Below are 72089 nucleotides of genomic sequence, written 5' to 3'. Positions count from 1 at the left end.
CAGAGCCCTCTTACTGCCTTCCTGAACTATCCCTTCTCTGCCTCCCTGCAGCAGGCACAGGGGCCAAGGCTGAGCTGGAGCAGTTAGTTAGGACGAGAGCCTGCTGGGCACCAGGGCTATGCCCTCAGTGGTGCTCAGGAATCTGATCCAGTCCTCAGGAGCTGCTGGGTTCAGCCTCAGCCACCCTGCAACGTCAAGCCATTTGATGGAAACCACCCTTCTGGGTGCTCAGCCTGCCCCTGAAGGTGGAGAGGGGCTCCCACGCTAGAGCACAGCACTGGCTGCCTCCCAGTGAGGATTCCGGAGAGCTGGGATGCACACAGGCCTTCAGACTGTGGCTAATGGCAGAGGGAGGCTGGGTGCTTGTGGAGAGAGGACACCAATGAGAAAAGTGGTGAGGGGGTCTTGACTCTCCCTGGAGAGAGGGTCAAGTTCTAGCTTTGGCCAAAGGAGATGGGGTAATCCAGCTGGACTTGGGGAGACCTGGATACAGGAAGCCTGGGTTGGGGTGAAGAGATATGGCCATGGGGAGACACCATGCGCCCACCCATGCTGCTGGATGCCGATGGCTGCACAGCATAGCATTCAGGGTGAGTGGGGCCATAAGAGCCACCTGTGTTTTAACAGTCACAAGAGACATTTTGCATGAGATTTGGGATGTGGAAGCAAAGCAGTGCCACATTCTTTTCACACTCAGGACGTTAGGCAAGGTCTCACAAACACCAGTGCTCCCCTGTTGGCTCGCCTTGTTGGTGTGGGCAGCAGCCTGGCCACAGCTCTGCCAGCCCCTGTTGGACCCTCCCTCACCTTGGGCCAGAGCATGTTCAGCTCCTGGAGAAGGGCCCTAGCTTCGCCTGCAGGATGCCCATCATCCAAGTTGGAGGCTTTTGTTCCATCTGGTCCTGGGGCTTCCCATGGGTCTCTGCTCTTCCTGTACTCCCCTGCACGTCCACATCCTCCTTCCCTGCTGACCTCAGCCCCCAGCCCAAGGGGCAAAGACAAGAGCCTTCCACACGCCCATTGCCAGTTCCACACCATGCAGGATCAAATGCCTAAAATGAAGCCCTGAGTATACGTCATCCCAAGTGGTTCTGCTTGCTTGGCTTGGGTGACGTCCACGTGTGAGTGAGTTCAGCCACCCCCACACACAAAGCCCCAGTAGGCTCCAATGCACCCAGAGGTCCCAGCCCTGCCTCTGACTCAAGCCAGGCTCAGCTGGCCACACGCTGTCCCTGCCACGCTGAGCAGTGCAGGTGCGGCTGTGCCCACGCTCCTCTCCCACCCTCCCCATGTGTCCTGCCCAGGCCTCTCGACCTTCTAGACATGCTTGAGTTTCCCTCCATCCCCTCTGCCAGCTTAAGCTGGGCTGCAGGGACCCCCCTAACTCCAGTGGGAACCACATACCTGTGACGTGGCTCCTTGGGGCAGTGTCTCCAGCCACCGACCACGCTCAGGCAGATGGTGTTTTGAGACCTCAGATTTGGGACCTCACATTTGTCCTGCTAGACATCAGCTTGTGGATCAGGCCTCATGTTCCAGACCGTCTCAGCACAGAGAGGTCCCCGCCCTGAAATCCTCAGCATTTAGTAATCCATTTTGGGATACGGTCAGGAATCAACTTCAGATTCAAATTTCAGTTGAATTGAGAGTCAGCTCTTTCTGTAGCAGGAGTCTTTCCTCCCTGCTGCGGATGTGAGGGCCTCAAGAGCCAGGAATTTCATTGCTCTATTTGTGTCATTTCACTAAATGATATTAAGAATGGGCTAGACCTGAAGCAAGTGGCTAAACCTCTCTGTGTTTCAATTTCCTTACCCGTGAAATAGGGATAATAGCAATGCCTCTGTTATAGGGCTGTTGTGAGGATTAAAATAGACAATGGCTTTAAAACACAAGCTCTGTGTACGTTAGCTGCACTATTACTTAGTTTCATTTGATTGAACAATCTTTTCCTAAGTCTCCAGTTGTGCTAGGCACTGCACACTGGGAGAGGGTCCCTCAGGTTGCTCAGGAGGACCTCACTAAGGGCCTCGGATTTATAACAGATCCCAGGTTGAAAAGTCTGTGAAGGAGCCTCCCCAGCACCGGAGCAGGTGCCTGCTGTCTCTCGGAGAGCGCCTTTTCTGACACGGCGGTAAATGCCTCCTCAACTTCTGGACAACTCAATGTGAAGCTCCAGGCTGAACGTGCTTTGTTTTACCCTCTGGGAGCAAATTTGTCATCATAAGTGGTGACCCCAGGCCAGATTCCTTCTCCTGCTGAGGAAAGTCGTATCCACCTGGGGGGCGAGGAAAGGGGCCTGTTCACTCCACAGCTCCCGGGAAGAACACCGGTTTTTCCGCGTTGGGCATGCTTTTCTGCGAGTGTGCAGGCTGTCAGCTGTTGAGCAGAGGGGGAAAGGGCAATAATGAGTTTACTTCCCCAGTCCAGTTGTGATTAGAAGGTTTTCTGAACATTTCAACCGACTGAGGACTGAGGGCTGGGTCTAGACGCTTCCTGCCGGCAGCAGCCCACAGCAGCCCCAGGTGCTGGGCCAGCACCAGTCACCCGGCAGACGGCTGAGGTGATCTGGATGGCCTGAGTCCCCCAGCCTGCTCTGCCCAGACCCAGACAGTTGAGGTCCAGGCGGGGGCAGGTGTCAGGAAGTGCCAAGGTCACCTCACTCTGGCTTGTTGGTCCCCAGACCCTCATGCCAGCTCTGGTCTGGATCTCCCATGGTGGCAAGGAGCTGCCATGTTGTCTGTGCCATGTACACAGGAACTGGAGAGGCTCCAGGGTGGTGGCTAGATGGAGATGGAGCCATGGGGCCGCCTCCTTCCTCTGGATCCTGCTTCACCCTGAGCTTTTCTGTGGCCCTGCAGGTAGAGACCAGGAGGGCGTGAAGTGGACACCTGCTGTTTCAGGGGCCTTCCCAGTACACGTGGCTCCACCTTGGGCTGACCCGGGTGCTTCCAAAGAGGGCAGAAGGAGCACCAGTGCTGTCCTTAGGCACTGACCACTGCCCAGCACCAGACATCCCAGCCCCTGTCCCTGACCTTGAAGCCCTCCAGAAGGGCCGGGTGGGAAGGGCCAGGCTGTGGAGCCAGACAACCCTGGGCTGGAGTCCCAGCTCCCCATTGAGCAGTTTCCACACCTTCAAAATGGGGACAGCACATCACTTCAGAAATGGTTGGGAGGTGCATGGGGAAAGGTGATGTAGAGCATTTGCACTGATTTATTCAACATTTCTGTGACCTCTGGGGAGGGGAAAGGGGCTGGAGGTTGAATTAACTGCCAATGGCCAATGATTTTATCAATAATGCCCACATAATGATGCTTCCAAAAAAAAAAATCCTGAAAGATTCAGAAGGTTTGGGGAGTTGCTGGGTTGGTGAATTTCAGGAGGAACTGGGGTGCTTGTGCCCAGAGAGGGCACAGAAGCTCTGCGACACTTCCCACAACCATCCTATACATCTCTTCCATCCTCTGTTCCTGAGTTGTGTCCTTTTGTTATAAACTGGGAGTCTAGTCAGCCCCCGTGAGCCCCTTCAGCAGATGACTGAACTTGAGGAGGGAGTCAGAAACCTCTGTTTATAGCTAGTTGGTTAGAAGCCCAGGTGACAACCTGGACTTGTGATTGGGGTCTGAAGTGGGGGGCACAGTCTTGTGGGACTGAGTCCTTAACCTGTGGAGCCTGCACTAACTCCAGGTAGACGGTGTCAGAATGGATGAATCGTAGGACGCCCAGCTGGTGTCACAGAGAACTGTTTGATGTGTGGAAACCCCACACATACGGTGAGCAGACATGGAGTGTTCTAAGTGTGAGTAGAGTGTGGAGGTGTTACCGGATACATACCCAGGTTCTTTACCCGCCACACAAGAGGGGCCAAATAAAACTAGAATGCCAGGCTTATGGCAAGGAAAGAGTTTTTTTTTCGGGTGATGTCAGCCGGGAGGCGACAGCTCTCAAATTTGTCCCGTCTCCCCAAAGTTGGGAGGCAAGAGATTTTAAAGGTTGTGAGGGATGTGGCTGCTTGTAGGGAGGGGAAGCCTGTGGTCTTGCTCGTCAGCGCTTTCCCACCAGCCTGCATTTGGCCTCGTGAGGCTGCTGGCAGAGAGGAGGAGGGCGAGATAAGGGAATCACAGGTGGGTGTCCTTCAACCATCTCCGTCTCCCTGGTGGATGGTGGATTTCTGCTCCAGGAAGCCAAAGAGGTCTGAGAAGCTTTAGCTTCTTGATGTCAGTTTCCCTGTAACAAACCTCAAGAACCAGTAATCAGCCGAAACATCAGTGTGAGCCCAGCTTGAGGCCACCTGGGCTTTTAACAGTTGGTAACTTCCCTCTGCCTTGTGAAGTTCAGGGATACAAAAAAACCCCAATAGTTACATACGAATGTAACTTAGAGAAGCAGGGAAAGACGATGAGTGCTTTTGGTTTTAACCCCATATATTCTGGGTTTAAAGTAGGGGAACTGATATCAGGGCCAGTATCAGAGAGAGAACAAAGCTTCTCCCTTGCAGTCCTCAGGGGGTGGTCCTCCTGCTGATACTCCAGGGGGTTTGCTCCTTCCTTCTACAAAACATCCCGGATAGCCAACCCCAGTCTTCTCCACAAAAGAAGACAGCTTCTAATAACACTCTTTTATATCTGAGATTCTGCATGTCTGTGAGGAGGAGGGCTGTTGCCCCTTAGAAGAGGATAAGCCAGTATCAGGGCCGTAGTAGCCCGACCAGGTGTTAGGCCACATCTGTGGCTTGCATGGAATGGGAAGCCACCAAAAATGTTTCCACAGTAACAGAGACATTCACACCAATAGGTTCCGAGTCTGAGTGTGTGAGGCCCAAACCCCGGCCCTGTTGTCCTGGTAGAATTGTGTCGCGTTGTCCCTGTGGAATCCCAAACCAGGCAAGCAGTGCGCAATGGGTGGAAGAAAGGCCTCAACCCTTCCTCCTCCTCTGACTTCAGATTTCTAAGTGCTGGCTCAGGAGGGGCAGGCCAGGAGCTGAGAGAAGGGGTGCAGACTGTGCGGATGAGGAGGCCAGAGCTCAGGGGCCCATGCAGGCTCCTATGCTAATTTCCCTGAGGCCCAGTCAAGTGCTGTGGAATCTTCCAGCCTCTCCGGCAGGGAATCAAGGGGAGGGCCTAGAGGCCTTGTTGCTCTGGCAGTGACAAAGCATTTAGGGCATTCACAAAGCAGCAGCAACCCCAGAGGCCCACAGGAGGAGGCAGCAGAGCCCAGCAAGAGGCAGATCACAGACATGGAGCCGGGGCCACGCTCGTGCTTCTCCCACCAGAAGATTCTTGTGATGTTGAGCTGGGAGGCTCCAGGTTCTGCTTTATACCAGAGGTGACCTCCTGTCCAGTCTTAAGGGGATGCCTCCAACTTCTGCACACCACACAAAGATGGGGTTTAGAGTAGGCCTACAAGGTGTGTATACCCTCCCCCATCTTACTTTCAAGCTTTCTGAATCCTTGGGTTAGATTTTAGATGTGCCTCTTATAAGCAGCTTATAGTGGTTTTCCTTTAAAAAATCTAGCCTGACAGTTTCTGTTGTTGGGGAAGAGGGAAAATCCCCTTCTGCCCTTTCCCTTAAGGTTCTTATGGCTGGCCAAATCATTAACAAGACAGGTTAGCAGGAGAAAATCAAAGTTTAATAACATGTATACATGGGAGAAACCAGGGAAACTGAGTTTCTCAACAAAATGGTGGAGGTTCTCATCTTAAATACTGTCTTCAGCTAAAGACAAAGGAGGATGTTGGGGGTGGGGAGTCAGCTACAGGAGATTACCAGAAAAGCACAGTAAACAAGAGTAAGATTTACTCTTGTTTATTATGCAGATTTAAGGCCTCACCTTCCACATTGATAAGTTTCTAGAGATGAGGTCATCCCCCCTCTTCCCAATACAGAGAGGGAGATACCTTTACAAATGGAGATTTCCCTTATAAATGTGAATGTTTTTCTGACAGCTCTTTACAGGGCCACCTAGAGAATGTGGCTGGGGAGAGACAGAATTTTTGATAAGATGGGTTTGTTGGTGCCTTTCCTATTGTAACATCTATTTTACGTGATATTACAGCCATCTTATGGTAGTGGCTCCTTCCTGGAACAGGCCTTCTGTGTTAAATTCTTTAGGTAGTTTGGGGGAGGTCAAATGACCATCAGAGAAGGTAATCAAGGTAAAGAGACTTATTTCAGGGTGGTCAATTTTGATCTCCCACAGTGTCATTTTTGTCTTTTAAGTGAACCATTTAATCCATTTACATTTAATGTAGTAAGTTAGTTTCTTTCTTCTCTTATATATTCTTTTATTTTTAGTTGTTATACTAAAAATTATAACATACATTTTTGAATCATCAAAATCTAATGTTAACTGATAACTTTGCTCTCCTCCTGGACAACACAAGGATCTTAGAACAGTTAACTCTTTTACTCCCCTGCCACCAATATGCTATTGTTGTCATGTAAATTCTTCGTATGTTTTAAATGCCACAGACACTATTATTATTGTTTTATACAGTCCACTTTCATTTAGATGGATACACACATGCCATTCTCACTGCCCTTCATTCCTTTCTGCACCTCTGACCTTCCATCTGGGATCATTTCTTTCTGCCAAAAAAATACTTTCTGGATTTCTAATAGTGTGTGCTGCTGGTGGAGAATTTTCTGTTTTTGTGTATCTGAAAATATCTCTATTTCACTTTCGTTCTTAAAGACTGTTTTCACTGGTATAGAATTTGAAGTTGGCAGTTACATCCTTTCTGTACATTACAGGCACCACTCCACTGTCTGTCAGGTTAATCCTTGAAGGTCATCTGTCTTTTTTTCTCTGTTTTCTTTTAAAGTTATTTTGGCCTTGGTTTTCTGAGGTTTCACTATGATGTGTCTAGGTATGATATTCTCTTTATTTATCCTGCTTCATATTCATTAAGCTTCTTGAATCTAAGGATTTATATTATTCATGAATTTTGGAAAATTTTTAGACTTTATCTCTTCAAATATTGTTCTTCAAATATTATCTTAATTTTAACTTATTTTAAATTATTATAAATTATTTTGTTTATTATTTCCCCCCTTTTTCCTCAATACTTACTCTCCTTCCCTCAGCTCATAGGCAACTAATCTCATATATTTAAAATATGTTCTCTTTAGGTACATAGGTTTGTAGATTTACAAAAACAAATTTGGTGAGGGATAAAGGGATTCAGTGCACTAATGGATTGATTTAATTTAGTCATCTTCCCCAATTACTGACATTACAAATTTGTGCTTTGAACATATTGTCTGTTCCATATAGTATGTATTTATTCCATATATTTATTTTCCATGTATTATTTCCATATATTTTTCCAATAAATGAAATAAATATTCCATTTATTTTTTAGATGTTGTTTATTCTGTATATTTTAAATTTTTGTTCATTCCATAATATTTTTATAAATATTTTATATTTTTATATGTTTATTCCATCTATTTTTGCCTTCACCCCTACATGGAGAGGTGCTGCAGAGCAGGTGAAGGAAAGACCAACTGTACTTTTCTCCACATGGGAGGTGAGAGGGTGAGTCATGAAGATCCCAGGAGAACATTCTAGGCAGAGGGCTAGCTAGTGAAGGAGTCCTGGTGTCAGGACATGCCTAGCACAGCCAGTTTGCCTGTGGTGGGCAGTGTGAGATGTCCAAGCGGCAGTTCTGACAGAGGGTGTAAGGAGTTATAGGATTGGTCTTCACCCTGAGACAGAGAGATCTTGGAGGGTTTTGAAACGAGCAGTGATCTAATGTATATAGACACACACATATGTATATATATTTTATTGTATGTATGTATATATTATTGAGTTTTATTGAGATACGATTCACATCCGTACATTGCTTTTTTAAAGTGTACAAGTCAATAATTTTAGTATATTCACAGAGTTGTGCAACCATCACCACTATCTAATTTTCAACACTTCCCAAAGAACCCCTTTACCCTCCTCTTCCAGTTCCTGGCAACCACCAATCTTTCTGTCTCTATGGATTTGCCAATTCTGGATATTTCACATAAATGGGATCCTACAACATGTTCTCTTTTGTGACTGGCTTCTTTCACTGAGCATAATGTTTTCAAGGTTCATCCATGTTGTAGCATGTGTCAGAACTTCATTTCTTTCTATTGCTGAATAATATTCTGGTGTTTGGATGTACCACATTTTCTTTATCCATTCATCATTTGATGGACATTTAGGTTGTTTCCACCCTTCGACTATTTTGATTAATGCTGCAATGAACATTTGTGTACTAGTTTTTGTATGGACATGTTTTATTTTTCTTGGGTATATCCCCAGAAGTAAAAATGCTAGCCATATGGTAAGTCTGTGTTCAATATTTTGAAGAACTGCCCACCATCTTCTCCAGGCATGATCCACAGAGAGCAGGCTCGTTCTGAATTGAGTTGGTGGTGGGTTATGAACTACAGAAGGGCCAGCAGCTAGGAGGGTAGTGGGGGCTAGGGACAAGTTTAAGGCCAATGAGGGGCTACCAGAGAAAACACATGGGAGCAAAACAAAACTGAGAGCTGAGAGGCACCAGAGAGAAACACGTTCCAGAATCTTTCAGAAAACTGCTAGGAATTGTGGGTTATGATTCTAATCCACTGTTCTCAACCTTTCTTTGAACCCACTGGAAACAGGCTCACTATGGCTGGCAGCGCATCATCTGGGGGCAGAGAGGAGGTGGATGTGTCAGTGTTGAGTGTGGGGAGGACAAGCTTTCCTGGAGGTCATCCCTACTTGCCCAAGTGGGGTTCTCCCTTCCGGGGGAAAGTCACAGCTGGGAACGCAGATTCTGCACAGAATCAGCCAGAGCGCTCCTCTCTCAAGTGCAAAGTGGGCACAGTTTGCGCTTGGTGCTGCCTTCCGCCCCACCCCCTGGTTCTCTTTCTGCCTTCCTCCTCTTTTCCAGATCCCAGCCTAGTACAAGTGTGTGGTCGTGGCATTTCCCTCACAGGTGGGGCTCCTGCAACCTGGGTGTTCACTGTCAGGGGCCATCACACTCAGGTGCCATCAAACTCTTACTTTTCTTGCGATGGTTTCAGTTGATTTTTACTCTTTGCAACCATCAATCCAAGCCTAAGACAGTAGCCATCTGCGTGTGTGTGCATGTGTGTGAGTGCACATGCAGACAGATGAGTGCAGGTTGGTTACATGCATGAGTATGGGGGTGATGGTGTGTGCTCTTAGCAGTGTCTCCTGTGTATGTAGGGGGTGGGGCTTGTCTAGGTGTGGGAGTAAGCCCGGGGGGCTTGGAGGGAAGGGAAGCGGGAGATTCCTGTGCACCAACCAAGAAAGCCCAGATCCTGGGTCCCAGGGCCAGGGAGGTGTGCCACGAGGGACTTCTCTCATCACTAGCCCCGCCTGAGAGGGGGCAGGCTCCATCACTGCAGTCAGCCACAGCCTCCTTGGCCATGAGCCTGTGCTGGCTGAGTTCAGTGTGTCTGGGTGAGGCCAAGGTCTGGCTTAGTGCTCTGCCTCTAGGCTCCTTCCCCAGAGACTGACTAGACCTGTCCTCTCCGGAGGTTACACGTTTTCTCTTCTTCTACACACTTTTAATATTCAACCAATGCTCTCAGTACTTCCGCTGGTCTTCACTGTGAAACACCTGATGAGATGTGGTTCATGGTAGGAGAACTACTTCCCCAAAGACTCTCCCTGCACTACCATCACCCGCCAGTGCCCAGAATTCCACTAGTAGAGACTTGAATACATTGAAACTTGAAGGATTTGAGGTTTTCAAGGAATTAAAGGGGAGGGAGAGTTCTGGAGCAGAGAGATGTGGGTTCAGATTCTGGATATCCCACTTACTCACGTGTGGCCTTGGGCAAGTCAGTTAAGCTCTCTTAATCCGTAAAATGAGGTAATAATAGTTACTATCTTATTATTGTGAGTATTAAATGAGGAAAATAGGTAAAGCATCTAGCAAGGTGTTTAGCACAGGCAGGTGCTTGATGAATAGGTATGCCCTTCCCATTAGAATGCAAGGTCCCTGAGAAAGGTGACATCAGCCATTGTCAGAAACCAGCAGAAGATGATTTGGGGCAGGCAGGCAAGGAAAGTGCCATGGCAGAGGAAAGGTTGAAATTTCTCTATTTTAATCTTGCTCAAGGAAGCCTGCTCTCCTATAAGCAGACTCTGGGGGACATATGGGAGAAATTGAGACGTCATTGGGTCTGTGTACTCATTCATTTCTTCAGTCTTCCAACTAACCCACAGGACGCAGTGCCTACAACATGCCAGACGCTGCACTGACCAGCACTGGACCAGAGGATCCCTGGGTCTCCTAGGGGTCACACGCAGCTGTGGTTTCATCCAAAACACACCTGCAGATGCAACTCCTAAAGCATTTGCAAATCATGTGGATTTTACTGAAGTTTCTATAAGGAAGCAGAAGAGTAGATTATACCACACATCAAAAGCAAAATTTGTAAATGTCAGTTTTAATAAATTCCACTCTCTCTGGCACTTGCCGTGATCCCACCAGCTCTTCTCTCTCTTCACAGTTCCCCCTCCCACCTCCTCCGCATTCCAGTGGCTTCCATTTTCTGGGCCTTTCTATTCACACTCCACCTCTTTTAAATGGCTTTATCGAGATATAATTAACATACCACACAATTCACCTATTTAAAGTGTACAATCCAACGATCTTTAGTATATTCACAGTTATGCAACCATCACCATAATCTAATTTTAGAACACTTTCATTCCCCCTCCCAGAAAAAAACTCCATACTCCATAGCAGTCACTTCAAATCCCCTTCCCCTCAGCCTCAAGAAACCAGTAATCTGCTTTCTGTCTTTATGGACTTGCCTGTTCTGGACATTTCACGTAAATGGAATCATACAATATGTGGTCTTCTAAAAAAATTTTAAATTGTGGTAAAAAAAAACCCACAAAATTACCATCTTAACCACTTTTAAGTGTACAGTTAGTATTAACTATATTCACAGTATTGTTCAACAGATTTCTAGAACTTTTTCGTCTTGCAAAACTGAAACTCTATACCCAGTGAACAACAACTTCCTATTCCCCACCTCCCCCCAGCCCCTGGTAACCACCATTCTACTTTCTATGAGTTTGACTACTCTAGGTACCTCATATCAGTGGAATCATACAGTATTTGTCTTTTTGTGACTGGCTTATTTCACTTAGCATAACGTCCTCAAAGATCATCCATGCTGTTGTGTGTGACAGGATTTCCTTCTTTTTTAAGGTTGAATAATATTCCATTGTATATATATACCACATTTTCTTTATCCATTTATTTGTCAGTGGAGGTTGAGTGCTTCCACCTCTTGGCTATTTGTGAGTACTGCTGCAATGTACATGGGTGTGCAAATATCTTTTGGAGATCCAGCTTTCAATTCTTTTGGATAAACACCCAGAAGTGGGATTGCTGGATCATATAATAATTCTAATTTTTTGAGGAACCTCCATATTGCTTTCCACAAGTGGCTGCACCATTTTACATTCTTACCAACAATGTACAAGGGTTCCAATTCTCCACATCCTCACCAATACTCCTAATTTCCTGTTTTATTGATAGTAGCCATCCTAATGGGTGTGAGGTGATATCTCTTTGTGGTTTTGATTTGCATTTCCCTAGTGATTAGTGATGCCAACCACTTTCTCATGTACCTGTTGGTTATGTGCATATCTTCTTTGGAAAAATGTCTATTTAGTTCCTCTGTCCATTTTTAAATCAGATTGTTTGGGTTTTTTTGCTACTGAGTTGTACAAATTCTTCATATATTTTGCATATCAACCCCTTATCAGATATATGATATGCTCCCATTCTGTAGGTTGCCCTTTCACTCTGTTGATTGTTTCCTTTCACACAAAGTTTTTAAGTTTAATGTAGTTCCATTTGTCAATTTTTGTTTTTATTGCCTGTGCTTTTGGTGTCATATCTAAGAAATCATTGCCAAATCTAATGTCGTGAAGGTTTTCCCAGATGTTTTCTTTTAGGAATTTTACAGCTTTAGGTCTTATGTTTAAATATTTAATCTATTTTGATTTTATTTTTGTAGATGGTGTAAGGTAAGTGTACAACTTTATTCTTTTGCATGTGGATATCCAGTTGTCTCATCACCATTAGTTGAAGAAACTTTTCCCATTGAGTTGCCTTGGCATCATTGTCAAAGATTACTTGGCCGTATATATGAGGGTTTATTTCTATATTCAATTCCAATGGTCTGTATGTCTGTCGTTATTCCAGTACCACACTGTTTTGATTACTGTAGCTTTGTAACGTGTTTTGAAATCAGGAAGTGTGGGCCTCCCACTGTTTTCTTATTTAAAGATTTTTTGGGCTCTTGGGGGCCCCTTGAGATTCCATATGAATTTTAGGATTTTTTTTCTATTTCTGCAAAAAATGCCATTGAGATTTTGAGAGGGCTTATGTTGTACCTGTAGATCATTTTGGGGAGCATGGACAATTTAACAATGTTAATTCTTCCACTCCATGAGCACATGATGTCTTTACTTTTGTTTGTGTCTTCTTTAATTTCTTTCTTCAATGTTTTGTAGTTTTCAGTGTACAAGTCTTTCACCTACTTGGTTAAGCGTATTCCTAATTATTTTATTCTTTCTGATGCTATTGTAAATCGGATTGTTTTCTTAGTTTCCTTTTTGGATTATTCATTACTACTGTATAGAAGTGCAACTGAGTTTTTGAATCTTAATTTTGTAGCCTGCAACTTTGCTGAATTTGTTTATTAGTTCTAACAGGTTTTTTTTGTGGAATCTTCAGGGTTTTCTACATGTGAGATCATGTCATCTGTGAACAGAGATACTTTGACTTCTTCCTTTACAAATTGGATGCCTTTTATTTCCTTTACTTGCCCAACTGCTCTGGCTAGGATTTCCAGTACATACTGAATAGAAGTGGTGAGACTGGCCTTCCTTGTCTTGCTCTTGATCTTAGAGGAAAAGCTTTCAGTTTTTCACCACTGAGTACAGTGTTAGCTGTGAACTTTGCAGATATGGCCTTTATTATGTTGAGGTAGTTTCCTTCTATTCCTAGTTTGTTGAGTCTTTTTATCAAGGAACGGTGTTAAAATTTGTCAAATGCTTCTTCAGCACCTATTGAGATGATCATATTAATCCAAGAATTAATCCAAACTAGTCATGGTGTATAATCCTTTTAATATACTGTTGAATTCAGTTTGCTAATATTTTGTTGAGGATTTTTTCATCTATATTCATCCAGGATATTGGCCTTTAGTTTTCTTTTCTTGTAGTATCTTTGCCTGGCTTTGATATCAGGAAATGTTGACCTCACATAATGAGTTTGGAAGTATTCCCTCCTCTTCAATTTTCTGGAAGAGTTTGAGGAGAACTGGTGCTAATGTTTCTTTAAATGTTTGGTAAAATTCTCCAGTGAAGCCGTCTGGTCCTAGGCTTTTCCTTGTTAGGAGATTTTTCATTACTGATGTAATATCCCTACTAGTTAAGTCTCAGTAGGCTATACGTATGTAGGAATTTATTCATTTCTTCTAGGTTATCCAATTTGTTAGCATATAATTGTCCATGGCTGTCCTTATAATCCTTTTTATTTCTGTAGTATCACTTATAATGCCCCCTCTTCCATTTCTGATTTTAGTTATTTGAGTCTTCTTCCTTTTTTCCTTGGTTAATTTAGCTAAAGTTTTGTCAATTTTGTCGATCTTTTAAAAAAACCATTTCATTGATTTTTTCTATTCTTTTTTTCTCTATTTCATTTATTTCTGCTCTAATCTTTATTATTTCCTTCCTCCTGCTATCTTTGTGTTTAGTTTTTTCTTCTTTTTCCAGTTCCTTGAGGTGTAAAGTTAAGTTGTGGACCTGAGATCTTTCTTCTTAATCTGAGTTTTTACCATTGCAGTTGCTCCTCGGTATCTGTGGGGGATTGGCTCCAGCACCCCCGTGGATACCAAAATCTGCTGATGCTTGAGTCCTTTATATCAAATGGCAAAGTATTTGCATACAACCTATGTGTATCCTTCCATGAACTTTAAATCATCTCTAGATTACTTACAATATCTAGTACAATGTAAGTGCTACGTAAATAGTTGTTATATTGTATTGTTTAGAGAATAATGACAAGAAAAAAGTCTGTACATGTTCAGCACAGACACAACCATCATAGGCCTTTCCATCCGTGGTTGGTTGAATCCGTGGATGTGGAACCCATGGGTACAGAGGGCCAACTGTATACACTTCCCTCTTAGTACTGCTTTCACTGCATCCCTGTCTAAGTGTTGGCATGTCACATTTTCATTTTCATTTGTCTCAAGATATTTTTAATTTTTTTATTTTAAACTTTTTTTTACCTTGAAAACTCTATAATGAGACAGTCCAAAATGAAATATGAGATAGTGCTGGAAGATGAGACCCCCAGACTGGAAGGCAGTTACTAGAGGAAGAGCAAAGAACCAGTATGAATAGCGCTGTTGCTAATGACACAACCATACTAAAGCCAGAAGGACGTCTAGTGGCTGAAGTGCACAAAAGTGAAAGGAAAGTCCTGTCTGTACCATACACACAACTGGAACATGGAATGTGAGAAGCAGGGACCAAGGTAAACTGTAAATTGTAAAGCAAAAAATGGAACAATTAAATATTGCAGTGCTTGGCATTAGCAAACTAAAATGGACTGGAATGGAACACTTTCAGTCAGACATATACAAGGCGTTCTACTCTGGAAAGGACAAACTCAGCAGGAAGAGAGTGACTCTAATATTGAGGCAAGATGTAGCACAGGCAGTTAGGGACTATAATGGAAGGTCTGACAAATAATATCAATCAGACTTCTGGGAAAACCTATTAACATAAACATCATCCAAATCTATGCTCCAACTACAGATGCTGAAGAAGATGAAAGTGAAAGTTTTTACGCAACAATCCAAGAAGAAATTAACCATACACCAAAACAAGACATGCTGATAATTATAGGTGACTGGAACACAAAAGTAGGAAATAACATACAATCAAACGTTGTCAGAAAATTTGGACTAGGAGTCTGAAATGAAGCAAGAGACTGGCTTGTGGATTTCTGCAAGGTCCACAATCTGTCCGTTGCAAATCCATACTTCAAGCAACTGAACAGATGACTGTCTACATGGACATCACCAGATGGCTAATATACAAATCAAATAGACTATGTAATTGGAAGCAGGATATAGAGAAGCTGTATTCTGTCTGCCAGAATAAGACTAGGGGCAGATGGTGGAACTGACCACAAGCTGTTAATATCAAACAACAGAGTAGAGCTGAGGAAGAGCATTAAAGAATCATAGTGCCAAAATATAATGTAAACAACATTCCTGATGAATTTAAAGTCCACACAAAAAACCAGATACGCGTTGTTAAACTTAATTGACCGAGAACCAGAAGAACTATGAACTGAAACCAGAAATATTAAGGAAGAATGCAAAAAGACAATGTGTGAAGTAAAAAGAATAGAAAAATCAAGATGGATGACAAGAAACACTAAAAGTTGTTAAGGACAGGTGAGAAGCAAAATTAAAAGGTGACAAAAGTAGGGTTAGAATCCTGAATGCAGTTTTTTGGTGACTGTCACATAGAGATAAAGAGAACCACTCTAATGGCCAATGCAAAGAAATAGAAGAAAACAACAAAAAGGAAGGACAAGAAGTCTCTTCCAGAAGATTCAAGAAATCAAAGGGAAATTTAAACCTAGATTAGGAATGCTGAATGACCAGCCGCGAAGCACACTATCTGATCAGGAGAAAATAAAAGGAAGGTAAAAACAGCATACTGAAGATCTATAAAGAAGAAACAAAAGGATGACAGATTCCTTTGAAGAAGATTCCTATGAGGAAGAACCCGTAATTCTAGAAAGTGAAGTGAAAGCTGCCAGAAAATACTGGGAAGAAATAAATCACCAGGGGTAGATGGGATATCGACAGAATTATTTCAAGCAACAGATACTGAATCTGTCAAAATCCTAAACAAGAATATGCCAACAAATATGAAAAACAGAACAATGGCCTACAGACTGGAAACACTCAATATACGTCCCAATCCCCAAGAAAGGAGATGCCAAGGAGTGCAGTAACTACAGGACCATTGCTCTAATTTCCCATGCCAGTAAAGTGATGCTCAAAGCGCTGCAACAAAGGCTTTTGCCTTATATGGAGCAAGAAGTGCCTGAGGTCCAAGCTGGGTTTTGCAAAGGGAGAGGCACACAAGATCTAATTGTGATTATTCGTTGGCTACTGGAGTGCTGCAAAGAATTTCAGAAGAAGGTTAGTCTGTGTTTTATAGACTACAGTAAAGCCTTTGACTGAGTGGATCTTGAAAAGCTCTGGGCTGCTCTGAAAGAAATGGGTGTGCCTCAGCACTTGACTGTCCTGATGAGCAGCCTGTATTGCGAACAAAGAAGCCACAGTCAGGCCAGAATATGGACAGACAGAATGGTTTCTGTAGGCAAAGGTATCAGATCAGGGTGCATTTTATCCCCCTATCTGTTTAATCTGTATGCAGAACATATAATATGAAAAACTGGGCTAGACTCAGATGAAGGAGGAGTGAAAATTGGTGGAAGAAATATCAACAATCTTGAGATATGCAGGTGACACCATCTTACTAGAAGAAAGCAGCAAAGACTGGAAACGACTTCCGTGAAAGTGGAAGAAGAAAGTGCCAAAGCAGGGCTGCATTTGAACATCAAGAAGACAAAAATCATGACTACAGAAGAACTACACAACTTAAATATAGACAACGAAGACATTGAAATTGTTAAAGATTTTGTTTATCTTGGGTCAGTCATCACTTTAAGTGGAGACTGCAGCCAAGAAACCAAGAGAAGACTGAGACTCAGAAGGGCAGCAATGAAAGAATTAGGAGAGATCATCTAGTGTAAGGAAGTGTCATTAGAGACCAAGGCCAAGATTATCTATACCCCCCGTCTTTCCAATTACTATGTACGGGTGTGAAAGCTGGACAGTGAAGAAGGCTGAGAGGAAAAAATAGATTCATTTGAAATATGGTGTAGGAGGAGAGTGCTACGGATAACTCTGGACTGCCAAAAGGACGAACAAGTGGGTCCTAGAGCAAATTAAGCCTGAACTATCGCTGGAGGCAAAAATGATAAAACTGAGGCTGTCCTACTTTGGGCACATCATGAGAAGGCAGGATTCTTTGGGAAAGAAAAATGATGGGAAAAGTAGAAGGCAGCAGGAAAAGAGGAAGACCAAATGTGAGATGGATTGACTCCATAAAGGAAGCCATAGGCAAGAGTCTACAGGAGCTGAGTAGGGCTGTTGAGGACAGGACATTGTGGACATCACTCATTCATAGGGTTGCCAGGAATCAGAGCTGACTTGATGGCACATAACAACAATAACAAATTTTCTAATTTTTCTTGTGATTTCTTCTTTGACTCATTGGTTCTTTAAGAGTATGTTGTTTAATTTTGACATATTTGTAAATTTTCTAGTCTCCCTTCTGCTATTGATTTCTAGTTTCATTGCATTGCACTCAGAAAAAATACTTGGTATGATTTCAATCTTCTTAAATTAAGACTTGTTTTGTGGTCTAACATGTGGTTTTTCTTGGCTAAAGTTCCATGTATACTTGAGAAGAATGTGTAGTCTGCTGTTGTTAGATGGAGTGTTTTGTTGATGTCTGTTATGTCCACTGGTCAAGTCCTCTCTTTCCTTATTGATTTTCTGTCTGGTATTTCTATCCATTATTGAAAGTGGGGTATTTAAGCCTCCTACTATTATTGTGTTGCTGTTTATTTCTCCCTTCAATTCTATGAATATTTGCTTCATTCATTTGGGACCCCTGATGTTTGGTGCATATATATAGTTATATTACTTCTTCCTGGAGAATTGACCTTTTTATCATTATATGATGTCCTTCTTTGTCTCTTGTGACAGTTTTTGACTTAAAGTCTATTTTGTGTGATATAAGTATGGCCTCCCCTGCTGTCTTTTGGTTATCATTTGCATAGATCTTTTTCCATCCTTTCCTTTTCAGCCTAGGTGTGCCCTTAGATCTAAAGTGAGTCTCTTTTAGACAGAATATAGATGGGTCTTTTTTTCTTTCCAATCCATTCTGCCAGTTATGTCTTTTTATTGAGGAGTTTCATATTTAAATTAATTAATGACAAGGAAGGACTCACTATTGCCATTTTGTTAGTTGTTTTCTGTATGTCTTGTAGCTATTTGATATCTCATTTCCTCTCTTGCTGCCTTCCTTTGTGTTTCATTGATTTTTTTTTGTAGTGATATGCTTTGATTCCTTTCTCATTTCCTTTTGTGTTTCATCTATAGGAGTTTTCTTTGTAGTTGCCATGGGATTACATAAAACATCTTGAAGTTATAACAATCTATTTTAAGTTGATAACAACTTAACTTCAATCACATACAAAATCTCTACTCCTTTACATCTCTGCCCTCCCCTACACTCTATGTTATTGATATCTCAAAAAAATGGTTCTGGTCAAAAATTCCAATGTGTCTTTGTGGATTCTCCCTCATACCTCCAATCAGTTCTCCATTCTGCACCCAGTTACAATATGTGGGGTGGGGGGGTTCCACACCAACAACAGCAAGCAGTTCTCAGACACCAGCTGGGTATCCTACAATTCAACTCAATTCTGACACTATCTACCTGGAGACAGTGTCAGATGCTACAGATTAAGGGCTCAGTCCCACAACACTGCCCTCTGCCCCACTTCAGATGCCAGTTGCAAGCCCAGGTTGTCACCTGTACTTCTGACAAACTGACTACAGATTGGAGGTTTCAGTGACCCCCCTCCTTGGGTTTGATTAATTTATAGGGCAGCTCACAGAACTTAGAGAAACATTTTATTTACTAGATTACTAGTTTATTATAAAAACATATAACTCAAGAACAGCCAGATGGAAGAGATGCATAGGGGTATGCGGAAAGGGCACAGAGCTTCCACTCTCTCTCTGAGTGCAGCCACTCTTCCCAAATCCCCATGTGTTCACCAACCTGGAAGCTCTCCAAACCCTATCCTTTTGGGTTTTTATGGCTATTTTATTGCATAGCAATGGTTGATTAAATCATTGGCTGTTGGTGATTGATTCTACCTCCAACCCCTCTCCCGTCCCAGAGGTCAGGGGGATGAGACTGAAATTTCCAAACCTCCCATCATATGGTTGGTTCTTCCGGCAACCAGCTGCCATTCTTAGGTGTGGTCCAAAAGTCACCTCATTAACATAACAAGAGACACCTTTATGACTCTCCTCACAGTAAATTCCAGGGGTTTTAGGAGCTCTGTGCCTGGACCAGGGATGAAGAGCAAAAATATATTTCTTACTATAAATCACAATGTCACACATAAATTACATTTTTAATATTATATATCCATTAACATAGATTTATAGTTATTTTTATGCTTTTTCCTTTTAAATTCTATACCAGAATTAAATATGATTTACACACCAACATTGCAATACTATAGGATTCTATATTTTTCTTTACCAGAGAGCTTTATAATTTTGAACTCTTTCATGTTGCTGTCTAGCATTCTTTCATTTCAGTTGGAAGGAATCCTATCAGCATTTCTTGTAGTGTAGGTCTACTGGTGATAACTCCCTCAGGTTTTTTTTTATTGGGCAAGTCTTCATTTCTCTTCCTTTACTGGATCACACCGTGCTGTATAAATATATTTTCTCATTCTTTGGGTTGTCACTTCACTTTCTTGATAGTATCTTTTGAGGCATAAAAGCTTTTAATTTTGATGAAGTCTGATATATCTATTTTTTTTGTCACTTTTGCCTTTTGTGCCACGTCTAAGAAGCCACTGCCTACCTCAAGATCACAAAGATTTACTCTTGTCTTCTAGGACCGTTATAGTTTTAGCCTATACATTTACTTAGGTCTATGATGCATTTAGAGTTAATTTTTGTATAAGGTGTAGGGAGGGGTTCAACTTTATCCTTTTGCATGTGGATATCCATTAGTTCCAGCACCATTTGTTGAAAAGGCTATTCTTTCCCCAGTGAATTGTCCTGGTACACTTGTTGATCAATTGACCGTAAATGAAAGGATTTTTTCTAGACTTTCTATTCAATTCCATTAATATATAGTCTATCCTCATGCCAGTACCATACTGTCTTTATTACTGTAGCTTTGTATTAACTTTTGAAATCAGGAAGTGTGAATCCTCCAACTTTATTCTTCTTCTTCAAGATCATTTTTACTATTCTGGATCCCTTCTTCTGTGAAAGATTGTTATTAATTCTTCTTTAAATGTTTGGTAGAATTCATCAGTGAAGCCACCTGGGCCTGGGCTTTTCTTTGTACTAAGTTTAAAAATTATTAATTCAATATCTTTACATGTTATGCACTTATTCAAATTTTCTCTATCTTCTTGAATTAGTCAGTTTCAGTAGTTTGTGTCTTTTTAGGGACTTGTTCATTTCATTTAAATTATCTAATTTGTTGGCTACTCCCCAGGGAGCCAGGTGAGATGGAGACTGCCTAACCTGTTGAGACAGGGAGGAGGGGCACAGTCCTGGGCTCAGATGCCACTCCCTCTCACTGTTGTTATTGTAGCTGCTGTAGATTTTGCTAATAAATGTTCTTCAATTTGTTGTAAGCCCTTTGATCAATCTCCAGAGACTTTGAATGACTGTCGTGGCTAGTGTCACCCAGCCTAATAAACCTCTCTTTGGGGGAGAGACTTCCCGAGCTCCCCACACCGCCATTCTGGAAGTCTGCCCTCTTTTCTTGTACAGCAATTTATCCCTCTCAGACTCTTCAGCTTGCGTGCCAACCTGTCACCCGACCCAACAAAACAAATGATTTTCTGTAGCTCCAGCCTTCTTGGGGGTAGAAGTAAGAAGAGAAATTTCACGTAACAAATTGTTTTTCCTGTCACATGAATAACCCTGGTACATATCTCTCTGGATAAAGCTTTATCGGTCATCTGGGTTACTTCCTTAGCATGGATTCTTTGGGTTGGAATTACTAAATCAAAAGGCACAAGTTTAGAAACTGGGCAGAATAAGTAACTTCCTAAAGTAGTCTAGACCTAAAACACATACACTGGTCTTTTATGGAGTTGGAGAGACCAAAATGAACTTTTAATGGACCTGTGACCTTAGGTGTGTCAATTAGCTGTCTGAACTTCAGTCTCTTCAATTGTGAGATGGGGTAAACACAATATTCTGTGACGGACTGCCATGAGGACTGAATGAGATGAAGCATGTCAAGTGAAAGATCAGTGGTTACTTCTCGGCACTGCTGTGTAAGTGCTGGGTGTTGATGATGATGATGCTGGTGATGGTGTGGTGGTGGTGGTTCTCAGTCCAGCACACATGTCCTTGCAGATGCTTCACTTGTATGACTAAGAATTTAAAGGGTTATGAATTTTCTGTTTAAAAATGGCAAACTAGAACAAAATTTCCTTACCCCTCTGAGTTTTATTCCTAGGCCACCATAGCTGTGATAGGCGAGAGCTGTTTTAGGAAATGCAGGTGCAAGAAAGACTGCACAGTAAGGCAATCTGTGTGCTTGCTCACCAGAGTAGTGAGGAACCGATGGCCATCATTCTTCTGGCCTCTTTGCTCTTTCTGGCCTATACTGGGACCCTGAGGCTTAGCCAGGCCATATTGTGAGAGTGTGTTGTACTGCACAGTTTCCGGAATGTGCAGGCCCTTGTGGACAGCTCTTCTGAAGGCTCCTGTATCATGGTTGCCCAGGCACCATCCCTAAGGCTGCCCAAGTCACAGGGCTCTGTGCCTACACTACAAGGCTGTGTGCAGTGCCCCATGTGGAGTCCTGCCCTCCCAGTCCCTGTGCTGGGGCTGCAAGTCTGCCAGGCCTCGCCACTTTCTGACTTCCCTTGGGGCACAGCCTTCTCCCCTCCTTGCTCATGCCATCCTGAATACCTTGATGGTCACTGGACTGAAAAACACACATATCTTTTTGAATTAGTGTTTTCATGTTTTTTGGATAAATATCCAGAAGTGGAATAGCTGGATAATAGGGTAGTTCTATTTTTAATTTTTTGAGGAATCTCCATACTGTTTTCCATGGTGGTTGCACCAGTTTGCATTCCCACCAGCAGTGTATGAGGGTTCCCTTCTCTCCACATCCTCTCCAACACTTATTACTTCTTGCTTTTTAATAATAGCCATTCTGACAGATACGAGGTGATATCTCATTGTAGTTTTGATTTGCATTTCCCTAATAATTAGTGGTGTTGAACATCTTTTCCTGTGCCTCTTGGCCATCTGTATATTTTCTTTGGAAAAATGTCTCTGCCCATATTTTTTCTTTTTGTGAGGAAGATCGGCCCTGAGCTAACATCTGCCAATCCTCCTCTTTTTGCTGAGGAAGACTGGCCCTGGGCTAACATCTGTGTCCATCCACCTCTATTTTATATGGGACGCTGCCACAGCATGGCTTGACAAGTGGTGCGTTGGTGCACACCCAGCATCCGAACTGGCAAACCCTGTGCCACTACAGCGGAGCACGTGCACTTAATCTCTTGTGCGACCGGGCCAGCCCCCATTTTTTAATCAGGGTGTTTGGTTTTTTTTGTTGAGTTGTATGAGTTCTTTTTATATTTTGGAAATTAACCTCTTATTGGATATATGATTTGCAAATATTTTCTCCCAGTTGGTGGGTTGTCTTTTTGTTTTGTCGATGGTTTCCTTTGCTGTGCAGAAGTTTTTAGTTTGATGTAGTCCCATTTGCTTATTTTTGCTTTTATTTCCCTTGCCTAGGAGACATATTCAAAAAGATGCTGCTAAGACTGATGTCAAAGAGCATACTGCCTGTGTTTTCTTCTAGGAGTTTTATGGTTTCAGGTCTTACATTTAAGTCTTTAATCCACTTTGAGTTAATTTTTGCGTATGGTGTAAGATAATGGTCTACTTTCATTCTTTTGCACGTGGCTGTCCAGTTTTCCCAGCACCATTTATTGAAGAGCCTTTCCTTTCTCCGTTGTATGTTCTTGGCTCCTTTGTCATAAATTAGCTGCCCATAGATGTGTGAGTTTATTTCTGGGCTCTCAATTCTGTTCCATTGATCTGTGTGTCTGTTTTCTGCCAGTACCATGCTGTTTTGGTTACTATAGCTTGTAGTATACTTTGAAATCAGGGAGTGTGATACCTCTGGCTTTGTTCTTTTTTATCAGAATTGCTTTGGCAGTTCAAGATCTTTTATGGTTTCATACAAATTTTAGGATTTTTTATTTTATTTCTATGAAAAATGCCATTGGGTTTTGATAGGAATCACATTGAATCTGTAGATTGCTGTAGGTAATATGGACATTTTAACAATGTTAATTCTTCTAATCCATGAGCACAAAATATCTTTCCATTTCTTTGTATCTTCTTCAATTACTTTCAGTAATGTCTTATAGTTTTCAGTGTACAGGTCTTTTACCTCCTTGGTTAAATTTATTCCTAGGTATTTTATTCTTTTTGTTGTTATTGTAAATGAGACTGTTTTCTTAATTTCTCTTTCTGATAGTTTGTTGTTATTGTAGAGAAATGCTACAGATTTTTGTATGTTTATTTTGTACCCTGCAACTTTACTATATTTGTTTATTAGTTCTAATGGCTTTTTGGTGGAGTCTTTTGGGTTTTCTACATATAATATTATGTTGTCCACAAATAGTGACAGTTTTACTTCTTCCTTTCTAATTTGTATGCCTTTAGTTTATTTTTCTTGCCTAATTGCTCTGGCTAGGACTTCTAGTACTATGTTGAATAAAAGTGGCAAGAGTGGGCATTATTGTCATGTTCCTGATCTTAAAGGAAAAGCTTTCAGTTTTTCACCATTGAGTATGGCGTTAGCTGTGGGTTTGTCATATGTGACCTTTATTATATTGAGATGCTTTCCTTCTATACCCATTTTATTGAGAGTTTTTATCATAAAAGGGTGTTGAATCTTGTGAAATGTTTTTTATGCTTGTATTGAGATGATCATATCATTTTTATCATTTAATTTGTTAATGTGGTGTATCATGTTGATTGATTTGCAGATGTTGAATCATCTTTGCATCCCTGGAATAAATCCTACATGACCATGGTGTATGATCCTTTTAATGTATTGTTGTATTCAATTTGCTAATATTTTGTTGAGAATTTTTGCATGTATGTTCATCAGAGATATTGGCCTGTAATTTTCTTTTTTTTGTTTTCCTTGTCTGGTTTTGTTATCACGGTAATGTTGGCCTCGTAAAATGAGGTAGGAAGTGTCCCCTCCTCTTCAATTTTTTGGAAGAGTTTGAGAAGGATAGGTATTTAAGTCTTCTTTGAATGTTTGGTAGAATTCACCAGAGAAGTGGTCTGGTCCTGGACTTTTGTTTTTTGGCAGGTTTTTGATTATTGTTTCAATCTCCTTACTAGTGATCATGCTATTTAGATTTTCTATTTCTTAATGGTTCAATCTTGGAAGGTTGTATAATTCTAAGAATTTATCCGTTTCTTTTAGATTTTCTAAATTGCTGGCATATAGCTGTTTGTAATATTCTCTCATGATCCTTTGTATTTCTGTGATATCCATGGTAACTTCTCTTTTGTTTCTGATTTTCTTTATTTGAGCCTTCTCTTTTCTTACTGAGTCTAGTTAAAGGTTTGTCAATTTTGTTTAGTTTTTCAAAGAACTAGCTCTTGGTTTCATTGATCACTTCTATTGTCTTTTCAGTCCGTATTTTACTTATTTCTGCTCTGATTTTTATTATTTCCTTCCTTCTACTGATTTTGGGCCTCATTTTTTCTTCATTTTCTAATTCCTTTAGCTGTAAGGTTAGATTGTTTATTTGAGATTTTCCTTCTTTGTTTATGTACACCTGTATTGCTATAAATTTCCTTTTTAATACTGCTTTCCTTCATACCATAGATTTTGGTATGTTGTATCTTCATTTCCATTTGTCTCCATATATTTTTTAATTCTCCTTTGATTTCTGCATTGAACCAATAGTTTTTCAGTAGCATGTTGTTTAATCTCCACATATTTGTGATTTTTCCAGTTTTCTTCTTATAGCTGATTTCCAGTTTCATCCTGTTGTGTTTGGAAAAGATGCTTGATACGATTTCAATCTCTGAAATTTATTGAGACTTGATTTGTGTCCCAACATATGGTTTATCCTCAAGAATGTTCCATGTGCACCTGAGAAGAATGTATATTCTGTTGCTTTTGGATGGAATGTTCTGTATGTATCTGTTAAGTCCATCTGGCCTAATAATGTGTCATTTAATGCCAATGTTTCCTTGTTTACTTTCTGTCTGGATGAACTATCCATTGACATAAGTGGGGTGTTAAATTCCCCTACTATTATTATATTGCTGTCAATTTCTCCCTTTAGGCCTGTTAATAGTTGCTTTATATATTTTGGTGCTCCTATGTTGGATGCATATATATTAATAAATGTTATGTCTTCTTGATTGATTGTCCCCTTTATTGTTATATAATGTCCATCTTTATCTCTTGTTACCTTTTTTGGCTTGAAGTCTATTTTGTCTGATATAAGAATGGCTACACCCACTTTCTTTTAGCTACCATTTACTTGGAGTATCACCTTCCACCTCTTCACCTTGAGCCTATGTTTGTGTTTAGAGCTGAGATGAGTCTCCTGGAGGCAGCATATATTTGAGTCTTGTTTTTTATTTTTTATTTTTTTATTATTTATTTTTTAATTTTTTGTTTATTGCAGTAACATTGGTTTATAACATTGTAAAAATTTCAGGTGTACATCATTATACTTCTATATCTGCATAGATTACATCATGTTCACCACCCAAATACTAATTACAACCCATCACCACACACATGTACCGAATTATCCCTTTCACCCTCCTCCCTCCCCCCTTCCCCTCTGGTAACCACCAATCCTATCTCTGTCCCTAAGTGTTTGTTTATTGTTGTTATTATCTACTACTTAATGCAGGAAATCATACGGTATTTGACCTTCTCCCTCTGACTTATTTCACTTTGCATTATACCCTCAATGTCCATCCATGTTGTCACAAATGACTGGATTTCATCGTTTCTTATGGCTGAGTAGTATTCCATTGTGTATATATACCGCATCTTCTTTATCCATTCGTCCCTTGATGGGCGCTTAGGTTGCTTCCAAGTCTTGGCTATTGTGAATAACGCTGCAATGAACACAGGGGTGCATGTACCTTTACATATTGGTGTTTTCAAGTTCTTTGGATAAATACCCAACAGTGGAATAGCTGGATCATATGGTAGTTCTAGCCTTGATTTTTTGAGGAATCTCCATACTGTTTTCCATAGTGGCTGAACCAGTTTGCACTCCCACCAGCAGTGTATGAGTGTTCCCTTCTCTCCACATCCTCTCCAACACGTTATTTCCTGTCTTGTTAATTATAGCCATTCTGACGGGCGTGAGGTGATATCTCATTGTAGTTTTATTTATTTATTTATTTATTTATTTATTTATTTTATTTTATTTTTTTTCCCCCAAAGCCCCAGTAGATAGTTGTATGTCATAGTTGCACAGCCTTCTAGTTGCTGTATGTGGGACGTGGTCTCAGCATGGCCGGAGAAGCAGTGCGTCGGTGCGCGCCCGGAGTTCCAAACCCCGGCTGCCAGCAGTGGAGGGCACGCCCGATCTCATTGTAGTTTTGATTTGCATTTCCCTGATAGTTAGTGATTTTGAACATCTTTTCATGTGTCTGCTGGCCATCTGTATATCTTCTTTGGAGAAATGTCTGTTCAGGTCTTTTGCCCATTTTTTAATTGGGTTGTTAGTTATTTTGTTGTTGAGATGCATGAGTTCTTTATATATTTTGGAGATTAAGCCCTTATCAGATGTATGGTTTGCAAATATCTTCTCCCAATTGTTAGGTTGTCTTTTGGTTTTGTTGATGGTTTCCTTTGCTGTGCAGAAGCTTTTTAGTTTGATGTAGTCCCATTTGTTTATTTTTTCTATTGTTTCTCTTGCCCAGTCAGACATGGTGTTTGAAAAGATGTTGCTAAGACCGATGTCGAAGAACGTACTGCCTATGTTTTCTTGTAGAAGTTTCACAGTTTCAGGTCTTACATTCAAGTCTTTAATCCATTTGGAGTTAATTTTTGTGTATGGTGTAAGGTAAGGGTCTACTTTCATTTTTTTGCATGTGGCTATCCAGTTTTCCCAACACCATTTGTTGAAGAGACTTTCTTTTCCCCATTGTATGTTCTTGGCTCTGAGTCTTGTTTTTTAATCCATCCCACCACTCTGTGCCATTGGATTGGTAAGTGCAATCCATTTACATTTGGTGTGATTATTGATATATGAGGGCTTAATACTGTCATTTTATCTTTTTTTTCTGGTTGTTCTATATTTCCATTGTTTTTTTTCCCTTGTGTTTCTGTCTGCCATTTTAGTTTGGTGATTTTCTATAATGTTTTTTCACTTTCCTCTTTTTTCATGTTTTATGTCTCTGCTCTAGATTTTTGTTTTGTGGTTACCATGAGGATTGTATACATCTCATAGATAAAATAGTCTTTTTTCTGCTGACAGCATCTCATCTCCATTTGCTTATACAGATTCTATCCTTTTCCTCCTCCATTTTATGTTTTTGTTATCACAAATTATCCCTTTTTATGTTGTGAATTCATTACCATATTGAAGTAACTTGAGTTATTTTTAATGCTTTTTTTCCACCTTTAAACTTTAGGCTATATTTAACACCCTATTAATAGCTATTGCTTTGCAATTTTATAGTTCTGTCTATTTATCACCTTACTCAAAGTTTTGTGTACTTTTGCCTTTTTGTTTCTGGTAGAAGAGCTCCTTTCAACATTTCTTGTAAGACAGATCTAGTGGTGGAGAACTCCCTCAGCTTTTGTTTGTCTGGAAATCCTTTATTTCTCCTTCATATCTGAAGGATAACTTTGCTGGATAGAGTATTCTTGGGTTATCTAAGATAAAGTATTTTATCTTTCAATATTTTGAATATGTCTTTCTGCTCTCTCCTGGCCTGTCCTTCCTCTCTCTCCTGCTGAGAAATCTACTGATAGCCTAATGGGGGTTCCTTTGTAGGTTACTGTCTTTTCTCTCTGGCTGACTTTGAAATTCTTTCTTTGTCCCTGACTTTCGACAGTTTTATTATCACGTGTCTTGGAAAAGGTCTTTTTGGATTGAGATAATTGGGAGTTTTATTATCTTCATATACTTGTATATCCAGTTCTGACCCAATTTGGGAAGTTCTCAGCTATTATTTCTTTGAATAAAGTCTCTGTTCCCTTCTCCCTCTCTTCTCTTTCTGAGATACCCATTATCCTCATGTTGATTTTTCTAATGGATTCAGATATTGCTCATAGAATTTCTTCATTTTTTAAAAATCTTAGTTCTCTTTCATCTTCCACCTGAATCATTTCTAGATTTCTATTTTCAAGCTCGCTAATTCTCTCTTCCATGTTGTTTTATTTCCAATGTTTTCTACTGTATTCTTCATCTCATTTATTGAATTCTTCATTTTCAGAATTTCTGTTTGTTTTTTTTTAGAGTTTCAATCTCTTTGATAAAGTATACCTTTTGTTCATTAATTTTATTCCTGAGCTCCTCGAACTGTCTTTCTGAGAGATCTTGTAGCTCACTGAGTTTCTTCATGATAGCTATTTTGAATTCTCTATCAGTTAGATTGCATGACTTAAAGTTTGTTTTCTGGAGTATTCTTATTTTCCACTGGGGTGGGGGGGCCAGCTTTGTGAGCCCTGCTGTGGCTGGGGGGGTGACTGAGGTTGTGGGCTCCACTTCTGCTCTTGCCCTGTTCCCTGTGGCACTGGGCACTGCTGTGGCCAGGTGGCCAGAGTCACGTGCACTGCCTCTGCTGCTGCTGCTACTGGGTTTTCTGGGGGCACTGGCATTGCTGCTGCTGGGGGCACTGGGTTTGTGGGCATTGCTGCTCTTCTGGGTTGGCCAGGGTCATGGGTGCCACCACCACTGCTGCAGGGGAGGAGGTACCTTGGTCATGGGCACCACCACAGTTCCTGGAGCCTCTGGTCTCAGGCACCACTGCAGATCCTGGGGCCTCAGGTCACGGGTGCAGCTGCCACTGCTGGGGGAAAGGGAGAGGCTGAGTCTCAAGTGCTGCCTTGATTCCTGGAGCCTCTGATCACAGGTGCTTCTATGGTTCCTGAAACCTCAGGTTGCAGCACTGCCATTGATGCTGGGGACACCGAGGTCTTGAAAGCAGCCCCCACTTCCAGGAGGGCTGGGGTCACAGGCACAACCACTACTACTTGGGGAGGGGTGGCTCACATGCGCCACCATAGTTCCTGAAGCCTCCAGTCTCAGGCACTGCAGCAGTTCCTGGAGCCTCCAGTCATGTGTGCCACAGTGAGTCTCCATTTGTGGGTGCCTCCTCAATTCCTGGAGCCTCCAGTCATGTGCATCACCTCAGTTTCTGGAGCCTCTGTTTGTGGGTGTTGCTGTGGTTCCTGGTGCCTTTGGTTTTGGGAGCCGCTGCCACTGCTCTCCTGATTCCGTCACCTCTATGAGGTCCAGTCCACTCGCCTTCAGATGTACTGACGTATGGATCTCTCAGGCATTCTGGTATCCTGTGCAGAGGATCCTTTGCTGGTCTATGGATGTCCTACCGGTTGTAACTTAGAAGGAGACAAAGGGAGCAGCTCATGACACCATGACACTGATGTCACTCAATCTTTACTTTCTTAATAATGTCCTTTGATGCACAAAAGTTTTTAATTTTGTTAAAGTCCAATTTACTTTTTCTTTCGTTGCTTATGCTTTTGGTGTCATATGTAAGGATCCATTGCCAAACCCAAGGTCATGGAGATTTAAATGTTTTCTTTTTTGAGTTTTATGGCTTTATCTCTAATATTTACATTGCTGATCCATTTTGAGTTAATTTTTGTATATGGTATGAAGTAGGGGGTCCAACTTCATTCTTTTGCATGTAGATATCCAGTTGTCAGGCACCATTTGTTGAAGAGACTATTCTTTCCCCCACTGAATGGACTTGGCACGCTTATTGAAGATCAGTTGGTCATATATATAGTTTTATTTCTGGACTCTCAATCTACTCCATTGATCTATATCTCTGTCCTTATGCTAGTGCCACACTGTTTTGATCACTGTGGCTTTGTGGTAAGTTTTGAAATTGGAAAATGTGAGTCCTCCAACTTTATTTTTCTTTTTCAAGATTATTTTCACTATTCAGGGCCCTTGTAATTTTGTATGAATTTGAGAATCTACTTTTTCATTTATGTAAAAAAGGCTGTTGGAGTTTTGAAGGGGATTCCATTGAATCTGTAGATCACCTTGGATTCCAGTGTCATCTTAATAGTTTTATGTCTTCCAATCCATGAACATAGAATGTCTTTCCATTTATTTAGGTCTTTTAAAATTTTTTTCAGCAATGTTTTGTAATTTTTAGTGTACAAGCCTTTCACTTTCTTAAAAGGGGAGGGTATTCTAGTGCTTATTGTACTATTATCCCAGCTTGTCTGTATGTTTGAAAACTATTAACATAAATTTGGGAAAACCAAACATACAAAGAAGTGAAGTCCAGTTTAAATCACAATATGAATGTATATCCTGTTGTAAAGCCAAAGCTCCTGCCCTCACCAGCTCAGGCCAGGCTGGGAAGGGATCATGGGGTCTGTGCCTTCACACTCAAGAGTTGATCCAGCCAGGCTGGTGCAGATGAGGGAGGAAGTGCAGTGGGACACAAGGTGACAGAGAAAATCCCAGCCCTTTCTATTTAGCAGATGCTGGGGGTGCGTCTCTATTGGGTGTCCAATGTCATTTCTCATGGTGACCTTGCCACAGGTGGGAGGTGGGGAGTGAGGGAGGGCGTATCTGTGGTCTTCTTTGAGGACGTACACGGACTGCCCCCCTGCACAGTCCCTAAGCTGGATCCCACATTTTCTGACTTCTTCCTTCTCATCAGCTCCCAGCCTTGCTGTGCCCCCAGGCAGCCTCACCTGGCAGGCCACCCTCTTAGGCAGGGTCTTTTTAGGACGACTCACAACTGATACCTTGGGGGCCAGTGTCACTTGGTTTTGGGAAAATTCATACATCTTTACCTTTCCACATTCTGCACATACAGTCTCTCCTCTGCCCAGCACTGCCAGTCACCAGCTCCTCTTCTGTCTCTTCCCAGCGTCTCTAGGCAGGGCTGTCCACATCTCTTGAATCCCTGAGGCAGATGGGGTGCTGTCCATCTCTCTCAGGGATGCTATGTGTCTGTTCCCTTGTAGCAGAAATGAGCCTGTGGGTGCAGGAACTCAGCAGACCTCCCCCCAGTGCTGGAAGCCCATTTCCCAGTGACAGACCCCCCTCCAGGGTCATGTTGGGGAGGCAGGACTAGAGGTTGATGGTGGGAGACCAGGGCATGTGTGTCTAGCAGCTTTCTTTGAAATGGGTATGTTCTCAGCCAAAGCTCAGGCAAAGTCCCATCCACATTGTCACACCATTTTGAAGATGTGGAAATAGGACTCAGAATGTCCTCTTTTAAAGTGGGATATGTGCAGTCCTTAGAAGGTGCAGAGTGAGAGACTGGTCGCCTCAAGGATCCCTATCCCTGTGACCCCATCGTATGAGACAGTGTGGTTAGGAGGGCAGTGGCATGATCTCTGTCCCAAATAAGGTCACTGAGGAGGAAGCAGGTGTCTGAACACGTTCAGGAGGAGGATGCTGGAGCTGGCGGCTATGGTGCATTTGGCTCTGACACATCCTACCAGGGACACTTGGAGTCGTGGCAATATCAACTGGATCAGAGTGAGGTGGCTTTGGCCACAGCAAGGTGCCCCTTCCCTATTTTCTTTCTCTGTCATAGTGGGGCCATTTTTTAAAAATTAAAATTCTGACCAACCATTGCCATTGTTCTGCTCTGTGTCCAGCACTGAACCCTCATTCGGTCTCCCTCTACCCTGGCCCCCTCCCTACTTAATCCTAAGTGAACTTTCTCCTTTCATTTCTGTGAGACCACACCTCCCTCTTGAGGCACTAAAAGGAATAGCATGTTGTCTCCCATGGCCTTGGCTGTTTTCCAGGGTGACCCCAGGGGCAGATTGTGTGAGGTGTGTCTGGGGAGGCCGCCCAACTGGACTCAGTCAGTGCTCATTGTCTGCCAGACTGAAGGTGTTGGGGCCACCTTGGAATGACCTTGCGTTGTATCCACAAGAGCAGAGCAGCCACGAGGGGGCTCAGTGAACCCAACCCGGCAGGATTCAGGCCTAAAGGTGTGAGTGTCAGGCCACTGGCTCAGCCTCCCCATGGCTTCTGGAAAGCAGAATCCAGTCTTCAGTGAGATCACAAAGCCCACAAGAGAAGCTTCGTGTGATGGTCTGGCAGGTGGTGGGTGCTGAGCCTGAGTTATGCTCACGACGTCATGAGCCAATTGTACAACAAGGCCAAGGCCATCTTTGGAGACGGCGGGTGCTGGGTGCCCTGCTGCCGGCACGAGAGTCCTGGGCTCTGGAGTCTACCCGCCCCCAGTGACGCCTCACTATGTGTGACCATGGACAAGCCAAGTAATCCCTCCCTGCAGGGGTTTCCTCATCTTAAAATGGAGAAACCCACAGGGCCCTCACCAGGCAAGTGCTCAGTAAACGCAGCTGCTGTTAATTTTAGAGGAGGACTATTAGAAATTGATTTCAAAAGTCTGATGTTTATTACATTTAGTAATAAGAGAAATGACCAAAAGCCATCACATGTCCCCCTGGCACTCTTGAGCATCTGCATCTTGACCGTTATGTTGGGAGAGCACTATGTGCGGGAGGGAACGGCCCCTGGGCTCGTGGCCTCACCTGATGGTGAGTTCAGAGTTCATCCCCAGAACTCATGAATCTCTAACCCTGCAAAGTCTGGGACTCCACATCTCCAGCCCAGCCCCACCCTCCCCAAGTTGCAGAGGCATTCTATCCATGAAGTGTGGGGCAGGGGCTCCCTGACCACCAGCAGTGCACCTGACCTAGCCTTGTGTCAGCTGAGAGGCAGCAAGAGACCCACTTCCCATCCACCCTGCCTGGTTCCTGCAGCACACTGAGAGCTTGGCAGAAAATCTGGGCCTCTGTGGACAATTCTATACATTCCCATGGTAAGGGGCTTCACTGGCACCCCATCCTCACAAAGAGCCTTCAAAGGAAGCAGGTCTGTGACACGCAGTAGCAAATCAACTTATCCTGGGTCCCTGGCAGACAGGTCAATAAATTAAAATCCACCCCTGTCAGGGGCCCATCAGGCCAGTCACTCCTGTCCCACCAGCGACTTCCCATGCGGAGGATGCAGGGCAGGGAGTGGGGGCAGACTGCAAAGGCAGGTGGAGGACCTGCATGGAAGGCAGAGGATTTTGATGCGGACCCCAGTTTGAATCATTGCTCTGCTAATAACAGCATCAGGACCTTGGAGCTTCAATTTCCTTATTCGTAAAACTGGAATCAGAATCCCTTCCTTCTGGAATTGTGAGGAGGCACGGCAGTCCTTTGAGAAAAGGGCCCAGCCCAAGTCTGGGAGGGACGGATGTCCACCTCCCTCTCTCTCCGTGAATCCATCCCAGCAGCCTGTGGGCTGAGCAGAGTGCCCAGCAGCCCCTCAGAGAGGCGGCCTCTCTGTGTGCTCCACAAAGCTGGGAGTGGCACTTTGGGAAGCAACGCCCAGGATCCAGTGGCTCTGGTGGCATCACTTGGACGTGTCAGTCTGGGGACCTCCAGGCCCTCGGTGAGCACCCTGAGAGCAAGGCTTTCGGAGGCCCCTCCTGACAGAAATGTGAGAGAAGCAGGTCCTCCAGCCCCCTCAGACCCGCTCAGTGATTTGTGTCTTAACCAGCCCTCCAGCTAAGTAGGCAAATGGCTGCCCCACAGAGACCACCACAGGAAGGAGGGGTGCTGGCTGAGCTTGTGGGAGGAAATCCTTGCCTTCAACCATGTCTGAACCACACCCTGCTGGTGTGGGGCATGTGCAGCTTCCCTGGTAGCTAGGATGTGGGAAGTCCCTGCTCTTGGCCAGGCTCTGCCCTGTGGCCCTGGGTCCCTCTGCTGCAATGACCACTGCCCCAGGGGGCCCGCTCCAGCAAGACCCCTCACCGGGCGGGTTCCTGGCACTGTGCAGTTGTGGGAGCTGGCACAGCAGCAGGGGCCAGGGGCAGATGAGGCAGGAGGGTCTCCCGCTCTGAAGGCAGCCATAGCCTGGGCAGGAAGGCACCACACGGTGGCCTGGGCTGACCCTGCAGGTCCATTTTTCCCTGTGGGCACCTTGGTTGGAGACAGCAGAAGGCAGCCCCCAGGGGAGGACAGCAGCCCGTGGCCAGCAGTCCCACCCCACGCACATGTGGCGACCCTAGGGGCGGGAGCAGCGGGAACCCTTCCTGGGTCTGAACAGCCTGTATTCCTGAGAGCTGTGATGGAGCCTGGCCACCCTTTTGTGGGACAGGGGCATGGGGCTCAGGGGTGCTGTGCACGGAGGGGGCTTCAGCGAGGAGGAGTTGACCCTCTGAGTCCACCCTGGTCTGAGCAAGTACCTGGCTGCCGACCCCCGTGCACTGAGCGGAGGTGTGGACCTAGATGCCTCAAGACGGCAGGCTCTTCCAGGGATGATGGCCAACATAATTCACTGTGGGCCCACCTGGGCCCCAAACCCAGGTTTGTTTGTTTTTGTTTCTGCCTATTTTTGTTTATTTCTTTAAAGACCATCTCCTTGCAATTTCCAGAGAGAAAATATAAAACAAGAAACAGACCTGGTTTCAAACACGTTAACAGTGTGCTGGAGTTTCCGGCATTCCTGATATCATTGTTACAGAAGAATGCAGCTTACTCCCGGGCATGCGGTGTTCCTGGGGAAGAAACACGATTTTTCTTCTCCTCCTACTGGGATGCTCTCCGGCTAAGTCACCGCTCCTGCTCTTTGACGTGTTTTCCACATAGAAGATATGGAGCCTGGAGGTCATGCTGACGGTTGGAGTAGGCCATTCCCATCCCATGCCAGGACCAAAGGATGCCCCACCCACAGGAGCTGCCCCGCGGCCTCACCACAGACCAGGCCTGACAGGGTACTCATGGAGAGCCTGCCGTGTGTGGGCCCAGGGCTTCCTCTGTTCACCCACGCAATCCTCACGGACCGGTGAGGGAGAAGTACCGTGACCAGCGAGGCTCTAGTGCAGGAGGCTGCCTGATGGCCATGGGCAGTGTGCTGCGGCCTGAGGCTTTGCACTCGCAGCCTGGATCACTCCCAGCTCTGGGTGGGGCTGACAAGGGTGTTGTGAAAGTCCTGCAGCAGACGCTGATGCACTGAAGGTTGAATCACTGCTCGAGGCCAGGGCCAGCAGACTTTCTGCAAAGGGCCAGAAAGTAAATATTTTAGGCTTTGGGGGCCACATACAGCCTCTGCCGTATAGTCTTCTGATTCTGATGCTTGCTAAAGTATGAGAACCACTGGCCTAAAAAATGAAGAGATGGCCCTGGACCCTGTGGGAAGGACTTGGGAGAGAAGGGTAGACTAACAGCAGGACTGCGGGAATGAGGAGCCAGCGATGGTTCCAGAGAGGGATGCTGCGGCTGCCTATGGGCCATCCTTGTGAGGAGTGCTTGTGCTGGACCTGCCCTCCCTGAGTTCCTGCTCCCTTCATCCCAGTGCGGGGCTTACACGGCCCCATGTGCCACCCAGGATCTGGCACGCTTTTAGAGAACCCGATCATGCAGGGCTGACTTTATGGGGTGCAACCTGGGCAGTCAGAAAGGGTTGCAGTTTGCAAGGCTTCGCACAAATGTGGTAGCCAGTCCTGTGGACTCTGTCTTGTTCAGCTCATGTCCCTCTGGGGGTGCCAGCCTCTCCCAGTTTGCCTGGAGTTCCCCAGTTTTAGCACTGAAAGTCCTATGTCCCAGGAAACCCTCATTCTCGGGCAAACCAGGGCAGTTATGACGCTAGCCCTCTGCTCAGAAAAGGTGAGGAGGGCATGCAGCTGCAGAAGCCTTGATGCACAGCACCCCAGCTCCAGCCCACGGCCTGTGGGGCTCCCCCCTGACAGCCCTGACGCTCTTTCCTGAAGCTGCCCCGTGATTGGGAAACCTGCCTTTCACCCCTCGATTATGGTGCAGTCCTCATGCTGAATCAGTGACCCCACAACGAGTTGAATGAGTCTCAGCTCAGAGGGGCCAACAGTCAGGCTGTGGGGAAGGTGCCACTGGCTGCTGAGCAGGCATGGAGGATGGCAGCTGGCACAGAGGAGGCCTGGCCCCGTGGCTCCCAGTGTGAGGAGGCAAAGCTGCCTGAGCCACACACACCAGGGCGCTCTTCTGCACACTGTAGGGCTGGAGCCCTATGAAAACGAAAATGCCCCAGCAACAAAAGCTTAGGATACGTATTAAAAAAAGATTTCATTTATAATAGCAACAACATATATAGGGTCCTTATGAATAAAAGTAAAATGTATATGGTCTCAGAGCAAACTGCAAAACTTTTGGAAAGACATTAAAGAAAATCTAAATAAATGGAACAATATATGTGAAAATGTCAATTCTCCTCCAATTCATGTAGACTCACTGCAATACTAACACAATCTGAGCAGCTTTCTTGGGGGAGGGATTTGTCAAACTGCTTCTATAATCTGTATGGAGGAGCAGTGAGCTAGGACATCACGAAGACGAAGAACAAGGTAGGAGGATTGCCCAACAGACCTTCAAGATGCCATAAAGCTGCAACAACTCAGACAGGGTGGCACTGGTACAGAGAAATAGAAGCTGACTGGGCAATCACACAGAGCGCCCAGCAGCAGTCCTCCCCACGAGTGGACACTGGGTTTATGACAGAGCTCGCAGGTGAGTGAGCAAACCATGGGCTGAGAAATCAATTTGCTAGAACCATTTGTTATCCATACGAAAGACAAAATAGAATTGTATCTTTGTTTTAAACCATAAACAAAAATAAATTGCAAATGGGTTAAAGACCTAAATCTAAAAAAATCAAAAATTTAAAACTGTTAGAAAAATCTACAAGAGACTATATTTTTGAATTTGCTGTAATGATTTCATAAACAAAACACAAAAGCACAAATCATGTAGGAACTTGATGACATCATCAAAAAACAGCAATAAAAACAAAAAGACCACTCATAGACAGGGAGAAAATAGTAGATTAGTATTCAGAATGCACAATGAAGTTGCACAAATCAATAAGAAAAAATATAGAAAAATAGGTAAAAGACATGAAAAGGCATTTCACAGGAGAGGAAGTGTGGATGGCCCAGAAGCACATGAAAAGATGCTTTGCCTCATTAATCACAGAGAAATGCCAAGAAAAATCACAGTGAAATATTATTTTATACCCAATGATGGCCCAAAATGAAAGTTTCTGACAGTATGAGAAGTTCTGTTCTCTGCCGGAGGAAGGGTCCCTCACTGCCAAGAGGAGAGCAGTTCGGCAGGGGGAGTGAAGTGGGGGTACACTTCCTCACACCAGCGATTCCAGTCCAACAAGTAGAAAGGTGAGAATAGGGCTTTCCATGGCTGGTGGGAGTCATTGTGAGCCATGAAGCTAGTTCAGTGGGTCAAGGCCAGCATTCAAAAATGATAATAGACTAGAATTGAAATATCAAGAGTACACTGCGGGCAGTTAGAGCGAGCATTATTTCATAGAACTCTTGGAAACATATGTGTACTGGGTTACAATATAAAATCAATTTTTCCCTGCAGAGCACAGTAAAAGACTGTCTGGAAGCCTCTTCCCTAGAGAAACTATTGTCCGTGCATCGGGAGAATCAGCCATGATTATTCATTGCTGTGCTTGGAAGAACAAAAAATTGTAAACAAATGAAAGGCTGAGAAACAGGAGAATGGACTGTGGGATATCCTAACAGTGGGGTTTCTGCAGGGAGATGAGTGCACCAGAAGGGCAGCTAGGGCGTGGGTGTGGGCCGAGACCTACAGCTGAGTGAGAAAAGCCAGCTGCTCTACAGAATGATGCCATGTATGCAAAATACAAAAACTGCAGGGCACAAGGACTGTATAGAGTTTAGGGATTAGTATATATTGACTACAAGTATGAAGGGATGTGTGGGGCTAACAATAAATACCCAATTCAGGACAGTGGTTGCTTCTGGGTGGAAGGAGGTGTAGGCAATTGGGAAGAGGGGTATGGGAGCAACGTTTTATTTCTTAAGGGAGTGGTGGGCACATGGGTATCCATTGTGTGGTCTTGATATCTTTGGTGTCTCTTTAATGGTACTAAATAAATAAAATTCTCTTGTGGGAGATTTACCAGTTTTTCACACTGAGGTGTGAACAGCTGATCAACCCCTTCCACCCTGGGATGAGAGGATGAGGTTTTAGGGAACATGCAGGCACCACCCCCTCAAGAAAACAGGAAGGAGACCCTCTGCTGAGGCAGAAACAATGGGACATTCCCAGCGCACTGCCTGCCGTTCCCCAGGTGCCCATCTCCTCTGCACTGAACTCCTCGTGACTTCTGAGCCCCACCTGCACGCCTGCCCCAGGCTCCATGCTTCTGCTCACGAGCTGTCCTCCCTGTGCCTGCATCCAGTGTCCTTATCCTCACCCCTCAAGATGGAGTTGGGGCCTCCTGGGAACTTCTCCTGAAGAGTATCACCAATAGTGCCCTTCTGGGGATCCAGGATCCCTGAGCACGCCTCTATCAAGTCCCTTTCCTCCCTGTATATTACTGTCTGTGTGCTGGTCTTCCCACTGACCTAACTCCCTGAGAACAGGGACTGTCTAGAGGTTATTTGCTGTGTCATCAACTCCTGGCACAGAAAAGACACATAGTATGCACCAGATGATGAAGAAATGGAATTAAAATGTTCTTAAAAAATCAATCATTCATGTCATTGACATTACAGGGTGAATGAGCTCCCATCTCCTGACTTGAGAGTAAGATTATAAACAATATGGTGGAGGACACAAGTAATTGACCCCCCATTACCTGAAAAGATGGTGAGTGATGAGGGCAGGATGGGGGCACAGGCAACCTGGACTCCAGAACCCACTCTGCGGCTGGTCCGCAGCCAGAAACTCCGACGACTATAGAGATGAATCTCCTCTCTTCTCGTCCTTTCTTTTACATTTTGGGTTTTGGGGACTCATTTTGTCTCTATCTGCTTCGTTTCCTTAAAAATTAGCTGCCTAGCATCAAAATGAAGAAAATACTTCTTCTTTTTGGAATAAATTTAACAAAAGAAGTGCAAGATTTGTGCACTGACAACTACAAAACACTGTTGAAAGAAATTAAAGACCTAAATAAATGGAAAGGCATCCTATGGTCACGGATTGGAACACTTAATATTGTTAAGATGGCAATACCCCCCCAAATGATCTACAGAATCAACATAATCCCTATCAAAATCTCAGCTAACTTTTTTTTTTGGCAGAAATTAACAAGCTGATCCTAAAGTTCATATGGAAATTCAGGGACCCAGGATAGCCAAAACAATCTTAAAGGAGAATAATAAATTTGGAGAACTCACACTGCCTGATTCCAAAACCTACTACAAAGCTATGGTAATCAAGACAGCATGGCACTGGTATAAGGAGAGATACATAGATAAGTGGAATTCAATTGAGGACAGAAATAAACCCTTAATTTATGGTCAATTGGTTTTTGACAAGTATGCCAAGATAATTCAACGGGGAAAAGAATAGTCTTTTCAACAAATGGTGCTGGGACAACTGGATATTCACATGAAAAAGAATGAAGTTGGACCCCTACCTCTTATTGTATACAAAAATTAACTCTAAATGGATCATAGACACAAATGCAAGAGCAAAAACTATAAAACTCTTACAAGGAAGCACAGCAGCAAATCTTCATAAACTTGGGTTAGGCAACAGTTTCTTTTATATGACAACAAAAGCATAACGGATAAAAGAAAAAATAGATAAACTGGACATCATCAAAATGAAAAATGTTTGTGCTTCAAAGTACACTATCAAAAGTGTAACAAGACAACCTTCAGAATGAGAGAAAATATTTGCAAAATATATATCTGATAAGGGTCTAGTATCCAAAATATATAAAGAACTACAACAAAAATAAAAAGACAAAATCTCAATTTTAAAAGGGCAAAGATTTTAATAGACATTTCTCCAAGTGGCCAACATGCACATGAAAAGATGCTCAACGTTATTAGTCATCAGGAAAATGCAAATCAAAACTACAATGATATACCATTTTATACCCATTAGGATGGCTACAATAACAAGTGTTGGCAAGGATGTGGAGAAATTGGAATCTTCATACATCACTAGTGGGAATGTACAGTGGTGTAGCGTTTTGGAAAACAATTTGGCATTTCCTCAAAATGTTACACACTGAGTTGCCATATAGTCTAGAAATTCCACTCCTATGTATATACTTAAGAAAAATGAAGACATATGTCCAAACAAAAACTTGTACATGAATATTCATAGCAACATTATTCATAAGAATCAAAAAAGTGAAAACTACTCAAATGTCCATCAGTTTATGAACAGATAAATAAAATGTGGTATGTCCATAGAGTAGAATAGGATGCAGTCATAAAAAGAAATGAAATACTGACACATGTGACACCATGGATGAATCTTGAGAACATGATGCTAACTGATGGAAGCTGCTCACAAAAGACCACATATTGTATGATGCTATTGAAACGTCCAGAATAGGAAAATCTTCATTTTCCGTAGAGACAGAAAATAGATTGGTGATTGCCAGGGGCTGGGGAGAAAAGAGGACAGAAAGTGATTGCTAACAAATATAGGGCTTTTTTCAGAGAGGATGAAAATGTTCTAAAATTAGAACAACTATGTGAAGGTTGCACAATTCTATGAATATACTAAAAACCATGGAGTTGTCCACTTTAAAAGGGTGAATTTTATGGTATATAAACCATATCTCCAAGCTGCTACAAAAAAAATGAGCTGCCAGTGCAGCAGCCCAAGAGGGCATAGGGCAGGTGTAGGTGCTCCACGAGGCCTGGCCTCAGACCCAGCTGTCTGCTGTGTTTCTCTGAGGCAAACCCCCTCCCTGGGCAACCCAGATGTCAGCAGGCACATTTTGGGTGGACGTGACTATTGGGTGATTAATGCCTCCTGATCAACAGCGTGTTTGCCTTGACTTTACCCCCCCGTTAGTAAACAGGCTCCTATGGTTGAAGGTGACTGCTAAGGAGTGTAAGTGGTGGTCAACATTCACTGCCAACTCATGGCCTGGGGAATTCCTCAACAGGGAGCTTTGCCTTGACTGATGGTCAGAGTCTGTTGTCCAGCAGGGACCTGCTCATTGCTCAGTTTCCTGTGGCTTCACCCTCTGTGCAGTCTGTCTGCTGGCTTTTAACCATGACAGGACAAGCGTCACCTGCCTCCACAGCGTTATGTGCCACCTCGAGCAATGGTGCTGGGGATTTACCATAGTGCCAGCTTCCCTGAGGCCTGGTGTTTCCCCCTCTGAGCCCCAGAGGAAGCTATGAGGAGCCAGCACACCACAGGCTCACCTCCTCAGCACTCCCAGACGGTGGGCATGGGCTCCTGTGAGGACCTTTCTCCTGGGCTACCTAAGCTCAGGCATGGTCAGGTCCAGGCCTCTACCTGATTCCTTGTGGCACCAAGCAGGGGCTGAACCACGTGGCCGAGTGACCAGCTGGTGCATTCCTCTGCTAGAGGAAGGGTCAGGTGTCGGACCTCTGACCCGGGTCAGTCAACCTTTCTGGGCTTGAAATGCAGATAAGCACAGCTCACTTGCAGTTGTTAACAGAGCAAACACACTCTGGGCCAGACAGATGCAGGCTGCTCAATACAAGAGGTGGTGGTAGTTATTCTTAGACCAGATTTTCCATAAAAACACACCTCCTCAGTCTTCTCAACCTTCACTCTCAAGTTCCATCTTCTCTGCCCTCAAGCAGATCAAGCAGTGTGTGGAGGAAACTGGAGAAGGCTGGCCCTGTTCCAGGGCTTCAAGGGACCAGCTGGTCCAGTGAACTGTGAAGTCGTGTGCTTTTGCACTTCTTCCCTCCCTCAGCACCAGCTCCTTTCCATTTTGTTTCCGTCTGATCCTTGATCATTTGCCCCTGGATTGTGACCCCTTCTATAGCAGTGGATGTTGGTGATCAGACTTAAATTAATCAAGTTTGCACAGCACTCCAAAACCTCGAGGGACCCATGTGGAAGGAAAGACAGCAACTTATGGGATGAATTACTTCCTATGTCTTCTTCCCTGTCACTCTTGCCCTGAGTCCCCACCGCTATCATGATCTAGCAGCCTGAGGATGGCAGGAATTGCGAGAGACCTCTTGGAGTAGCTTGGAACTCCTAGAAGGCCAGTGCAACTCATTCTTATCTCACTGATGGGAGAAAAATATGTGTGAGTAAAGTGCCAGGAATCCTGAGGACTGGGCAGGGGTCTATCTAGTTGTGTTTCTGGTGGGTATACTCAAGGAATGCAGGTTTGATTTCTCTAATACCATCCATCCATCCATGTATCCACCCAGACATACATCCAGACATCCAACATCCATTTCCTGGGCACCATCTCAGCTTGGTACTATAAGCCAGGAGCACTGCCAGGAGTTGAAGGACACTTTACCTGTCCTTCAGGGAGCTCAGAGATATGTACACACAACAGTACATAATAACTATGTGAAGCAGATGGTAACTACCTGCAATCAGCCATAAACAAAATGTTATTGGAGCTGCAGCTGGGGGTGAGTTTGGATTGAGAGGAACCAGGAAGGCTTAGTGGAGGAGAAAGTTTTTGATAGATGGGAAATGGGGTGGCGCTGGGATTAAGGCAGTGAGTGGAGATGCTTAAGGGAGAGCATGGCTGGGGCAAGGGATGCTGCTGGGATGGGATTCATTCTGCTCCCCTGACCGGGAACTCCTGTGTGGCCAGTGTTGTGTTGAATACTTGTGCTGAATCTCACTTAAAACATAGGAGTTTGGACTTCATCCTCTAGGTCAGTGGTAAACAATCTTTTTCTGTAAAGAGCCAGAGAGTAAATATTTTAGGTTTTTCAGGTGTTATGGTCTATGTTGTAAATACTCAACTCTGCTGTTGTAACTTGAAAGGAGCCATAGAGAATGTCAACGAATGGGCATGACTGTGTCCAATAAAACTTTATTATGGACTCTAAAACTTAAATTTTATATAATTTCACATGTCAAGGAAGGATTCTTTTTATTTTTTCAATCATTTAAAAATATAAAATCCAAGTGATCTTATCAAAATGGTGACGTGGGAGATTCCAGCTTCTATGCCCCCACAAAGATCAACAATTAGACAGCTACCCACTCACATAAGCAGCTCTGGGAGGGCTCTGGAGCCCACTTAAGAAACTTGAGCAACACAGTGGAACAAAAGACCTGAGAATAACTGCACAAGAAGAGAAGGAAGACAGCTTCATTTTGTTGCATCATCCCCTCCCCCTGCGTCGGCATTGCTCAGCCCCAAGGAGGAACTTTCTCGCTAGAAAGAGTTCCTCCCACCAGGAAGGGCAGAGGGGAGTGGACACCAGTATTCCCAGCTTTTGGAGCACGAGCAACTGTGCCAAGTTCCCACTTCCGCTTCACCCAACTCGGATGGGCAAAGCTGAGTATGGAGACAGCGAGGAACAAGGAAGAAAAGCAGGGGCTGCCGACAGCAGCCACACTGCCGGAGCAGCTGGGCTTCACAGTGACCTGTTCTGCAGACAAACCGCAGATTTCGCCACTGAAGAAACAAACAGCCAGCACAGCTACTGGTGCCCCTGCAGATTTCACCAGCTTCTTCGCACAAGTGTCTGTGCTTGCAGACACACAAACACCTACGTCCCCGCTGCTTCCTCCTCCCCCCACTCCCAGAGCCTGGGAGCTGCAAAGGAGACACCTGAGGCCTCTGTGGCTGCAGGAGGACAAGAGGACAGCCTAGACCTCTGCAGGCACTGACTCTATAACCAAATCTTAAAGGTGACATTACATTACTTTGCAATCTTCCATGGAGTCACTAAGTCCAATCTACACTCAAAGGGAGGCGATTACACGAGCATGTGTAGACCAGGAGGTGGGGACTGCGGGGAGTCATTGAGGGAGTAAGGGGAAGACCCCATGAAGTTCATGCCCTGCTCAGAATCACAGACTGATGAGAAGGTGGAACTAAGTATGAACCCAGCCCTGTGTCAATTTTTGGGTCTTGGCTGCACCCAGGCTTTTTCCAGGGGCTCTGGAAAATGCTGTGTTGCTGTAACTGTGATGGCATGGGGTGAGGGTGAGCATTTGATAGCCTAGATGGGCATTTGGCCAGTTCTTGTCTGAGGAGGAGCCCAGGTCAGGGGAATCCCTGAGTGCAGCTCTGTCCACAACCCCCACCAGGATGAAGGGGCCCAGGGCAGCCTTTACGCTGAGCATGCTTATGCAGTTCTGAATTTAATCCCTCCTTGGATAATTGGAAAACTGAGGCCCATAAAGAGGCAGGGGCTTGCCCAGGGCACACTGTAGGCAGAGTGCAAAGGTAAGCGTGTGTTCTGACCTTCTAGGCCAAAGCTCAAACCATTCCCATAGGGTTTGCTTTGGGAATTAAAAACCCTAAGTCCTTGGGAAGCTCTTGCCCATCCCTCCCTATGTGGGGGCCGTTTTCTTCTGAGCATCCAGAACATGAGCACTAACACACACACACACACACACACACAAACACAGTGACATTAGATGTAAGGACGGACTATGGGGTGGGATCAGAAGAGAAGCAGACACAGGGGAGGTGACAAGAGGAAGAAAAAAGAGGTTGGAGGCATTACCTACAGGTGACACCACTCCTCCAATTTTATAGGTATTATCCCACACATGCCTGATGACGTCCCTAGGAAGTACATGCTAGAATAATCCCTATGTGCAGACAGGAGGCAGACAGGCCCTGAGAGGCACAATGGCTTATCCAGCATCAAGAACAGGTAAGAATGAGGAGTTGTGTCTGAACCCAGGTCTGTCTCAAAGCTGGGACTCTGGCTGTACCCAGACCTTCCCACGGCCCTGTGGAGTGGGGTGTGTTGGTGTAACTGCACAGACATAGTGTTGCATAGAGAAGGGGGGTGAGCAGTCAGCAGCACAGAGGACTGTTTGGATAGATGTTATCCAAGGAGGGGACTAGGGTAAGGGAACCCCAGGAAGTGAAGTCACTTCTTTGACAATAGACCCCAACAGAACTTGGAACCCCCATAAGCAGACACCCACATTCTAGTGACAGCCTCATACCCAGCTCACTTGGCCAGAGACACTCAATAATGAAAGATGTTCTCCTGCTGTACCCTGACTTCCTAGGGCTCTGGCTTCAGGAAACTCCTGAGTGAGAGCCTTTTCAGACACTGGCAGACATTGGCTCAACCCTCATCCCTGACGCCTCTAGCCATTTTCCAGGAGGTCCCCTAAGGTAACACAAGGCAGCCTAGGGCCAGGCCAATCCACGCCAGGCCACCTCTGTGAGCCCTCCCTGAGCAGCCCCCATCTCCTCATTTTCAGTGTGGGGAGAGCAGGGACATGTGGGGACATGTGGCCCACTCTTGCCAGGAACAGGTCGGTGGGTGGTTGATAACCTGGTGGTTCTGTCATGTTCACACCCCAGGACAGGGCTGGTAGGGTGGAAAGAAGATTCCTAAGGTGCCTCTTATCTGTGCCAATGTTAATCCGAGGCCGTCAGGCTGTCATCTATTTCCCTCCTTGGTGGAGGTCTGTGCAGACTGTGGCATGTGTGTGTCTGGAGTGGAGAGAGTCACATGGGTGTGAGAGCTGGCAAAGATAGCCAGACAGGGCCCTGAGGCTTTCCACCTGGCTGCTGGGTACTGTCTTTACAGAGCTCCCCACAGAAGCTGGGACAGGAGCTAACTAATGGGGTCCTCTACTCCATCTCCCTGCAGGAGAAGAAGATGCCCAACACCACCAACAGAGTCCAGTGCTGGCTTAGGGTGAGTGCAGGTGCTGAGGGACCCAACACCCTGGGCCCCAACACAGCCAAAGAGGACCCCAGGTCCTAGAACACCCGATACTCCCCTGAGGTGCCTCCTAGAGCCTTGCTCCCAAAGGAATTTGGATCCATCTCTTCCCCCAACATTCCCCCAGTGCCCAGCCCCTGCCCTGGCCAGATGCAAAGTTAATGTCCACATATTTGTAGGAACATCAGAAAAGAGACTTTTATACCATTTCACCTCACATTCAATCAAGAATATTTTTGCCTTTTTCTACAGATTTTCCTCTCTTAACTCCTGCCCCCAGGTGTCCATGTTGACTCAATAATCCTTCTACACCTTCTCCAGGTCTTACACATCATCAGATTTAGTAGGGATGCTTTTACCCAAAAGGCCATGGGGCTCCAGGTATTATGTCTGTTGCTCTGCAATTTGCTGTCCCAAGGAACACATCCCTGTGGCCCCTCCAGGTCAGGTGCTGAGGCCTCACTAGGCTGCACAACATTCCAGAAGGGAGACTGGTCACCACAGTGATTCAGCCCTTCCCTGACGTGGGACGTTTGGTGGCCATTTCAACAGTGCTGCACTGAACACCCTGCATGTCCTACCATCCCAATCCCTCCCACCCCAGGAAAAGCCTCTCTGTTCTCATCTCCACAACAGGTTGTTTTGTCAGAAATCACAGGGCTGATGCTGTTCACACAGAGAGTTGCTGTCAATATTCAGCTAACAATGTTTAATCATTCTTCTCCTCAAATTCTACTTTTAATGCCAAGAACTTTTTCCTGCTATGGGCACTCATGTCCCACCTTTTACCACAAGTCACTGAGGGCTTGGGAGTTCGGTCTGAGCTCCAGCCCCCAACCCTCCTGCTACCCATGGTGCTGCCTCTGACCACATGTCCCTCCTCTGTCCCACCCCAGGGTGAAAATCCATCAATAGTCAACAAGGACGAGACACACACGGTGTGGACTGTCCAGGCTGGCATGCTGGAGAAGCTGGTGGAGCACCTGGTGCGCACCTTCCTGGGCAGTGATACCACTTACATCCACACCTTCCTATGTACATACAGAACTTTGGCTACCACCCTACAGGTGCTAGACCTGCTGTTTAAAAGATAAGCGCACTGCCCCCCACAGCCCAGTGTTGATTTGGCCACCTACTAGCTGTGAGTCTTCAGAACGTCACTACACCTCTCTAAACCTCAGTTTGCTCCTTTGAACAGTGGGTGAATAAAGGATCAACCTCAGAGGGATACTGTAGGGGTTCAATGGGGTCCTCATGGAAAGTGCTTTCTGATGCCTGGCCCTGTGGAAAGGTCTGCTGGAGGGGCCATGGTTGTGCTAATTAATCATTTTCCTCTTCCACATAATGAAGCTTCTACCTCATCCCTTACTGTCCCTGTGGCCTTGGGCTGAGTAGTTTTCCCATTTGAAAAGGAGATTTGAGATTCCATTTAGGGGTCCCTGTTCTGGGTTAAGCCAGAGCAGGGATCCCTCGGGCGAGCTGGGGCCCCAGGCCCACTCAAACATCTGTGATGCAGCTGGTTGGAGCTCACTCATTCATCACACAGAGAAGAGGCCCCGCTAGGTACAGACACTTGTCTAGGCACCGGCCGTAATCCAGGGCACAGAGCAGACAACACCCCTGTCCTCCCGGGCTCCATTCTAGTCCGGAGTCAGACAGTCACACTAGACTTCTCAGGCAAGGACTGTCCACAGTACAGTCGATGTCCTGTCCTTCTGTCTCTTCTAGATATGGGTACATCCTCCCATACTCCAGTGAGGACGGTGGGCCCCTGGACCAAGTGAAAAGGTGAGTGGGCTTTGGATCGAGTCAGAGGTGCTCCCCTCTCCACGCTGTGAGGGGAGTGTGGGGCCTGTGAATTGGGGATGCAGGCAGAACCTGGCATCCCACACATCTTGTGATGGCTACAGGAGGGCAGAGGTCTCAGGGATTCTCCTAGAAGAGAAGAAAGCACTCCTCGAGAGCTGCGGATGGGGCTGTGGGGGCTGTGGGAGAGCAGAGTGGGGCTGGAGGACAGAGTCAGTCCTTAAGAGAATCCATATCTGTCCCCTGCCCCTCCCAGCCCTGTCTCCACTCCCATCCTGGGACTCAGAACAGGAGGTGTGGGGAGCATCCTGCTCACTAATCTGGTAGAACCTCAACAGTGGGTGCTCAGCTGGTGCTCAGGGGCCTCAGTGAGTGCTCAGGGGCCAAATGACCCCCTCCCTGTTAAAGATTACAGTGGAGGGTGACCCACGTGGGGCACCTAGTCAACTAGGCAGCACGTAGGCATAGGCGCTAAAGTTTGAGGTATGAGGCAGGCCCTGGGAAGCCTGGGCAGGAGAAAAAGTCCGTCTGTTCCCTCATTGGTCAGATATCCATAAAGCACCCACTGTGTGCCAGTGAGGGCAATGAACAGAGTAGACTCCACTGCTCCCTGCCCTCATGGAGTTGACATTCCAATGGGCAGTGGGCCAGGAGACACACAGAGGAGTGTGTCAGGCTTCCCTGAGGAAAAGGAGAGGTGATCACACCATTGACCAAGGGCTCTCCCTTACAAAGGGCTGGCTTTTTGCCAGCCCCTCCTTGGTGACCAGGCCTGTCTCTGTAGGATGGCCAGATTGGAAGTGGACAGGAGTAAGACTGGCCTCTGGACAGCCAGGAGCAGGAGGAGGCATAGGAGCCGAGGCCCCCTCAGGGGTGCCTTGGGAGGGCCATGTGGAAGGAAAGGCCAGGCCTCCGACTCTGCTGTCCATCTGTCTATGCCCAGGACTGTATCCTCTATCCTGGGCACCTGGCTGGACCAGTACTCTGAAGATTATTTCCAGCCCCTAGAATTTTCCTGTCTGAAGATGCTGTTGGCCTATATGCAGCTCAACGTGCCAGGCTTGGACCTGAAGCACCATGCCCATCTTCTCTTGGCACAGCTGGAGCACCCCGAGTCCACTGAGGCAGAGATGGAAGGTGAGAAGGACTTGGAGTGGGTGATGTAGGCATGTGTGGAGGGGATGGGGCCGGGGCCACAATGAACAAAACCTCCAGAGGCTGGGGTTAGGCCAGGAGCAATGAGTACGCTCAGATCTGTGGCCATGGATTACAGTCTGGAAAGACTTTCTAGGGGTGGGTTCTTGGACTGAGACTTCATTGATTGGTAAGAGAGGTTTCATGTCTTTGCAAGGTACATGGAAGGCAGTCATACTGATGACATTTTCTCTTCTTGGAGCTACAGCACCAGCTCCAGAGCAAAATCAAGAGCCACCTGAAGAGCTAATGCCAGCTCCAACTGTAGTGCCAGCTATAGCTCCAGAAGGAGAGCAAACCCATGCCATAGCTCCTGTTCAAGCTTAAGAGCTAGAACAAGCGTCTACGCTATCTCCAGCTTCAGAGAAAGAATAGGCTCAAGCTACAGCTCTTGTTCAATCTCAAGAGCTAGAACAAGCACTTATGCCAGTGCCACATAAAGAGCCAGAGCAAGCTCAGGCAACAGCTCTCATTTAAGCTTAAAAATTAAACAAGCAACTACACCAGCTTCAGCTTTAGAATCAGAGCATGCTCAAGCCACAGCTTTAATTCAGGCTCAAGAGCTAGAACAAGCAGCTACACCAGCTTTAGATTCAAAGCCAGAGCAGGCTCAAACCACAGCTCTCATTCAAGCTCAAGAGCCAGAAAAAGCAACTACACCAGCTTCAACTTCATGCAAGTGCAGATTCAAACCATAGCTCTTGTTCAAGGTAAAGCCCTAGAACAACCACCTGCACCATCTCCAACTTCAGAGGAAGAGCAGGCTCAAGCCAGAGCTCTCACTCAATTTCAAGAGCTACAACAAATACATAATTCTAGACTCAGAGCAGGCTCAAACCAGAGCTCTCATTCAAGCTCAAGAACGGAACAAGCACTTACGATCATGAGTTTCATGGAGCCAAGGACATAGTGTGGGAGGTGGGCCAAGAGCTGGACTCAAATACCAGCAGGTGGAGCAGGGCAAGAAGTACATACTGCTGTGTGCATGGCATGCCCGGCTGAAAGGACTTCACGTAGTGGAGGCTGGAGGTGTGCAGACTGTCCCAGCGTTCTCTGCTCAGTGTTCAAATTAAGAGGGTAAACAAACACATAGGGATAGAGATTGGATTGGTGGTTACCAGAGGGGAAGGGGGGAGGGAGGAGGGTAAAAGGGATAATTCGGTACATATGTGTGGTGATGGGTTGTAATTAGTATTTTGGTGGTGAACATGATGTAATCTATGCAGAAATAGAAGTACAATGATGTACCTCTGAAATTTTTACAATGTTATAAACCAATGTTACTGCAATAAACAAAAAATTAAAAAAAAAAAAAAAGAGGGTATTTGGTACCTCCATGGCATTCAAAAGCGTCACATCCAAAATAACTGCTGGGCTTAAAGGAGGGCTTGGAGCTGCCTGGGAGCCAAGAGGAGAGGTCGGCCCTGGCTGCAGGCCAGTCCTTCCACCCTGACCTGGGCGAAACTTCAGAGACTGGACTGTTGTCCCTGGGGCACTTCGCCCCTCCCCTGCTCTTCTTCTTTCTTCTGTGTTTGTGGAGGAGGGGAGACGGTTCTGAAGAAATAAACAAACAATACAAAAAATTTAATGGGTAAGCATTTAATATCTTATTTTCTGAGGGGCTTTTAATGATGACTTGTGGGAAGTGATTACTAATTTGGATGGTTCTCAATTATGTTTGTCTTAGAGAACACAGAGTTGTCACTTCCTTGAGCAGGTCATATAACAGTGATATTAGCACTAACAAACAACAATAGCATTTACTAGTGGTCAAAGCCTTTCTATACCATTTCAATTCCTATTAGCTACAAATGCCCATTTACCAGACTGGGAAAGGAATGCTTAGGGAGGTTAAGTAGTTTGTAGAGCCACTGAGCTCATGAGTGGCAGAGTTCATGTCGTGAGCTTCTGCTCACAGCCCCGGTGCCATACAGCCTCCCTTGGCTCAGGTCTGTGGCCTCTAAGATCCTGGTTTCTGGCATCCTTTTGATGTTGGTTATGCTGTGTCTCTTAAATGGACAGTTCAGTCACATGAGAGAGGTGACAACCAACCACTTTGTGTCGCACCCTTCAAAGCTCCTTGGGAATTAATTTCTCTGAGTTCCTCACATCCTTCTCTGCACAAGCAGGACCAAGTCCTGAGTACAAATTCTACCTCAAAAATACAAAAGGAAAATGAAGCTCTCCAGAGGACTGGAAAGGTTAAGGCTGTCTGGAACACTAGCCCGAGGGATGGTGCCTTGCGGGCATACAAGTTGGTCCTCATGGTGTTACAGCTTCAGGAGGAGCCTGATCTGAGCTGAGTGGGAGAGTGGTGGCTGGCCGAGTGGCCACTCTGCTCCTCTCCTGCTTCATGTCAACATCTCATGAGCCAGACAACAAATGTGGAGTGATCTCTTCATGAGAGACTGCTCTTGTGTATTTAAAATCCACTTATGAGACTAAAGAGCCTCTTCCCTGTTCTAATCCTTTTCCATTAATGTACATATTAATTCAAGTAGTTAATATTTTGACCCTGAGATGTTAGGAGCTTGATGTGTATATAATAAGTGTTGGTCAAACAAACGTATTTATTGGGCAACTACTACGTGCTTGCATGGTGCTGGAGCTAGAAAGATGACTGAAATATAATACTTGTCCTCAAGGAGCAAACATACTAGTTGGAGATTCATTCACAAGTATTTATTCAGCACCTTTAAGTGCCCAGCACCAAGAAAGTGATAAAGAAGTAGCTATTTGTTGAACAGTGGTGATAAGTATAGAGGAGGACACTTCACCCAGCCCAGGAGGCGGGAGGTTAGGCTGGAGGGAAGTGGAGGGAAGGTTAGACATCCTAAAGGAAGTGATGACTGAATGGCCTTAAAGGATGGCTGGAAGTTAGCTGGCTAAGGAAGGATGAGGGCTGGGCAGACCTTCAAGAACGATAGAAGAGGGCACATTTCAGCAGTGAACATGGGGCTGCGTGTGTGGCGAAAACAGCACTCCTTTCACGTGAAAAGGTAGGACAGAAGGAATAAGTTCTGGGCTGTTGGAGGCCAGCAGAGGCTGAGGGCACACTTCACCCACTTTACTGAATTGCCTAGAACATAGATCTTAATTAAGATTTCAGATGCACAAACTCAATGCTTTCCAGAAGATGTTCTGTAGAACACAAGATGCAAGGGATATTAATAAATGGGACTTGATAAATAGGTCCCAGGGTCAAATTTGTTCAGAAAATGCAAATGTCCATTGTGAATCTTAAGCGGGGGAAAAGTTCACAGTTTTCCAGGTTTGGGCAGCTTTCCACTGAAGCATCTTAAGAAATTGGTACTCGGAGTGCAGGTTGCAAAATGCGGTGTTAGCACTCATGTTGCACGGATGCATACCTGACTGGTCTCCTAGGTCCAATTCTCCACAAAGACACGCTGCTCTTCTGAGAGATCAACCAAGTTAGAGCAGGCTGGAGGGACGTGGCTGCAGACGCATTGATGATGGGAAGACCCAAAAAAGGAGCGTGAAAGCAGTTGTCCAGTTGACTGACTTGCAACTTAACCCACTGCTCCTCTGTGCTGGGTACTCTAAGTCCTTCAGCTCTACAAAGTGCCGGCTTCCTGCTATAGCTGAAAAGCATTTGCTCCTTTTTCCTCTTACTTTTTTGCATTTTCTAACCTCTTAAGGAAGTACAGTGGCTTGCGTGGATGTTAACGTCAACAGCTATTTTTACAGCTGGAATATTGGTTGACAGAAAGCAGGAATTCTTGATAGGGATATGAAAGACTGACTGGGGAATAATTTGACCAATAATTTTGGTCCCTTGACATTTGAGAAAACTGTGCTAGGAATTCTGTTTTTCAGAGTCAAAGATAGATAGCTAAATTTTTAAAAAGAAAGCATATAAGAGTTCTCTCATCTACATTGGAAATACCAGGGTTATTTGTGAGGGCTGATCATTCAGAGAGGACTGACGTACTCCTGGACATTAAAGGAAAAGAAAGTAATAGATTTCTCCTGATTCCATAGGGCGTATGCTCTTGGTCACCTGTACAAAGTGATCACTGCCCCAGTTACTCTCCTGATGTCAGCATGCATCTCACAAGTGACAAACAAATTTCAATAAGCTTTGTATTTTTCATGATGCTCAGAGGCTGTTAAAATCCTACAGAGAAAAAGGTCATGTAAGGTAGTGCATTGGGCTTGATGTGCTCTTCACTTGTTTGTGGACGTAGCCTTAATAAGGTGCGTCTAGAGGATGGGGAGAACTTGGACATGAGAAGAGGGGAGGGCACAGTGAGAGCAGAGATGGAGATGGGAACGTGGGACGTGCTGAGGGGCAGAGTACTTGTGTTTGTTTATCTTTCCCTCTTATCATAATTGATTGTGGCCTCTGTTCCTTGAAGGAGCCAAGGTTAGGACAGCGCAGGGTGGTGGGTGAGAGAGTTCTGACAGGGAAACGCACAGAAAGCAAAATTTTGTACTAAGCTTGGTTGTATGTACTTGTATCTGTTGTACTGGGCCAGGTGTCTTCTATGTTTAGCTTATAGTCTAGAAAGAATTTTTCATCCATATAGACATCATATAAATTGCTCATTTTTTAATTGTATTAAAATACACATAACATAAAATTTACCATCAGCCATTTTAAAGTGTACTGTTCAGTGGTATTAAATACATTCACTCTGCTGTGCAGCCATCACCACCATACACCCCCATAACTTTTCATCTTGTAAAACAAACTCTATACCTATTAAACAATACCTTCCCATTATCCCCTCCCTCCAGCCCCTGGCAACCATCATTATACTTTCTGTCTTGATGATTTTGACTATTCTAAATAACTCATTTAAGTGGAATCATAGAGTATTTGTCCTTTTGTGACTGGTTTATTCAAATTGCTTAATTTTTGAAAGGTTATGCTGTCTCTAGAATCTGGTCAAATGTTGGAGCCTCCGGTTACCACCCTCACCTCCCTCACATAATGTATCATATACATTGACTAACCTTAGGAAGTGAAGTAGCCTTATCCTGGATTTATTAGTAAAGATTAACTAGATACTTGCTCAGCTGCTTAAACATGTGTGTTATGACACACAAAAAATAGGGCTACTCAAAATTCATGGTGTGCAGGAAAGCGTCTTACACTATTTTCAGCTAACTTGATGTTGAAGCATTGTGGTTTTTGAGTCTTCTATGTGTGAGGCAAAATATTTGAGAAACTCATGAGTTTCATGTCATTTAAAGAGGAAGAAAATAGACACCTCTGTTCACTTTAGTGAGTGATAACTCACACCTGTGTTTCTCGCTTGCAATTTGAAGGTGTGGCGGTGGAAGAATGATGTTTTTATTCTAGGCAAGTATTTCTGAGAATAAGTACAATATGTTAACAAGGCAAGAAAGTCTCAGAATACTACTTTCTACTCCCTTTATCCAAAATGGACTAATGACTTACCAATACCATTTCTCCTTTGCATTTTTCCCTCTTTTTGCAGATGATGTCACAAAGTTCTGCTAACAGCCTCTTTGATAACCAGAGCTGTTTGGAACTCACTTTAGTGCACCCACTCCTGAGCTGCTGGGTCGCGTCTCCTTGCCCAGGGATCGGGTGCCATGGAAAGAAGATCCCCTGAGCTGCAGTTTGCTCTGGGCTTCTGTCCTCTCAGGCCATCCCCAGGCATAGGGGACAGAGATCTCATTTAGGGTGGGACTCTTGAGCTTTATTCTCAGAGTCAGAATGCTTGGTGAGGTCATTGAAGAGTTCTGGAAGGGTCCTTGATTGAAAATTTCATGGCAGCCTTTTTGGCGTATTCTCTAGGCTGAGCTTCAACCTTTTTGGCACAGGACTTCTTGAATGTATCTAGCACAGTGCCTGGCACATAATAGTGCTCGATAAATAGCATTCACTTCTTTTCCCTGCAAGAGAATTACAAAAAATGAATTATAGAGAAGTTTTAGAAGAGAAAGAGACAACTACGTACAGAGTACAGGTGAAGTGAGGATCAGGGATGCTTTGTGGATAACGCTGATTTGAGCCAAGAATCAAAAGATAAGTTCATTCATTCCACAGATGCCATAGAATACCTACTAAGTTTCAGGTACTTCTATGGAATAAGAATATCTTGGTGACCAAAAACAAACTCAAGGATTTACAATCTGGTGAGGGAGACTAATATTCATTAAATAACAACATAAATATGCATTTACATGGGAAGCAACCTAAATGACAACAGGAAAATGGTGAAATAAATTATATGTTCTTTTAATGTTATGTAGCCATTACAATTGTTTTAAATAATTGTAAAATTATTATAACAACTCTGGATATTTTAAAAGTGGGATATAAAAGTGTATAGTATAATCTCTATTTATAAAAACAAATGCATGTTTGCCTGTGTATAGGAATATTGATTATATACCACACTGAGCACTGGCTATCCCTAGTGATGAGATTAGAAAGCACAGAGCATGTTCTCATTAAAGGGTAATGTTTCTGCCAGGAGGAAAGTAGATTTGTTTTTCCATTGTTTGAATTTGTAACTTGAAAAAATACATGCTTTGCCTGCTTTAAATGAGGAACTCAAGCCTTAACATGGATTCTTGCTCTCTCTTTGGGTTGTTTCATTTTGGTTTTGATGGGGTAGGGAGTAAGGTGAAGGCCCCTCAGGACTCTCCTTGCTGAGCGGAAAAGTGTGGTCCTGGGGAAAGCCCTCACACAGTGGGGCTCCTGGAGATGTGGCGTACGGGCACTAATTCTCTTTTGGTGCGTGCCTAAGCAGGATTCATCCTCCTTTGGCTGCTGTTTCTTTTTTTTCTGTTATGTTTGAAGACAAAAACGTGTGTACAAAGGGAAAGTTCCAAAAATGCTTCCAGGGATGATGATGAGAGTTTGATTTTCAAGTGAGTCTTCCTAGGCATCTGATTAAACTCCTCTGTCATTAATTAAAATCCGGATTATTCTGGATTAGTACCATCATTTCACAGTGATAGCTCCCATCTTCTATAACTAAATGTATACCTTTCATTTTTGTTGCTGTTAAATTAGACATCCATTTATACTAAATTCTAGTACAGACCCACATTAAATGCAAGCACCCCACCTCGAATTGTGGGATAATAATTGGGAATAGTCTTCTGATTAGCTTTGTTTTAAGGATGTAGGAAAATATTCTAATTTAACAGGAGACTGCCCAATCCCCCTCACTCATACTCCCTCTCCCCTGAATCCACTATGGGCATAGTTATTTGAGAATGACAGTCTAAAGAATAATGATGTACTCTCACAGAGCAGACCTGCTGCCCCATGAGTTTTGAGCATGAATAATATAAAGGAAGGAGGCCCTTTTTTTCTCTTGTTTTATTTTTTTCAAACACTAGGGGCCTTGAATCAGCCTCTTTATTGGCAATGTCATGTCATGAAAGATTAACAGCTTGAGATTCAGGAGACCCAGGTTCTGGTGAAGCTCTGTTCCCAGGAGTTCTCATATGACAAAGGGCAATCTCTGCCTCAATTTCTTAAGCTGATCTTTCTGGTCCATCACACCTCTGAAATATACTAAATCTACATCTTTTCACCAGTGTTACTTTGTAGTTTTAAATCATAGATGATGGTGGCATATTTATGGTATCCTGGTGCCTCCTATTTTATCCTTCTCGGCTTTCAAGATATTATGGCATATGTTGAGTTAGAAATCCTACTGTAGTAAGAATGACTTGGAGAGGTTTACTTCCAGTAGATGAGCTCAGTTTTGCGCTAACATGCCCTTCTTTCTCCACCTGTGCCCCTGGACATGACCATGTAAACCTTCACCAGCCAACTTCTGTTGTGGAGGGCAGCCATGAAGAAATTCACTACTCTTGGCCTTGAACAGAGGCAGTGCTCTGGCTGAGAAGTTACAGGGAGATGAAGTCACTAGTGCTACTATCAGGGATGCAATGTCAAAACTTACCTGTCTGAAATGGTCCTGTTCTTTGTGGTGGGTAGGTTCTGTAGCAACATAGTGTTTCAGTTACACTATGGCCTGATTGATTTCCATACACTCTGCTGAACACTGTTTCTATAAAAATTGTGTGATTGCCAACCAATTCATAAACAAGTTGATAGAAGGTAATTCTTTTATAATTTGGGATAGACCACCCGGTATAATAGTTTCAAGTTCCTGTAGTATACCGATTTTTAAAATAAGTCATGTGCTTTACCTTAGATCAATTTCTCTCGACATCAGAGTGATGGTTGAAAATTATGAATGTGAGTGAAACCAAGAATGAATTCACCAGTGTCTCTGAATTGACTTTGCTCATTGCGCTGCCACAGTTGAGGTACACTGAGTCCTGTACTTGACTGATTCTTATCCATCCATTAAGGTCTCACTTTCCTGCTTCTGTGATTTCCCTTTCTTTGAATGTCTCTGGGACCTACTTCATTAGGCACTGTCACGCTCATTGATTTCTTTTTCTGTTTAATATTCTGAAATAGGTTTTAAACCCCATGAGGGTAGGAAATGTAGCTTATACTACTTCTGCATGAGCAGCACCACATGGCTCAGTGTTATATGTCCAAATAAGAAGCTATGTTTCTCAAGCTGGGTCACAGGCAATATCACAGTAATAAAGGGATCAATTCTCTACGAAGACATAACAATTCTTAATGTATATGCACCTAACAACAAAGCATCAAAATATGTGAGGCAAGAAATGATAGAACTGCAAAGAGAAATAGATGAATCCACTATTATAGTTGGAGACTTCAACAACATTCTATCAATAATGGACAAATCCAGCAGGCAGAGTATCATTAAGGATACACCTGAAAGGAACAGCATCATCAATCAACTAGATCTAACTGACATTATATAGAATACTTCATCCAATGACAACAGAGTACACATTCTTCTCAAACTCACATGGAACATTCAACAAGATAAATCATATTCTGGCCCAATACAACACACCTTAACAACTTGAAAAGAATAGAAATCATATGAAGAATGTTCTCAGAGTACAACTGAATTAAAGTAGAAATAAACAAGAGAAAGACAGCTGGAAAATCTTCACATACTTGGAGATTAAAAAACACACTACTAAATAAAACACAGGTCAAAGAAGAAGTTTCAAGAGAAATTTAAAAATTTTTTGAACTAAATGAAAATAAAAATGCAACACATCAAAATTTGTGAGGTGCAGTGAAAGCAGTGCTTAAAGGGAAATTATAACATTGCATGCATATATTAGAAAAGAAGAAAGATATAATATCAATAATCTAAGCTTGTACCTTAGGAAACTAGAAAAAGAGAAGCAAATTAAATCCAAAATAAGCAGAAAAAAATTAGAGCAGAAATTAACGGAATTGAAAACAGGAAATCAATAGAGAAAACCAGTGAAACCAAAAGCTGATTCCTTGAAAAGATCAATAAAATTGATAAAACTATAGTCAGGCCAAAAACAAAAAACAAAACAAAACAAAAACAAAAAAGGAGAGAGACAGAGAGGAGACAATACTCATATTAGAAATGAAAGAGGAGCCATCATTACTTATTCCATAGAAATGAAAAGGATAATAAAGGAATATTATAAACAACTCTATGCCCACAAATTTGAGAAACTAAACGAAATGGACCAATTCCTTAAAAGACACAACCTACCAAAACTCACACTAGAAGAAATAGATAATTTGAATAGTCCTATATCTATTAAAGAAATGGAATCAATAATCAATGACCTTCCCAAACAGAAAGTGCCAGGCCCAGATGGGTTCACTGGTAAATCCCACTAAACATTTAAGGAAGAAATTCTACCAGTTCTCTACAATCTCTTCCAGAAAATGGAAGCAGAGCAAATACTTCCTAACTCATTCTATGAGGCCAGCATTACCAGAATACCCAAATCAGACAAAGACATTACAGGAAAAGAAAACTATAGACCAATATCACACATGAACATCAAGTCCTCAATAAAATTTTAGTAAATTGACTCCAAAAATGTATAAATAGAACTATATTCCACAACCTAGTGAGATCTATTCCAGGTATGCGAGGCTAGTTCAACATCTGAAAATCAATTAATGTAATTCATCACATCATCAGGCTACAGAAAAATCATATAATCATATAAATAGCTGTGAAAAAGCACAAAACCAATTCATGATAAAAACTCTCCACAAACTGGCAATAGAGAGCAACTTTCTCAATTTTATAAAGAACATGTACAAAGAAACCTAATACTTACATTGAGAAAATAGATGCTTTCCTGATAAGATCAGGAGAAAGGAAAAAATGTCCCTTATTACCATTCCTATGCAACACTGTACTAACAGTCCTAGGAAACGCAAGAAGACAAGAAAAGGAAATAAAAGGTACATAGATTGGGAAGGAAGAAATACAATTATATTTTTTCACAGATGACATGATTATCTATGTAGAAATCCCAAAGGATCAATAAAAAAAACTCCTGGAATAACCAATTATAATAAGAAGTTACAGCAAGTTTGCAGGATACAAGATCAATATATAAAATTCAATTGCTTTTCTACATTCCATTAATAGAATTTGAAATTAAAAACGTGTCATTTACATTAGGACTAAAAAATGAAATACTTAGGTACATATCTAACAAAATAAGTACAAGATCTATATAAAGAAAACAACAAAACTGATGAAATAAATCAAAGAAGATCTAAATAAATGGATAATCCACATTCATGAATAGGACTCAACATTGTCAAGATGGCAGTACTTCCTGACTTGATCTACAGATTCATTCCAATCCAAATCAAAATCCCAATTAGTTATTTTGTAGATATTGACAAATTGATTTTAAAGTTTATATGAAGGCAAAAGATCCAGAATAGCCAAGAAAATACTGAAGAACAAAGTCAGAGGAATAACACTACTCAAGTTCAAGAATTACTATAAAGCTATAGTAACCAAGACATGGGGTATTGATGACAGAAAGAAAAAGAGATAAATGGAATAGAATAGAGAGCCCAGAAATGCACTCTTACAAATACAGTAAACTACTCTTTGACAAAGGAGCAAAGGATTCAGTTTTCAACAATGGTGAAAAGGTAATTTTCAACAAATGGTGCTGGAACAATTGAACATCCACATTCGAAAAAAAAAAGAAAAAGAGAAAAGAAAAAAGAATCTAGACACAGACCTTACATCTTTCAACGAAATTAACTCAAAATAGATCATAGTGCTAAATGTAAAATGTAAAACTATAAAACTCCTAGGAGATAATATAGGAAAGAATCTAGATGACCTTGGGTTTGGCAATGACTTCTTAGATAAACACCAAAAGCACAATCCATGAAAGAAAAAATTGATAAGTTGGGGTGCATTAAAATTAAAACTTCTGCTCTATAAAAAACAGTTAAGAGAATGAAAAGACAAGCCACAGAGTGGGAGAAAATATTCGCAAAACACAAATTTGAAAAAGGACTGGTATCCAAAATAGACAAAAACTATTAAAACTCAACAATAAGAAAAAAACCCTGGTAACAAAATAGGTAAAAGATCTGAACAGATACCTTACCAAAGAAGATATGTGGATGGCAAATAAGTATATGAAAAGATGGTCAACATCCCATGTCATTAGGGAATTGCAAATTAAAACAATGAGATACCACTACACACCTATTAGAAAGGCTGAAATTCAAAACACTGATAACACCAAATGCTGGTGAGGATGTGGAAGAGGAAGAACTCTCATTCATTGCTGGTGGAAATGCAAAATGGTATAGCCACTTTGGAAGACAGTTTTCCAGTTTTTCACAAAGCTAAATATACATTTGTCTTACAATCCAGCAATCACATCCTTGGTATTCACCCAAAGGAGTCAAAAACTTACATCCACATAAAAACCTGCACACAAACGTTTACAGTAGCTTAATTAATAACTGTGAAAACTTCGAAGCAACCAAGATGCCCTTAAATAGGTGATGGATAAACTGTAGTATACCCATACAATGGAATATTATTCACTGATAAGAAGAAATGAGCTATCAAACCATGAAAAGACATGGAGGAACCTTAAATGTATATTGCTAAGTAAAAGGAGTCAGTCTGAAAAGGCTACATACTATATGATTCCAACTATACGACATTCTGTAAAAGGTCAATATTTTTACTATGGAGACAGTAAAAAGATCAGTGGTTGCCAGGGGTTGGAGGGTGGTGAGGAATACATGGGAGAGAACAGGAAATATTTTAAAACAGTGGAACTATTCTGCATGATACTGTAATAATGAATACATGTCATTTCATTATGGATTTGTCAAAACCCACAGAATATACAACACACAGTGAACCCTAATGTAAATTATGGACTTTAGTTAATAATAATGTTTCTATATTGGCTAATCAACTATAATAACACATATACCACACTAATGCAAGATGTTAATAATAGGGAAGCTGGAGAGGGGAAGGAGATATAGGGGAACTCTCTGTACTTTCCATTCAATTTTTATGTAAACCTAAAACTACTCTAAAAAATAAAGACTATTAATTAAAAAAACATCCAAACGATGACCACCAAGAGTAGAATAGATAAGAATAGAATAGATAGAATATATATAGATAAATAATTTACAGTACATTTATATAACAGAATACTACACAGCAGTTAAAATGAATAAATTGACATTAAATGTAATCCCCATGGTGGTTAACCACACAAAAAAACAGCTATGGAATATACAGAAGAGGAAACGAGAAGGGAATTAATTAAGATGTTTCACTAAAAGTCAGCTAAACACAAAAGAAGACAGTAATGCAAGAAATGAGGGACAAAAAACGTATAAGGCATACAGAAAATAACAAAACAATAGAAGTCAGTCCTTCTTTATCAGCAATTACTCTAAATGTAAATGAATTAAACTCTCCAATCAAAAGACAGAGATTATCAGAATAGACTTAAAAACATGATTCAACTATATGCTGTCTACAAGAAACTAACTTGAGCTTGAATAAAATAAATAAGTTGAAAGTGAAAGAATGGAAAAAGATATTCCATGTAATTAATAAGCAAAAGAGAGCAGAGATGGCTCTACTAATATCATACAAAAAAAGACTTTAAATCAAGAAAGGTGGGCCAGCCTGGTGGCTTAGTGGTTAAGCGCGCACGCTCCGCTACTGGCGGCCCGGGTTCGGATCCCGGGCGTGCACCAACACACTGCTTCTCTGGCCATGTTGAGGCCGTGTCCCACATACAGCAACTAGAAGGATGTGCAACTATGACATACAACTATCTACTGGGATTTTGGGGGGGGGGAAAAAAAGGAGGAGGATTGGCAATAGATGTTAGCTCAGAGCCGGTCTTCCTCAGCAAAAAGAGGAGGATTAGCATGGATGTTAGCTCAGGTCTGATCTTCCTCACAAAAAAATAAATAAATAAATAAACAAATAAATCAAGAAAGGTTATAAATAAAAAAGGACATTATATATTAATAAAAGGTTTATGTAGCAAGAAGATATAACAATCATAAACATTTATGTACCTAATAATAGACTATCAACATAAATGAAGGAAAAATGGACAGAATTAAAGACAGAAATTGATGGTTCTACAATAATAGTTGGAGACTTCAATACTTTACTCTTAATAATGGATAGAACAAGAAAGAAGTAAGGAAACAGACAACTTAACACAATAAACAAACTAGATCTAACAGACACATACAGAATACTCTACTCAACAACAGAATGCACATTCTTCTCCAGTGCACTTGGGACATTCTCTAGGGTAGACCATATGTTAGGCCACAAATTTAAGTCTCAATACATTTTTACAGATGGCTACCATACAAAGTATGTTCTCTTATCACAATGCGATAAAGTTAGAAATCAATAACAGAAGGGAAACTGGAAAATTCAAAAATTTGTGCAAATTAAACAATACACTCTTAAGCAACCACTAATTCAAAGAAGAAATCACAAGAGAAAAGAAAAAATACTTAGACACTAAAGAAAATAAAAATGCAACATATCAAAACTTAAGAGACACAGTGAAAGCAGTGTTAAGGGGAAATTTATAGCTATAAATATTTACATTGAAAAAGGAGAAAGATCTTAAATCAACAACAGTTGATTTAAGTTCAACAGTTCTAAGTTTACAACTTAAGAAACTAGATAAAGAAGGATATGGTGGTTACCAGGGACTAACCCCCAGGTGGAGGAATAGAAGAGATGTCGTTTAAAGGTACACTTGCAACTAGTAAATAAATAAGTCCTGGAGATCTAATGCACAATATAGTGATTATAAACAACAATATTTTCTTATAAACATCTAATATGCAAGAGACTAGATCTTAATTATTCCCACCACAAAAAAGAAATGATAATTATGTGACACAATAGAGGTGTTAGCTTAGGCTACAATCATATTGTAATATATAAATGTGTCAGATCAACATGGTGTTAAACTTCCACAATGTTATATGTCAACTATATTTCAGTTAAGAAAAATCAACAGCCTAACTTTACAATTTAAGGAACTTTAAAGAAGAACAAACTAAATGCAAAGCTAGTAGAAGAAAAGAAATAATAAAAATTAGAGTAGAGATAAATAAAATAGAGAATGAAAAAACAGAAAATCAACACAACCAAAAGTTTGTTCTTCAAAATCATTAACAAAATTATCAAACCTTTAGCTAGATTGACTAACGAAAAAAGAAGACTCAAAGTGCTAAAATCAGAAATAAAAGTGTAGGCACTACTGACTCTATAGAAATAAAAAGGATCATAAGAGCATACTACGAACAATTGTATGCCAACAAATTGGACAACCTAGATAAAATGAACAAATTCCTAGATACATTCCTAGAAACCTCCCAAGACTGGATCACTAAGAAATGGAAAATCTGAATAGACCCATAACTAGTAAGGAGATCAAATCAGTAATCAAAAACCTCCTAACAAAAAAAAACTCTTGACCCGATGGCTTCACTGGTGAATTCTACTAAACATTTAAAGAAGAATAAACAATCCTTTCCAAACTCTTTCAAAAAATGGAAAAGGAGAGAACACCTCCAAACTCATTCTATAAGATTAATATCCCTTAAGAATATTGACGCAAAAATCTTCAACAAAATACTAGCAAACCAAATTCATCAGCATGTTAAAAGGAATTATACACCACGACTAAGAGGGATTTATTCCTGGAACGCAAGGATATTTCAACATGCAAAAACTGATCAATGCAAAACACCACATCAGAAGCAAGAAAAAAAAACATGATGATCTCAATGGAAGCAGAAAAAGCATTTGACAAAATTCAATACCCTTTCATGATAAAAACATTCAAGAAACTAGGAACAGAAGAAAACTACTTCAACATAACAAAATTCATATATGAGAAACCCACAATGGAACATCAGACTGAAATCTTTTCCTCTAAGATCAGGAACAAGGCAAGGATGCCCACTTTCACCACTTTTATTCAACACAGTATTGGAAATTCTTGCCAGAGCTCTTAGGCAAGAAAAAGAAATAAACAGGATCCACCCTGAAAGAGAAGAAGTAAAATTATCTCTGTTGACAGATATGATTTTATATGTAGAAAATCCTAAGATTCCACAAAAGACTGTTACAATAAATAAATTCAGCAGAGTAGTAGAATACAAAATCAACACACAAAAACAGTTGTGTTTCTATATACTAATAAGGAATATCCTGAAAAGGAAAGTAATAAAACAATCCCATTTACAATAGCATCAAAAATAATAAAATACTTAGGAATTAACTTAACCAAGGAGGTAAAAACCCCTATAACGATTTTTGCAGAAATAGAAAAGTCCATCCTAAAATTCATATGGAATCTCAAGGGACAATGAATAGCCAAAACAATAGAAGAACAAAGTTGGAGGACTCACACTTCCTGATTTCAAATGTACTACAACGCTATAGTAATCAAAACAGTGTGGTACTGGCATAAAGACACACTATATAGACTAATGGAATAATATAAAGATCCAAGAAATAAACCATTGCATATGTGGTCAAATGATTTTCAACAAGGGTGCAAAGACCATTCAATGGGAAAAGGAGAGTCTTTTCAACAAATGGTGCTGGGAAAACTGGATATCTACACGTAAAAGAATGAAGTTGGAACCTTACCTTACACCATATACAAAACTTAACTCAAAGTGGATCAAAGATCTAAATGTAAGAGCTAAAAATATAAAACTCTTAGAAGAAAACATAGCAGAAAAGCTTCATGACATTGGATTTGGCAATGATTTCTGGATATGACAAAAAAATCAGTTGTGATTCTATACACTAATAATGAACTATCAGAAAGAGAAAATAAGAAAACCATTCCATTTACAACTGCATCAAAAAGAATAAAATATCTAGGAATAAACTTAACAAGGTGAAAGACCTGTACACTGAAAACTGTAAGACACTGAAGAAAGACACTGAAGAAGACTCAAATAAATGAAAAGATAGAAAAATAGAAGATGGCGGCGTAGGCAGACTCTGAACTCACCTCCTCCCGTGGACAAAGCCAATTTACAACTACTCGTGGAAAAATTACCTCTGAGACAGAACTGAAAACTGGATAAGAGGAACTCCTGCAACAACGGACAATCCTAACTGGGGTAGAAGAGGCAGAGACTCCCTTCTGGAGAGGAAAAACGCCGCCTTCACAAGCCGCCAGCTTCACGGCCGCCGGGAGCAGCGCACAGGTACGCAGCCTCCCTGGAGGCGCGGGGCCCTGAGCCGGGGAGCGCCCCCGCTGTGGGCATTTTGTGGACCCAGCACAATTGAGACCAGCAGCATAATATCTGACTTTGCCTGCTACTAAAGCATTGGGGAGCACCCCCAGTTAACCCGGTTCACAAAGAAACTAAAACTGGCTCTTAAAGGGCCCGCGCACAAACTCACCCGTTCCAGAAAGCATCCTAAAATCACCAGAAAGAAAGGTGCACAGTGCTTCGGTGACAAGAGACTCACCTAATAGGCCCTGAGTGCATCTCGGTGAGGGGTGAGACCTCTCCAGGGACTGGGACATTGGCGGCGGCCATTGTTGTGGCCTGGTGTGAGCGTGCTGACACAGACGCCATTGGAGTTCTCCCTGAGACCTGCTAGCCCAGGGTCTGCTCCACCCGCTAGAGCACCGATTTAATCCAGCTCAGCCAGGGCAGGCAGCCCACCCTAGAGACTAGCCCCACCCAACAACAAGCCCTCAGGCAACATGTGGGCCTGCATAGATTGGTGACTGGATTCTCTGCAGCCTGGCAACTGAGCTGACTTGAGCGGGGCAGGGTGTGCACAAGGAGCGGGTGGAGAGTGTGGGGCGGTGGCAGAGTGTGTGGGGCTCCCGCCGTGGAGAGACTGGGTCCACTTGGGAGGTCGGGCGCTCACACGGGCAGGACTGTGTTGACTGTGTGTGTGGACCTGTGGGCGGCAGGGCTTCTCAGCCACAGAAGACTTGTACTTCTCAAAGACCCACATAGGAGGTTTGCTCCACCTTCCAAAACCTGAAACAATTGGGTGCTCCTGTGCCTGAGGCCAGCCCCACCCAGCTGCAATCCTCAGAGAGCTGACAAGAGACCTAATAGGCTAGAGGCTTACAGCAATTGTAAGGCCCTGAGCCTAACAACCTGCCACGGTGGGGGCCTACTCACTTAAAAGAAATACTGCAACACAAATGTGGTATTAGAACTTGCAGCCAACTGTGCTGGGGCTCCCCACAGCTGATAAAGAGACTGAAGGGCCCACAACAACTACAAGCAGCTGAGCATTACAACAGCTCCCAGGAGCATAACTCAGCCTCCCTGGGCGCCTACAGGGAGAGCAAACAGGCCACAGCAGAAGGATACACATAGCCCACATAGGGGTCACCCCTGGAACATTGAGAACTGAGGGAAGCACACTGGAAGCCTCCTAAGCCATCACTTACATAAGGTCACCTATCCAAGAGCAGGAGACATAGCTGACCTACCTAATACGTAGACACAAGCACAGGGAAAGAGGCAAAATGAAGAGGCAAAAGAATACATTCCAAGTAAGGGAACAGGACAAAACCCCAGAAAAGGAACTTAGTGAAACAGAAATGAGCAACCTACCCGACAGAGAGTTCAAACTAAGAGTGTTAAGGATGCTCACTGATCTGGGGAGAAGAATAGATGGACTCAGTGAGAATGTCAACAAAGAAATGGAAGATATAAAAGAACCAATCAGAAATGAAGAATACAATACTGGAAATGAAAAACTCATTAGAGGGACTCAAAAGCAGAGTAGAGGATACAGAAGAACGGATCTGTGAGCTGGAAGAAAGACTAGAAGAAATTACCCAAGGTGAACAGGTAAAAGAGAAAAGAATTAAAAAGAGTGAGGACAGTCTAAGGGACCTCTGGGACAACATCAAGCGCACTAACATCCGTGTTATAGGTGTCCCGGAAGGAGAAGAGCAAGACAAGGGGGCAGAGAATCTATTTCAAGAAATAATAGATGAAAACTTCCCTAACCTAAGGAAGGAAACAGACATCCAGGTACAGGAGGCACAGAGAGCCCCAAACAAGATAAACCCAAAGAGGCCCACACCAAGACACATCATAATCAAAATGTCCAGAATTAAAGATAAAGAGAGAATCCTAAAAGCCGCAAGAGAATGTCAAGTTACATACAAAGGAAACCCCATAAGGCTATCAGCTGACTTCTCAGCAGAAACCTTACAGGCTAGAAGAGAATGGCATGATATATTTAAAGTGCTAAAAGGAAAAAACTTACAGCCAAGAATACTCTACCCAGCAAGGTTATCGTTCAAAATGGAAGGAGAGATCAAAATTTTCCCAGATAAGCAAAAATTAAAGGAGTTTGTCACCAAGAAACCAGTGTTACAAGAAATGTTAAAGGGACTGATTTAAGGGGAAAAGAGAAGACCACAAATAGGAAAAATTATCTATTTCCACGATTAGAACGTAATGGATACAAATGCACAAAAAGAGGTGGGACATGATATCAAAAACATAAAAGGAGGGAGGGGGGTAGTTAAAGAGTACAGCTTTCAGACAGAGGTCAAACTAAAGTGACCATCAATACTGTATAGAAGAAGTAAGGAACAGAGAAGGACTACTAAAACACTGAGAAAAAAAAAAAAAGTTAAAAATGGCAGTAAGTACATACTTATCAATAGCTACTTTAAACGTCAATGGACTAAATGCTCCAATTAAAAGGCATAGGGTGGCTGACTGGATAAAAACAAGACCCATATATATGCTGCATACAAGAGACACACTTCAGACCTAAAGACACTCACAAACTGAAAGTGAAGGGATGGAAAAGATACTCCACGCAAATGGCAATGAAAAGAAAGCTGGGGTAGCAGTACTCATATCAGACAAAATAGACTTTAAAACAAAAACTGTAAAACGAGACAAAGAAGGGCATTACATAATGATCAAGGGAACAATCCAACAAGAGGATATAACACTTGTAAATATCTACGCACCCAATGTAGGTGCACCTAAATATATAAAGCAATTATTAACAGACATAAAAACAGAAATAGACAGTAACACAATAATAGGAGGGGACTTTAACACTCCACTTACACCAACGGATAGATCATCCAAACAGAAGATCAATAAGGAAACATTGGCCTTAAACGACACACTAGAACAGATGGACCTAGTAGATATACACAGAGCATTCCATCCAAAAACCGAAGAATACACGTTCTTTTCAAATGCACATGGAACGTTCTCCAGGATTGATCACATATTAGGCCACAAAACAAGTCTCCATAAATTTAAGAAGATTGAAATAATACCAAGCATCTTTTCTGACCACAAAGGTATGAAACTAGAAATCAACTATAGGAAGAAAATCAGAAAAGCCACAAATACATGGAGATTAAACAAAATGCTACTGAACAACGACTGGGTTAATGAAGAAATCAAAGAAGAAATCAAAAATACCTGGAGACAAATGAAAATGAAAATACGACATGCCAGAATTTATGGGATACAGCAAAAGCGGTTCTAAGAGGAAGTTTATAGCAACACAGGTCCACCTCAGCAAACAAGAAAACTCTCAAATAAACAATCTAACAATGCACCTAAAGGAACTGGAAAAAGAAGAACAAACAAAGCCCAAAATCAGTAGAAGAAGGGAAATAATAAAAATCAGAGCAGAAATAAATGAAATAGAGACCAAAAAAACAATAGAAAAAATTAATAAAACCAAGAGCTGGTTCTTTGAAAAGATCAACAAAATAGACAAACCTTTAGCTAGACTCACCAAGAAAAAAAGAGAGAAGGCACAAATAAGTAAAATCAGAAATGAAAGAGGAGAGGTTACAACAGACACCTCAGAAATACAAAAGATTATAAGAGAATACTATGAAAAACTATATGCCAACCAATTCGACAATCTGGAAGAAATGGATAAATTCTTAGAATCATACAACCTTCCAAAACTGGATCAAGAAGAAGTAGAGAATTTGAATAGACCAATCACCAGTAAGGAGATCGAAACAGTAATCAAAAACCTCCCCAAAAATAAAAGTCCAGGACCCAGACGGCTTCCCTGGTGAATTCTACCAAACATTCAAAGAAGACTTAATACCTATCCTTCTCAAACTCTTCCAAAAATTGAGGAGGGGGAAGCTCCTAACTCATTCTACGAAGCTGACATTACCCTGATACCAAAACCAGACAAGGACAACACAAAAAGAAAATTACAGGCCAATATCACTGATGAACATCGATGCGAAAATCCTCAACAAAATACTAGCAAATCGCATACAACAATACGTTAAAGATTATACACCATGATCAAGTGGGATTTATTCCAGGTATGCAGGGATGGTTTAACATTCGCAAATCAATCAACGTAATACACCACATTAATAAAATGAAGAACAAAAATCACATGATCATCTCAATAGATGCAGAGAAAGCATTTGACAAGATCCAGCATCCATTTATGATTAAAACTCTGAATAAAATGGGTATAGAAGGAAAGTACCTCAACATAATAAAGACCATATATGAGAAACCCACAGCTAATATCATCCTCAATGGTGAAAAACTGAAAGCTATCCCTCTAAGAACAGGACCCAGACAAGGATGCCCACTGTCACCACTCCTATTTAACATAGTACTGGAAGTCCTAGCCAGAGCAATCAGGCAAGAGAAAGAAATAAAAGGGATCCAAATTGGAAAGGAAGAAGTGAAACTGTCACTATTTGCAGATGACATGATTTTATATATAGAAAACCCTAAAGAATCCACCAGAAAACTTTTAGAAGTAATAAACGAATATGGTAAAGTTGCAGGATACAAAATCAACATACAAAAATCAGTTGCATTTCTGTACACTAACAACGAAGTAGCAGAAAGAGAAATTAAGAATACCATCCCATTTACAATTGCAACAAAAAGAATAAAATACCTAGGAATAAAGTTAACCAAAGAGGTGAAAGATCTGTACACCGAAAACTATAAAACATTTCTGAAAGAAATTGAAGAAGACACAAAGAAATGGAAAGATATTCCGTGCTCTTGGATTGGAAGAATTAACATAGTTAAGATGTCCATACTTCCTAAAGCCATCTATAGATTCAATGCAATCCCTATCAAAGTTCCAACAACATTTTTCACAGAAATAGAACAAAGAATCCTAAAATTTATATGGAACAACAAAAGACCCCGAATAGCTAAAGGAATCCTGAGAAAAAAGAACAAAGCTGGAGGTATCACACTCCCTGATTTCAAAATATACTACAAAGCTATAGTAACCAAAACAGCATGGTACTGGCACAAAAACAGACACACAGATCAATGGAATAGAATCAAAAGCCCAGAAATAAACCCACACATCTATGGACAGCTAATCTTTGACAAAGGAGCCAAGAACATACAATGGGGAAAAGAAAGTCTCTTCAACAAATGGTGTTGGGAAAACTGGATAGCCATATGCAAAAAAATGAAAGTAGACCCTTACCTTACACCATACACAAAAATTAACTCCAAATGGATTAAAGACTTGAATGTAAGACCTGAAACTGTGAAAGTTCTAGAAGAAAACATAGGCAGTACGCTCTTCGACATCAGTCTTAGCAACATCTTTTCAAACACCACATCTGACCGGGCAAGAGAAACAATAGAAAAAATAAACAAATGGGACTACATCAAACTAAAAAGCTTCTGCACAGCAAAGGAAACCATCAACAAAACGAAAAGACAACCTAACAATTGGGAGAAGATATTTGCAAACCATACATCTGATAAGGGCTTAATCTCCAAAATATATAAAGAACTCATGCATCTCAACAACAAAAACTAGCAACCCAATTAAAAATGGGCAAAAGACCTGAACAGACATTTCTCCAAAGAAGATATACAGATGGCCAACAGACACATGAAAAGATGTTCAAAATCACTAACTATCAGGGAAATGCAAATCAAAACTACAATGAGATATCACCTCACGCCCGTCAGAATGGCTATAATTAACAAGACAGGAAACAACATGTGTTGGAGAGGTTGTGGAGAGAAGGGAACTCTCATACACTGCTGGTGGGAGTGCAAACTGGTGCAGCCACTATGGAAAACAGTATGGAGATTCCTCAAAAAATCAACGATAGAACTACCATATGATCCAGCTATTCCACTGTTGGGTATTTATCCAAAGAACTTGAAAACACCAATTTGCAAAGGTACATGCACCCCTGTGTTCATTGCAGCCTTATTCACAATAGCCAAGACTTGGAAGCAACCTAGGTGCCCATCAAGGGACGAATGGATAAAAAAGCTGTGGTATGTATACACAATGGAATACTACTCAGCCATAAGAAACGATGAGATCCAGCCATTTGTGACAACATGGATGGACATTGAGGGCATGATGCAAAGTGAAATAAGTCAGAGGGAGAAGGTCAAATACCGTATGATTTCCTTCATTAAGTAGTAGATAATAACAACAATAAACAAACACATAGGGACAGAGATTGGATTGGTGGTTACCAGAGGGGAAGGGGGGAGGGAGGAGGGTGAAAGGGATAATTGGGTACATGTGTGTGGTGATGGGTTGTAATTAGTATTTTGGTGGTGAACATGATGTAATCTATGCAGAAATAGAAGTACAATGATGTACACCTGAAATTTTTACAATGTTATAAACCAATGTTACTGCAATAAACAAAAAATTTAAAAAAAAAATTAAAAAAAAAAAAATGAAAAGATATTCCATGCCCATGAACTGAAAGAATTAATATTGTTAAAATGTCCATACTACC

The 72089-nt window shown here is 42.7% G+C and overlaps 1 long non-coding RNA gene across 2 annotated transcripts; it reads right to left on the bottom strand.

The window, feature by feature from the left end:
• Positions 1 to 32518: 32518 nt before the first annotated feature.
• LOC147916205 (uncharacterized) lies at positions 32519 to 65938 on the bottom strand. 2 transcript variants are annotated; one of them, XR_015553131.1, is made up of 4 exons: positions 65798 to 65937; positions 54298 to 54758; positions 50202 to 50423; positions 32519 to 35263 (listed from the first exon to the last, which is right to left on the bottom strand). It is a non-coding gene; the product is annotated as an uncharacterized LOC147916205 (long non-coding RNA). The 2 variants fall into 2 exon arrangements; XR_015553132.1 differs by lacking the exon at positions 32519 to 35263 and adding an exon at positions 39976 to 40636 and having other exon boundaries at positions 65798 to 65938.
• Positions 65939 to 72089: the final 6151 nt, after the last annotated feature.

Source organism: Ceratotherium simum, chromosome 9 (assembly GCF_057802395.1).
Source record: "Ceratotherium simum simum isolate JZ-2026a chromosome 9, ASM5780239v1, whole genome shotgun sequence".
In the NCBI taxonomy this organism is placed as follows: Eukaryota; Metazoa; Chordata; class Mammalia; order Perissodactyla; family Rhinocerotidae; genus Ceratotherium; species Ceratotherium simum.
The sequence above is the reverse complement of the archived record's forward strand: the minus strand, read 5'-3'. Positions and strand labels throughout refer to the sequence as shown.